The sequence below is a fragment of the Neoarius graeffei genome, chromosome 10 (assembly GCF_027579695.1).
Source record: "Neoarius graeffei isolate fNeoGra1 chromosome 10, fNeoGra1.pri, whole genome shotgun sequence".
Classification (NCBI taxonomy): domain Eukaryota; kingdom Metazoa; phylum Chordata; class Actinopteri; order Siluriformes; family Ariidae; genus Neoarius; species Neoarius graeffei.
The window spans coordinates 8,356,406-8,428,494 of NC_083578.1; the positions used below are offsets into that span (position 1 = coordinate 8,356,406).

General features: G+C 41.7%; 1 protein-coding gene across 1 annotated transcript; it reads right to left on the minus strand.

The window, feature by feature from the left end:
* Positions 1-17,824: 17,824 nt before the first annotated feature.
* On the minus strand, positions 17,825-34,882 carry fgf17 (fibroblast growth factor 17). The gene is made up of 5 exons (XM_060930667.1): positions 34,851-34,882; positions 34,693-34,729; positions 33,892-34,069; positions 27,966-28,072; positions 17,825-18,115 (listed from the first exon to the last, which is right to left on the minus strand). Exons 1-5 carry the CDS (start codon positions 34,880-34,882, stop codon positions 17,825-17,827), a joined length of 645 nt encoding a protein of 214 aa, XP_060786650.1.
* Between the last annotated feature and the right edge of the window lie 37,207 nt (positions 34,883-72,089).

Genomic DNA, 72,089 nt, shown 5'->3' on the forward strand with positions numbered 1-72,089 from the left:
CACCAAGTATTTGCAAACGCTTCGCAAGCTGTAATGTGACTAGGACCTTAGCTAGTGAACAGCAAAGACCTACTGGTTTTCAGGAAACCCAGGATCATTTCCAGGATAAAAATGATCCTTTAAGACCATTTGCAATGCAAATAAGTGGTGAGGTGAAAACACTGCTTCATTTGTTTGCTCATGTCACAATAATCAGGTTCATCAGAGGGTCAGGGCGGCATGGTGGTGTAGTGGTTAGCACTTTCGCCTCACAGCAAGAAGGTTCTGGGTTCGACCCCCGTGGCCGACAGGGGCCTTTCTGTGTGGAGTTTGCATGTTCTCCCCATGTCTGCGTGGGTTTCCTCTGGGTGCTCCGGTTTCCCTCACAGGTCAAGACATGCAGTTAGGTTAACTGACTACTCTAAATTGCCCATAGGTGTGAATGTGTGTGTGAATGTTGTTTCCCAAGTCCAGAAAGGGGAAGGTTGTGGCAGAAAGGGCATCTGGTGTAATACTATGCTCCAATGAATCTGATATGTGGATCAATAGGGTCCACATGGCAGTGACCCCACACACGTAAGGAGTGAGTGAGTGAGTGAGTGAGTGAGTATGGAGGGTTGATTCCCAGTGGTGGTGATCCTAATAACACTGATGATCATTTAAAATCTGGAATAAATCAAGTGGCTTGCTAAACAGCATGGTATCTTGTTGAACATACTGAGGCATGAGCAATGAAGGTGCTCGACCAGGAAGTATTGTTTAAACAATGCACTTGCTCTCTTATCAGGAACGCACGCTCACAGAACAAACTGGTTAGCCATAGAGTTCTCTCAGTGGCAGGGATAACAATAAACACCACATAAAGACGTGGTATAACTCATTGAAAAGGTGATCAAACAACATTTTACTCCACCGACAAGTAGAACAAGAACAATAAAGATGAATGAACAAAAAGCCAAAGATATCCCGCAGAAAATATGTTCTATCTATTTTTCTTTTGATTTTGCATTTTGTTTTGGCTTGTCTTTATTTCTAGGATACATTCACATTTCATTTTTAACATCCTGGTATTAAATGTGTTTGTACAGTGGTGCTTGAACGTTTGTGAACCCTTTAGAATTTTCTATATTTCTGCATAAATATGAACTAAAACATCATCAGATTTTCACACAAGTCCTAAAAGTAGATAAAGAGAACCCAGTTAAACAAATGAGACAAAATTATAATACTTGGTCATTTATTGAAGAAAATGATCCAATATTACATATCTGTGAGAGGCAAAAGTATGTGAACCTCGAGGATTAGCACTTAATTTGAAGGTGAAATTAGAGTCAGGTGTTTTCAATCAGTGGGGTGACAATCAGGTGTGAGTGGGCACCCTGTTTTATTTAAAGAACAGGGATCTATCAAAGTCTGATCTTCACAACACGTGTTTGTGGAAGTGTATCATGGCACGACCAAAGGAGATTTCTGAGGACCTCAGAAAAAGCGTTGATGATGCTCATCAGGCTGGAAAAGGTTATAAAACCATCTCTAAAGAGTTTGGACTCCACCAATCCACAGTCAGACAGATTGTGTACAAATGGAGGAAATTCAAGACCATTGTTACCCTCCCCAGGAGTGGTCGACCAACAAAGATCACTCCAAGAGCAAGGTGTGTAATAGTCAGCGAGGTCACAAAGGACCCCAGGGTAACTTCTAAGCAACTGAAGGCCTCTCTCACATTGGCTAATGTTAATGTTCATGAGTCCACCATCAGGAAACACTGAACAACAATGGTGTGCATGGCAGGGTTGCAAGGAGAAAGCCACTGCTCTCCAAAAAGAACATTGCTGCTCATCTGCAGTTTGTTAAAGATCATGTGGACAAGCCAGAAGGCTATTGGAAAAATGTTCTGTGGACAAATGAGACAAAAATAGAACTTTTTGGTTTAAATGAGAAGCGTTATGTTTGGAGAAAGGAAAACACTGCATTCCAGCATAAGAACCTTATCCCATCTGTGAAACATGGTGGTGGTAGTATCATGGTTTGGGCCTGTTTTGCTGCATTTGGGCCAGGATGGCTTGCCATCATTGATGGAATAATGAATTCTGAATTATACCAGCGAATTCTAAAGGAAAATGTCAGGACATCTGTCCATGAACTGAATCTCTAGATAAGGTCGGTCATGCAGCAAAACAATAACCCTATGCACACAAGTTGTTCTACCAAAGAATGGTTAAAGAAGAATAAAGTTAATGTTTTGGAATGGCCAAGTCAAAGTCCTGACCTTAATCCAATGGAAATGTTGTGGAAGGACCTGAAGTGAGCAGTTCATGTGAGGAAACCCGCCAACATCCCAGAGTTGAAGCTGTTCTGTATGGAGGAACTGGCTAAAATTCCTCCAAGCCGGTGTGCAGGACTGATCAACAGTTACTGGAAACGTTTAGTTGCAGTTATTGCTGCACAAGGGGGTCACACCAGATACTGAAAGCAAAAGTTCACGTACTTTTGCCACTCACAGATATGTAATATTGGATCATTTTCCTCAGTAAATAAATGACCAAGTATAATATTTTTGTCTCATTTGTTTAACTGGTTCTCTTTATCTACTTTTAGGACTTGTGTGAAAATCTGATGACGTTTTAAGTCATATTTATGCAGAAATATAGAAAATTCTAAAGGGTTCACAAACTTTCAAGCACCACTGTAAATAGTAGCTAAACTTTAAAATGGAAGTATATTTAACATTAATTGTGAGTTTTACATTGAACTGTATATACTGTACAACTCCGATTCCAAAAAAGTTGGGACAAAGTACAAATTGTAAATAAAAACGGAATGCAATGATGTGGAAGTTTCAAAATTCCATATTTTATTCAGAATAGAACATAGATGACATATCAAATGTTTAAACTGAGAAAATGTATCATTTAAAGAGAAAAAATTAGGTGATTTTAAATTTCATGACAACAACACATCTCAAAAAAGTTGGGACAAGGCCATGTTTACCACTGTGAGACATCCCCTTTTCTCTTTACAACAGTCTGTAAATGTCTGGGGACTGAGGAGACAAGTTGCTCAAGTTTAGGGATAGGAATGTTAACCCATTCTTGTCTAATGTAGGATTCTAGTTGCTCAACTGTCTTAGGTCTTTTTTGTCGTATCTTCCGTTTTATGATGCGCCAAATGTTTTCTATGGGTGAAAGATCAGGACTGCAGGCTGGCCAGTTCAGTACCCGGACCCTTCTTCTACGCAGCCATGATGCTGTAATTGATGCAGTATGTGGTTTGGCATTGTCATGTTGGAAAATGCAAGGTCTTCCCTGAAAGAGACGTTGTCTGGATGGGAGCATATGTTGCTCTAGAACCTGGATATACCTTTCAGCATTGATGGTGTCTTTCCAGATGTGTAAACTGCCCATGCCACACGCACTAATGCAACCCCATACCATCAGAGATGCAGGCTTCTGAACTGAGCGCCGATAACAACTCGGGTCGTCCTTCTCCTCTTTAGTCCGAATGACACGGCGTCCCTGATTTCCATAAAGAACTTCAAATTTTGATTCGTCTGATCACAGAACAGTTTTCCACTTTGCCACAGTCCATTTTAAATGAGCCTTGGCCCAGAGAAGACGTCTGCACTTCTGGATCATGTTTAGCTACGGCTTCTTCTTTGAACTATAGAGTTTTAGCTGGCAACGGCGGATGGCACAGTGAATTGTGTTCACAGATAATGTTCTCTGGAAATATTCCTGAGCCCATTTTGTGATTTCCAATACAGAAGCATGCCTGTATGTGATGCAGTGCCGTCTAAGGGCCCGAAGATCACGGGCACCCAGTATGGTTTTCCGGCCTTGACCCTTACGCACAGAGATTCTTCCAGATTCTCTGAATCTTTTGATGATATTATGCACTGTAGATGACGATGTGTTCAAACTCTCTGCAATTTTACACTGTCGAACTCCTTTCTGATATTGCTCCACTATTTGTCGGCGCAGAATTAGGGGGATTGGTGATCCTCTTCCCATCTTTACTTCTGAGAGCCGCTGCCACTCTAAGATGCTCTTTTTATACCCAGTCATGTTAATGACCTATTGCCAATTGACCTAATGAGTTGCAATTTGGTCCTCCAGCTGTTCCTTTTTTGTACCTTTAACTTTTCCAGCCTCTTATTGCCCCTGTCCCAACTTTTTTGAGATGTGTTGCTGTCATGAAATTTCAAATGAGCCAATATTTGGCATGAAATTTCAAAATGTCTCACTTTCGACATTTGATATGTTGTCTATGTTCTACTGTAAATACAATATCACTTTTTGAGATTTATAAATTATTGCATTCCGTTTTTATTTACAATTTGTACTTTGTCCCAACTTTTTTGGAATTGGGGTTGTACTTTTAGCATCATTTTTATAATTTATCAGCAGGCAGCAGGTTGGATTTCACCAAATTTCACCAAATCTGGGTTCCCTTTTTGAAATCTTTCCATGCTAAGAGCTCTAAAACTATTTATAACTTTTAATCCAGTGAACACCAGTGCCAAAACCAGCAGGCAACCACCATTGTACTGAGGCATGGCCCATCACACACAGTGTGTCCATGGCGCCATCTTGTAGCTGTCCAGAATCATAGCAATCTTCAAAGCGGCCTCCAATCCAGGGTTTACTGGGCAATTTTTAGAAAAGATATTCTTAAAGTATCTTGCCCACACGTTGTGCCATTTTTAAATCCTTACAGTGACAAATAGTTTGTCCTACAAAAGCACTAAAAAAAAACAACGTTAGACGTTTACCCTTCATATGTCTTTCCATGATTAATTCATTGGACATCAGATCTGTCGTCTGATTTCTGCGCCAGATTCAACACCAGGCAGAAGTTTACATGAAATTATACTGGCCTTTATATCGGATCATCAGACTTAAGCACTGACTATAAGTGTTGTGCAGCTGCTTTGCTGATAATCCCATTGAAAACATTACAGCTCATGGTTTCGATGTTGTGACTGAAATATTATTATTGCTGATGATAAAACAAATGCAGGTAGGATTGCAGAGACTTTGGGTGCTTGGGCACCTGCCTTTGTCAGAAGAGTCTCTCCTAATGTAATCTAATCATGTAATTTCACCTTCATTTGACCCAGCCCGTGGATAACCATCATGTTCTCCATCTGTTTCGACTTTCAAACGCATAAAAACCTGGTTTCGTATGATCTGAATTGGTGCATTCTTGCTACAAACTGGTGCACATGATCTATCTGAAAGTCTTGTTGTTTGGTCAGCAACAACCATGGGAGTCAGTTAATGTGATATTAACGATCTTTAAAGTTCATGATGCATGATACTTTCTCAAAACTGTATTGTATACCTGTATTCAGCCTTCCAGATTTATCCATCTTGAGGTCTGATTATCGATGGATTTAAAGCAAATGCTATGAGTTACATATCGATCCTGAGACCGAGATGCTGACCTCTTCTGCTCCTCAGACCTGCCTGATCCATCCTCATGCCCTACATCTGGCTGGAGTCTCATCACATCGCTCCTGTAGAGGATGGCCCCATACAGACAGTCGAAAGTCGCACTTGGAAGACGCTCTGGACACTTACAGTAATGCTTTTATGTCTGAGGACTACAGTTGACTTGCTAACTTTAGGACTGCAGTTGTCGTGAACAGTTTTGCACTCAAGTTTCCATCAATGAACAGTTTATAACTTCAACAAAACAGACTATAATGAATTTCCTGGTTTCATAGTTATACTTTGTGATTATATAGGACACAGTTATAGAAGCGAGTTATTTATATTCATGTTGTCTGTTGTCACCCAGATGAGGATGGATTCCCTTTTGAGTCTGGTTCCTCTCGAGGTTTCTTCCTCATGTCATCTGAGGGAGTTTTTCCTCACCACCGTTACCACAGGCTTGCTCATTGGGGATAAATTAGAGATAAAATTAGCTCATGCTTAAAGTCTTTAATTTTCTGTAAAGCCGCTTTGCGACAATGTCTGTTGTTAAAAGTGCTATACAAATAAACTTGACTTGACTATTATATTTGTTTAATTTAAAATGAAAGAGGTGCTACTTTGTGAAGGTGTACCCATAGCCATGTTGTATCCTGAACCCGGTGTTGAAGATGCCGAGTTGAAATGAGCATGACACTGAGACGTGATTTGGTTAATGGTGAAAAACGACAGTACAACCGAAATTTGAATTGAGTTTTCTCAATTCTATGTAAATTAGGTATGACACATTAAAGTGACAAATCTAAACTAGATAGGTGACTAAAGTCACAGTAATTTGCGCTAGCTGACCTTTGTCAATTAAAGGTCAAGGAAAAGTTGCACCCTGCCATCCTGAACAAAATAAAAAAAACTGATTGAAAAAATCATGAAAATTGACAGAGTTATAGGTGATTGAAAAAAGCCTGTTTTTCATGGATCATTCGGTTCAGTGATCCAGATCTGCACCAAAAGTCATAGCAATGTAATTCTGCCTAGAGGTATTCTTCATGTGAAATTTGGTGATGATTTGTTGAAAACTGAGGGAGAAATAGCATCCTAAAAATGTTAGGATAATAATAATAATAAAGGCGGCACGGTGGTGTAGTGGTTAGCGCTGTCACCTCACAGCAAGAAGGTCCGGGTTCGAGCCCCGTGGCCGGTGAGGGCCTTTCTGTGCAGAGTTTGCATGTTCTCCCCGTGTCCGTGTGGGTTTCCTCCGGGTGCTCCGGTTTCCCCCACAGTCCAAAGACATGCAGGTTAGGTTAACCGGTGACTCTAAATTGACCGTAGGTGTGAATGTGAAGGGTTGTCTGTGTCTGTGTGTCAGCCCTGTGATGACCTGGCGACTTGTCCAGGGTGTACCCCGCCTTTCGCCCGTAGTCAGCTGGGATAGGCTCCAGCTTGCCTGCGACCCTGTAGAACAGGATAAAGTGGCTAGAGATGATGAGATGAGACAACTTTAGTTCTTACCTGCAATCTCTCATTAAATGTGTAAAGAGACATTAGGAAGAAAAATAAAGCTTGGAAGAAGCACAGGACACGAGGAATGCTAAAACAGGGCGTGTTTAAATGGTAAGACTGTGCACTGTATGCTGCATCATAGGCAACGTTCACAGTCCTAGCCTTATTGTTTAATTCAGAATTTTTGCCCAGTTCAGGTCATAATTACAAGTGAACTGCATCTAACTGTAATGTGAACGCATCCATACTCTGAAACGGCACATATGCGCACACTGATACATTTTTGCACGAGTCATCTGCGTCATCAACAACAAAAAACATATTTGTGAGATGACCAAGTGGCAACCTCCACTCCTGAAAAGTGGAGCTGATGCGGAAGTGCTAAAATCTGCAGTTCCTCGAATGGCCACTTGAAGCAGGCTCCAAAAGTGAGTCAATTCCCATAGAACCCTGTGTTAAAAGTCATAGGCGAAACGTAGAATATCAACTTTATTGTCTAGAAGAACGACCCAAAAAGCGAATTCAATCTTCCTAGTGTCTAATCTGCACCCTAAAATTGAATAAAACGGTTAAAATAAAGATGGGTGGCACGGTGGTGTAGTGGTTAGCATGGTTGCCTCACAGCAAGAAGGTTCCAGGTTCGAACCCAGTGGCCGGCGAGGGCCTTTCTGTGTGGAGTTTGCATGTTCTGTCTGCGTGGGTTTCCTCTGGGTGCTCCGGTTTCCCCCACAATCCAAAGACATGCAGTTAGGTTGACTTGGGGTGGCCTTGGGCTGAGGTGCCCTTGAGCAAGGTACCAAACCCCTGACTGCTCCCTGGGTGCTCTGGTGTGGCTGCCTGTGTTCACTGCTTCAGATGGGTTAAATGCAGAGGATGAATTTCACTGTGCTTGAAGTGTGCATGTGACCAAATAAAGGTTTCTTCTTAAAATCTACTGTTTTGCCCAATTTCTGAAGGTTTGTTTACATCTCACTTATGCGCACTTTCACCGCCAGGGGGCGTCGTCGTGACGTCATTTAAGCCAAACAGACTGGGAGCAGCTCTGTGTTTACTTGCAAACCGAGCACACGTGTACGGACTTTGGTCATGAGAGGTTGTGTAAGGGTAGTATCTCACTGGGCTGCGACAGCCTGCAACTGGTTGGAGACAACAATTGTGATAAAATGTACAAATTAGCGACAATTTTCACTTGGAATCACATTGAATTGATATTCGCATATTTTATCGCAATTGTTGTGTCTCCAACTAGTCGCAGGCTGTCGCAGCCCAGTGAAATACACTCGCACTTCCTGTCTCATGGAAACTGACTTGAGAAGGGTTCACAACGGCTTTGCGACACCACCAACGCATTTGCGGCTATTTTGAGAGAAATTTTGTCGCACAAGTTTTTTGAACATGTTCAAAATTTCAGCGACAAAGGAGCAACACTTTGTGACTCATATGAGGAAATTGAGAAGCCCCGCAAATGTTTCAAGACACTTTTGAAACTCTCTCGCAAATGACGTTCGCAATTTGTCACAAGCTGTCACAGCCCAGTGAGATACTGGCTTAAAATGTCTGAAAGCAATAGCGATTTTGAAGTAGGAACTTGTTATGGGAGGTGAGATGTGGTGAGTAGGATCCAAGAGCAGAACACAGACAGTAATCAAATAAATAGAGAGTTTTAATCCAGGGAAAAGGGCATGGCACAAGGGTAAACGAATGGGACAAAAACAAATGGCAAAAATAATCTAGATAACAAGAGACAGAAAACTAGACAAAAACACGAAACAGTCAAGGACAAAAAATGCTAGGACAAGAAATCAAAAACAAGAAAAAAAAACCCTAGTGCAAAAAACCATGAACTAGAATAAACCCTTAGCGCAAAAACCATGAAATAGAAAAATGAACTTGGGCAAACAACCATGAAACATAACAGAGGCACAGAAACGGCTAGAAGCAAAGTGAGACGTTTTGGCAAAGTTCCTGTCTGAGAACGGCGTTTTTATAACAGCAGAGAAAACCAGGAAGTGAACGCAGGCATGAAGGAATTCCTGTTCCGGATTCGGATCTGCGCTGGCATGAGAGATTCGTAATCTCCAGAGTGGATGTCCGGAGCGGAGCATGACAGAACTCTCCAAATTGAATATCGAGAGGTGAAACCATAAAGATTCAAAGATTCTTTATTGTCAATTCACTATATATCCAGGACATATAGGAGAATTTAAATGCCGTTTCTCTCTCACCTTACTTGTAAAAAAACAGATAAAGATTACACACACACCAAAAAAAAAATGATGAAAAAACAGTATATATAAATATTTATAAATATAGATAATATAGATGGGCGGCACGGTGGTGTAGTGGTTAGCGCTGTCGCCTCACAGCAAGAAGGTCCGGGTTCGAGCCCCGTGGCCAGCGAGGGCCTTTCTGTGCGGCGTTTGCATGTTCTCCCCGTGTCCGCGTGGGTTTCCTCTGGGTGCTCCGGTTTCCCCCACAGTCCAAAGACATGCAGGTTAGGTTAACTGGTGACTCTAAATTGACCGTAGGTGTGAATGTGAGTGTGAATGGTTGTCTGTGTCTATGTGTCAGCCCTGTGATGACCTGGCGACTTGTCCAGGGTGTACCCCGCCTTTCGCCTGTAGTCAGCTGGGATAGGCTCCAGCTTGCCTGCGACCCTGTAGAAGGATAAAGCGGCTAGAGATAATGAGATGAGATGAGATAATATAGATAAAAATACACTCTAAAATCAAACAATGTACAAAATAGCAGTAGTGCAATACAGTACAATAACGGAGAAGGTGCTAGAAGAGCAGCTTATGAGGTGTACCGTATATGACTGTAGTGCAAATGAGCAATAGCAGCAGATACAGCAGTAATGCTAATGTTTGTGGTGTGATGTGCAAACGGATGAAGTAATTTTCTTGTGTGAATGAATGTGTTACAGACCAGGGGTAGGGGGTAGGTAGTGGACAGAGTTCAGCATCCTGACAGCCTGGTGGATGAAGCTGTTTAGCAGTCATGTGGAGTGGGCCCAGAGGCTCCAGTACCTTTTCCCTGAGGGCAGGAGGCTGAAGAGTGAGTGGGAAGGGTGGGAGGTGTCACCAGCGATGCTGATGGTTCTGCGGGTAAGACAGGAGTGATAGATGTCCGTAAGGGAGGGCTGAGGGGTACCGATGATCTTGCTGGCCGTGTTCACAATGCATTGTAGAGTCTTCCGGCAGGAGGCACTGCAGCCTCCGTACCACGCAGTGATGCAGCCAGTGAGGACACTCTCAATGGTGCCCCTGTAGAATGAGCACATGATGAGGGGTGGGATTCATGCACTCCTCAGTTTGTGGAGAAAGTAGAAGTGAGTTTGAGCCTTCTTGGCCAGCGACACGATGTTGTTGGACCAGGAGAGGTCCTCAGCAATGTGCTCCCCTAGGAATGTGGTGCTGCTCACCTCTCCACTGCAGCACCATTGATGGTCAGAGGGGGATGCTGTGAGTGACCTCTCCTGAAGTTGACTACAATCTCGTTGGTCTTCTCCACGTTCAGGAAGAGATTGTTGTCTTTACTCCACCTGACCAGTTGGCTCACCTCATTCCTGTAGTTGGCTTCATCGTTGTTAGTGATGAGGCCCACGACAGTCATGTCGTCCACAAACTTGATGATGTGGTTGGTGCTGTAGATTGGTACACAGTCATGGGTCAGCAGGGTGAAGAGCAGCGGGCTGAGCACACACCCTTGTGGGGCCCCTGTGCTCAGCATGATGGTCCTGGAGATGTTACTGTTGACCCGCACATTCTGTGGCCTCCCTGTAAGAAAGTCCAGCACCCAGTTACAAAGAGAGGTGTTGAGTCCCAAATGTCCGAGTTTTTGTATTAGCTGCTGGGGAATGATTGTGTTGAATGCCGAACTGTAATCCAAGAACAGCATTCGCACATACAGTAGGTGTTCTTTGAGTCCAGGTGAGTGAGGGCTGGGTGGAGAGCAGCAGAGACAGTGTCCTCTATGGACCTGTTTGACCTATATGCAAACTGGAATGGGTCATGAGAGGGAGGGAGAATGGACTTGATGTTCTGCATGACCAGTCGCTCAAAGCCCTTCATGATGATGGAAGTCAGTGCTATGGGCCGATAGTCATTATAGTTAGATGGGAGGGGCTTCTTTGGCACTGGTATTATGGTTGTAGCTTTGAAACACATGGGGACAACAGCTTGGTTCAGGGAGATGTTAAAGATGTCAGTAAGGACATCCCTGAGCTCCATGGCACAGTCCTTCAGAACACGACCAGGTATGTTGTCTGGTCCAGCTGCCTTACGTGGGTTGATCCTGGAGAGGGTCCTCTCCACGCTGGCTGGATCCAGATATACGGCCTGTTCATCCAGGGGAGGAGTGGTCTTCTGTGCTGGTGTGTTGTTTTGTGTTTCAAAGCGTCCAAAGAAGTCATTTAGGCAGTTTAGTAATGTGATGTCACTCTCACAGGTCCGTGGTGGGGGTTTGTAGTTTGTGAGGGTTTGAATGCCATGCCAGAGAGACTGTGCATCGCTGGTGTTGCTGAAGTGTCCAGATATTTTATTGCTGTACTGACGTTTTGCCTCCCTGATGCCGTGGGACAGGTTGGCTCTGGCTGTTATTAGACCTGCAGTGTCACCGGCCCTAAAGGCTGCATTTCGAGCCCACAGGAGCCTGTGAACCTCTCCTGTCAGCCAAGGCCTCTGGTTAGCATGAACAGTAATGGTTTTGCAGTGAGTGACATCATCAGTGCATTTAGCGATGTATGATGTGACAGCCTCAGTGTATTCCTCTAAGTCTATGTGGTGGTTGTAAGTGGCTGCTTCTTTGAAAATGTCCCAGTGTGTAGTGCTAAAACAGTCTTTCAGAGCATAGGAGGCCCCCTCTGGCCACACATATACCTCCTTTTGTGTTGGACTGATGGCTCTCACTCTGGGTCTATATGCAGGTCTCAGCATGATGGTAATGTGATCATATATGTATGAACCTATGGCCGTTGCAAAGCAATCGGTGAATGTGGCTCACTGGTTTGACCGTGCAGCCTCGGAATCTGACAGTGACTCAGCTGACTCTGATCGCGGTGACCCTGGACCTCAACAAGACTTGCGCCCAAGTGATTTATCCTGGTAGTTATGATAAATTCCTACATTTGTCATAATACTAAATAAGAGCCCTTTTGAAGAATAATTAAACTGCCCTCCCTAGTGGATATAGGGAACGATTACTTGACAGTGTGCCAGTAGGCCACATTAGCCTGCGATCCGCGGCATTATACTATTTATAGCCAACTCTAAGCGAGGAAATATCCCTTTGTCTCATTTCCACAATGATTGTACAGGATCCCTCAGGATTCTTGTCTTGTCAATTGCAAGCAAAAGTAAAAATGTTTATCTCCAATCTTCTCCTTTTTGCTTGAGCGTTGCTGGTCCGTTTCTTTTTTGACTGCTTGGTTTTGTTTCACGGGCACAATCCACTCTGTCCGCCTCTTCTCCTCTTTCGGAAAAAGCCAACCCTCTGGCTTCACACGCACAATCCATTCTCTCCGCCTCTTCTCCTCTTCCGAAAAAAGCCAACCCGCTTGCTCCGCCTCGTCTCCTCTTCCGGAAAAAGCCAATCCACTCTCTCCGCCTCATCTCCTCTTTCGGAAAAAGCCAACCCACTCGCTCAGCCTCTTCTCCTCTTTCAGAAAAAGCCAATCCACTCTCTCTGCCTCTTCTCCTCTCTCGGTAAAAGGTAAAAACTTCTTCCTGAACCGGTTGTTACAGTTACAGTTCACAATAACCGGTTGTTATTGTTACAGTTCACTGCACAACAATAAGGCATGGCTTTTCTTTGGAAATTCCCGAACACACGTCTGCACTCAAGCTGAACGGCAATGTAAGTAACCGGAAGTGGACTCAACTCAAGCGGTTTGTTTGTCTTGAATAGCATCATGCACCGAGTGGTCACGAAAATCACCAAACAGAAATTCACCGCGATCTGCATTAACTTACACTACCGTTCAAAAGTTTGGGGTCACCCAGACAATTTTGTGTTTTCCATGAAAAGTCACACTTTTATTTCCCACCATAAGTTGTAAAATGAATCGAAAATATAGTCAAGACATTTTTCTGGCCATTTTGAGCATTTAATCGACCCCACAAATGTGATGCTCCAGAAACTCAATCTGCTCAAAGGAAGGTCAGTTTTATAGCTTCTCTTTTTTTGTAATGAATTTTTTATTGAGTATTGAAAAGAATGTACAGTCTCATATACGACAACATCGTATCAACCACCCCACCCCCCACCCAATCCCTGACCAACACATTGCCCTTGCTTAATTACATATAAGGCAGTAGTCGAATTGCAGTATTAAAAGAATGAGTATTACAGTATAATAGAGAGAAAAAAAAAATTCATAACAATAATTATGAATTAAAAAATAAAATGAAATGAAGAAAAATAATAAAGATAAATGAATGCATCTATTGGGAGAGTAACTCCTTCACCATTTCTATACCATTTAACCAGTTGTTGACAGTAGCTTCCTTAGCATGGTTAATTCTGGCAGAGGATAATTCCATGTATAAAATGTCTAGCAGAGTATATAACCAATGTTTAATTGAGAGATCATGAGGTGGGAGCCATCTCTGGACCACCAGTTTCTTGGCAGCCGTGATACCTGCTAACCATAGTTTACGTGTTTTCTCTGTGATGGGAAACCTTGAGTCATCAAGTAATAGGTGTAGGGCAGGATCCATGGGAAAATCAATGTTTGTCAGAGTAGATATTATGTCCACAACATTAGACCAGAAAGACACAACATCTGGACAGTTCCACATAGAATGCATGAAAGTCCCCACAGTATCAAATGGACAAAAAGTACAATAAGAGTGCGGGGCTAAGCCCATCAAATGTCTCTTATGTGGGGTCAGATAGGTGCGATAACAAATATTCAAGTGGATAAATTGGTGATTGGGATTTTTTGATGAGCCTGTGACATTGTCCCATATTGCTTCCCAATCCAGATCTTCCTGAGGGTTTCCTAAGTCTCTTTTCCATTCTTTATTAAGGCTGTCAGAATGTTTTGAATGTGCACACAGAAATAAGTAAAGAAATGACACTATTCTTCTTGGGGCTCTTTGTATCTTTTCCACTATAGGGTGCATTTTTAGGTTTGAACCCCACTGAATATTGTGTGATTTAAGAGCTGATCGTAACTTAAGAAAGTGAAAGAGGGAATGCTTAGGAACATCATATTGTGTTATTAAGTCACAGAAACTCAACAATGAGTCAACCCCATTTATATCATTCAAAACATATATATCTTTATGCACCCATGGCCCTGGCGTAAATGGTTTATTTCCTGATAGTAAACCCTGGTTAAACCATAGTGGAGAATTTTTGTGCCATTTCACCGTCACACCTATATACTTTTCCACTGCTCTGAATGTAGTCAACAAATAGGATATAATTGGACCACGCCTTAAGGAGGATTGTCTACTTGAAGCGCCTGAAAATAAGTAATCCTGCAGTCTCATTGGTGCCACAAGATCCCTTTCAATTTCAATCCAGGAAGTCTGTGCCTCTGGATCCAGCCAGTGTTTTAAATGTTGCAGTGTAAATGACCACTGATATAGCCTGAAATTAGGGAGAGCCCAACCTCCTTGTGATTTGGGTAGTTGTAACGCTGACCATTTTATTCGTGGACGTCTCTTATTCCATATAAAGGACTTGAGCAAAGAGTCTAACTTTTTCCAATAACCAACAGGAGGAGAGAGAGGTAGCATTGAGCTAATGAAATTTATTCTGGGAAGAACATTCATTTTAACAATTGAAATTCGGGCTGGTACCGACGATGGGAGGGGCATCCATCTATTCAAATCATTTTCTATTTTCTTAAATATGCAATTATAATTATTTTTGACGATAGTGGATACAGAGGATGTTACTTGAACACCTAAATAGGTTACCTGGTTAGCTACGACAATGTCTGCAGGGAGAGTCAACTCATTTTGATCTACATTGAGGAGCATTAGAACAGACTTTTTTAAGTTTATTTTGAATCCTGCAAGTTTACCAAAATTGCTTAAAATATGCATGACCTCATGTAGTGAGGGCTGAATGTTAGTTTTATAGCTTCTCTAAAGAGCTCAACTGTTTTCAGCTGTGCTAACATGATTGTACAAGGGTTTTCTAATCATCCATTAGCCTTCTGAGGCAATGAGCAAACACATTGTACCATTAGAACACTGGAGTGAGAGTTGCTGGAAATGGGCCTCTATACACCTATGGAGATATTGCACCAAAAACCTGACGTTTGCAGCTAGAATAGTCATTTACCACATTAGCAATGTATAGAGTGGATTTCTGATTAGTTTAAAGTGATCTTCATTGAAAAGAACAGTGCTTTTCTTTCAAAAATAAGGACATTTCAAAGTGACCCCAAACTTTTGAACAGTAGTGTATTTTAATTATTACTTATTAACAATACTTCTTGGGACTAGAAGAAAATTACAGAGGGTTTTTTAACATATAAAGTTTCAAATGTGCATAAATTGAAACCCGTTGCCTATGAGCTTTAAAATGTCCAACTTTACAATGAAAATAAACATGTTTACAGCCTGGTATAAAAACAAACAAACAAACAAACAAACACACACGGTTTCAGTCTCTATAGCTAGTTTCCCCTTTCAAGACAACTATACAAGGGGTGACCTTTTATACAATTCAACAGTTTAAATTATACTGAGCCATACATTTATGCATAATTAGGGGTGTGGCTGATTTGAGTGACAACTGGGTTTGTGTCATCTTGTTAGCCACTAGCTGGCATTACCTCAGAACTCAAGCCAAATTCATTGCAGATGATGGATTTATGTAAATAATTTATGGAGCTGGTGATTTTTTTTTTTTTTGTAAACTGGTCATTGAGATTATGGTCTGTATCTTATGGAGCAGCTTCTTTTAGTTTAGCCAGTAGCTTGTTGGCTAGCTTGCATAGCTAACTTGTTAGCTTCAATGTTAGTAGGCGTACTCCAGCTGTACTATTCCAGTGGCCAGGCTTCACTATCCCCACCCCTTTCTCCATTTATGGATTAGCTGGGAGTTAGGCAGAGTCAGGTGTTGCCAAGATGGCGACACCCGTAGCCTCCTTATTTGAGCTTCAAACCCGCTTTTCAGAAATCCTATGAGTGACATCACGGAGGCTTTGTCCATTATTTTTACAGTCTATGGAGATGACTCACTGTATTAAAACTGATTAAATGGATGCACTAGTAGTTATAGCATGCATCACATTTTGCTCTTGAAGACAAACAGTTCATTAGCTGTACATGATCAGGTCGAGAATTGAAAAAAAACCCCCAGATGGCTAGCTTTTGTTGTTTTCATTTTTGCAGCTATTGTATCTGTCCTCCATTGCTGTTTTGCGCTGCTGCTGGTGATAGCTGATGAAGATGGCGCTCAAAGCATGCATATCGGCAAAAAAGCCACATGAAATCCGATCTGAGCGTTCTCATTCAGTCACATGGCCACGAATTGGACATGTATCCAGTTTAGGACTACATATGAAAATGACTCAAATCTGATCTGTATCACATTAAGGCAAAAAATCAGATTTGAGTCACTTCAGCTCGATCATGTGAACATCTCCAAAGTCCTAGTCAAGTCTGTCAACTCGGCGGCCATCTTGGCTACATCTCCATGTAGTTCAACTAAACCTACTTTCGCCTTCACAAGCAACAACTCATTCATATTTCTTGTAATTTTTCTTGTGGAATGTGTTGTACTGTTGTTGTTGTCTCATCTCATCTCATTATCTCAAGCCGCTTTATCCTTCTACAGGGTCGCAGGCAAGCTGGAGCCTATCCCAGCTGACTACGGGCGAAAGGCGGGGTACACCCTGGACAAGTCGCCAGGTCATCACAGGGCTGACACATAGACACAGACAACCATTCACACCTACGGTCAATTTAGAGTCACCAGTTAACCTAACCTGCATGTCTTTGGACTGTGGGGGAAACCGGAGCACCCGGAGGAAACCCACGCGGACACGGGGAGAACATGCAAACTCCACACAGAAAGGCCCTCGCCGGCCCCAGGGCTCGAACCCAGGACCTTCTTGCTGTGAGGCGACAGCGCTAACCACTACACCACCGTGCTGCCCCTGTTGTTGTTGTTGTTGTTATATTATTTAATAATGCACTAATCAGTGTGAAAATGGTCTCTGTTCACATTTAAAGAGAGGACACATATAACAGGATAAGATAAAACCACAGGTTAAGTCTTTTTTTTCCTTTTATTTTGTGCATCACACATTAAACAGGAACTAAAGTTGTGAGTCTGGAACTGAAGAAATCTTGGACCACAAGTGCCATAAGATTGGTCCGAGGAATCATTCGAGCTAATTGTTTGGATTTGTAGCTTTAATGCATAAAACCTAATTTGTGTAGAATTGAGAAAATCTCAATTGATAAGTCACTTGTCGCTGTCAGTGAAATCGCAGTTCTGTGTTGTGAACGTGTTTAGAAAATAAACAGTTTGCTGTCGCTTTTCTGCTTGCTAATGTGACCATAAGGGTAAAGATGCTGTTGGTGATAATGCATTGCTCAACTGTCTTAGTTTTGTTGATGACTGCGTCGTAAAAACTGTCACTCCATATAGTTTATGATCTCATTTATTACTGAATATACCATAATTCAGTGTCTCCTCCTGCGTCTCTTCACAAAGCGCTCACACAACTCACACAAACATTCTGAACGTATTAAATATATACATCATCTTTCATTATCTTACCATATGTACAAGTCAACCCTTTATAATGAGTCATTTCTCTCTTTTTTTTGGTATTTTTATGTCCATTAACTATGAAAATATAAAAAATATAGCTTCCTCTTCTGTCTTGTTATAAAAAAAAAAAAATCAGTCCTGTAGGTCTGTAGCGCTCAGTGTTAGGAAGCCGTGTGTGATTTCCTGTTGCGTTTGGCTCGCTGGATCGGAGGGAAGCTGATGAACTCGAAGTGTTTCGATCGGTCCGAGTTGGGGAAGGGAAGAGGACCTTTGTGGAGCCGCTTGATGAAGTGGACTTCCCTTTGGTTCTCCTTGGTTTTAGAGGCTTTCATGGGTCTCCCTTTCCTAGTGAAGGCTACGTACCAGCCATCATACTTGGCATTCTGGAAGGCGGTGTAGTTGTTCTCCAGGACAATCTCGGTGAAGATGCAGTCCCTGCCTCCGCCGCTGGTCTACGGGCAAATGCCGATAGGTGAGATTATACCACAAGATGTTTTATTTCATATTAAAATAATGAGATGCAATGAGTCACATGACATCCTGCTATCTGACTACATTTTGAATCAAAACTTTAATGAGGTTGTCAGTTGTGTAGAATCCTACAAGTGAATGTTTTCATTTTAGAAAGGGTTCCAAACTACTGTATAACAATTTTAGGAAGGTTTAAACCCTTAACTCTACAAGGAACCTCTTTTAAAACAAAACAAAACAAAAACCCTTAAAGATTCATTCTTAAATCTATAAAGCTTAAGGGTTCATTATTTCATTATCGTGTAAATGTTTTATTGAAAACATAAGGGTTCCTGCACATTCTTATATATTTGGACAGAGACAACATTTTTCTAATTTTGGTTCTGTACATTACCACAATGAATTTTGAACAAAACAATTCAGATGCAGTTGAAGTTCAGACTTTCAGCTTTAATTCAGTGGGTTGAACAAAATGACTGCATAAAAATGTGAGGAACTAAAGCATTTTTTAAACACAATTGCTTCATTTCAGGGGCTCAAAAGTAATTGGACAAATTAAATAATTGTAAATAAAATGTTCATTTCTAATACTTGGTTGAAAACCCTTTGTTGGCAATGACTGCCTGAAGTCTTGAACTCATGGACATCACCAGACGCTGTGTTTCCTCCTTTTTAATGCTCTGCCAGGCCTTTACTGCAGCGGTTTTCAGTTGATGTTTGTTTGTGGGCCTTTCTGTCTGAAGTTTAGTCTTTAACAAGTGAAATGCTGCTCAATTGGGTTGAGATCAGGTGACTGACTTGGCCATTCAAGAATATTCCACTTCTTTGCTTTAATAAACTCCTGGGTTGCTTTGGCTTTATGTTTTGGGTCATTGTCCATCTGTATTATGAAATGCCGACCAATCAGTTTGGCTGGATTTGAGCACACAGCATGTCTCTGAATACCTCAGAATTCATCCGGCTGCTTCTGTCCTGTGTCACATCATCAATAAACACTAGTGACCCAGTGCCACTGGCAGCCATGCATGCCCAAGCCATCACACTGCCTCCGCCGTGTTTTACAGATGATGTGGTATGCTTTGGATCATGAGCTGTACCACACCTTTGCCATACTTTTTTCTTTTCATCATTCTGGTAGAGGTTGATCTTGGTTTCATCTGTCCAAAGTATGTTCTTCCAGAACTGTGCTGGCTTTTTTAGATGTTTTTTAGCAAAGTCCAATCTAGCCTTTTTATTCTTGAGGCTTATGAGTGGCTTGCACCATGCAGTGAACCCTCTGTATTTACTTTCATGCAGTCTTCTCTTTATGGTAGATTTGGATATTGACACGCCTACCTCCTGGAGAGTGTTGTTCACTTGGTTGGCTGTTGTGAAGGGGTTTCTCTTCACTATGGAAATTATTCTGCGATGTTGTCTTCTGTGGGCGTCCAGGTCTTTTTGCATTGATGAGTTCACCAGTGCTTTCTTTCTTTCTTTCTTTCTTTCTCAGGATGTACCAAACTGTAGATTTTGCCACTCCTAATATTGTAGCAATTTCTCGGATGTTTTTTTTTCTGTTTTCGCAGCTTAAGGATGGCTTGTTTCACCTGCATGGAGAGCTCCTTTGACCGCATGTTTTCTTCACAGCAAAATCTTCCAAATGCAAGCACCACACCTCAAATCAACTCCAGGCTTTTTATCTGCTTAATTGAGAATGACATAACGAAGGAATTGCCCACAAATAGCCTTTGAGTCAACTGTCCAATTACTTTTGGTCCCTTTAAAAACAGGGTGGCACATGTTAAGGAGCTGAAACTCCTAAATCCTTCATCCAATTTTAATGTGGATCCCCTCAAATGAAAGCTGAAAGTCTGGACTTTATGTCCATGTCCATTATATAACTATAACTTGAATATGTTTCAGTAAACAGGTAAAAAAACAAAATTTGTGTCAGTGTCCAAATATATATGGACCTAAGTGTTTGACGTAGAACCCTTTTAGGAAGCCAAGACTGTGTATTTATCCAACAAACCCTTAAAGAACCATTGAAGAACCATTTTTTCCCTAAGAATGTATGTATTAACTGGATGTGTGTGTGTGTGTGTGTGTGTGTGTGTGTGGTGGCCTACAAACTTCACATTATTGATCATTGTTTTCTTCAAAACACCTAGAACCTGTCAGGAATATTTGGTATGTAGATAAAGGCTCTTGGTACTTGGGACACTTTCGTGAAGGGTTTTTAGTAAGATAAGAACCCTTAATTATCCAAGGAACCATGTAATAACCTCTTAAAGAACACCTTTTAAGACTAAGACTGTAGGTTTGTATCAGACATATTGTGTTAGAAATATTAAAATCAGACAATTTCATTCGTGAGCTTCTGCAATGGACATTCTGCAATTCAATGTCGTAAAAAACCTATTTGGATGGCTCTTGAACCAGACAGTAGGTGGCACTATTTCCTATTTAACTCCACATCTAAATCGACTCAAACATCAACTCTTCTATAACCATTTTAAATCATATCTTCACAATGGTATTATTTTGTCTCATCTCATTATCTCTAGCCGCTTTATCCTTCTACAGGGTCGCAGGCAAGCTGGAGCCTATCCCAGCTGACTATGGACGAAAGGCGGGGTACACCCTGGACAAGTCGCCAGGTCATCACAGGGCTGACACATAGACACAGACAACCATTCACACTCACATTCACACCTACGGTCAATTTAGAGTCACCAGTTAACCTAACCTGCATGTCTTTGGACTGTGGGGGAAACCGGAGCACCCGGAGGAAACCCACGCGGACATGGGGAGAACATGCAAACTCCACACAGAAAGGCCCTCGCCGGCCACGGGGCTCGAACCCAGGACCTTCTTGCTGTGAGGTGACAGCGCTAACCACTACACCACTGTGCCGCCCGGTATTATTTTGTTCCAATCAAAAATGAAAGAAAACAAGCAAATAAATGTGATTTTTTTTTCCCATCTGAATGTACATTTTGCGATAAATCAGTTAAATCTAGAATGCACAAAAGTTCTGAGCCCTCTAGAACCCTCTGGTACCCTATTCCCACCAACAGGGAATGGGTTCTGTTCTGGTTTGCATGCCAAATTTTGAACAGTTCGGAGCATTTTGACCAAAAATAAATTGGTTTGTAGCCTGACAAGTTGGTTCCCAGCTGGAACCAAAATATAGCTGTTTTTTCTAGCGTGAACCATGATGACATCAGTGGGTGTGTCATTAGTTTGGAGAGGAAGTGTAGAGCAGCATTGGGGAACACAATGGAAAAGAATACATCTTCAGAAAAAAAAAAAAAACAGTCCGAAAACAAATATCTGCAAAAACAGAACAAAAGCTCGGAGGTCATCAATGCGCACCGCCATCTTGCTACTACTGTTTACTTCTGTTGTGCATCGTGCCACACCCTCCATTCATGACGCATCCTTAATTACAAAACTTAGTTCCACTCAAAACTAGTGAAAATGCGGGATGGTTTACTAGCTGGCACCAAGGTTCAAAGAATCCTGAATGGAACCAGTTCAAGAACTCGTTCTCTGTTGGTCAAAAAGTGGTATGGGAGAACTCTTTAAAGGTTTTTGTCAAAGTACCTCCCGTGTCAGAACCTGGTCTACCCAGGCAGTCTCCCATCCAAGTACTATCAAGGCCCTTAAGGTGCACTGGGTGGCACCGATCTTCATAGCTTTCAGCCTCTTGACTATTACACAGTTAGGGTTATAGTGTGTGTGTGTGGGGGGGGGCTGGTCATCTGGTAACCATGAGAGTTAGACTACCTGCTCACATCTGTACTGTGGTGTCTCACCAGATGTCAGTAGGTACCATTTTTATGAGGGTCTTTGGTATGACCCAACCTTGAGTAGAACTCACAATTTCCTGGTTGAGAGGTGGCCATGCAAACCATGAGGACAATTTGCAATGAAAGATTTATGTCAAACACTATAATAATTTTTTTAACATCCAAAAAATGTTCCAAGTATGCTCTCAGAAAAAGTATTAAAATGTACCTTTCCAGGTCATTTGTGTGGTACCCTCATGTGTAAACCCTCTCTCCTTGTTGGCCTTCCAGCTTCTGCCATCAGACCCCTGCAGCTCATCCAGAATGCTGCAGCTTTCCTGGTCTAAAACCTCACTCATTCTTCCCATGTCACCTCTCTGCTTGCCGACTGGCACTGGCTACCTATTGCAGCTCGCATCAAATTTAAGACATTGGTGCTAGCTTGGGTGGCACGGTGGTGTAGTGGTTAGCGCTGTCGCCTCACAGCAAGAAGGTCCGGGTTCGAGCCCCATGGCCGGCGAGGGCCTTTCTGTGCGGAGTTTGCATGTTCTCCCCGTGTTCGCGTGGGTTTCCTCCGGGTGCTCCAGTTTCCCCCACAGTCCAAAGACATGCAGGTTAGGTTAACTGGTGACTCTAAATTGACCGTAGGTGTGAATGTGAGTGTGAATGGTTGTCTGTGTCTATGTGTCAGCCCTGTGATGACCTGGCGACTTGTCCAGGGTGTACCCCGCCTTTCGCCCGTAGTCAGCTGGGATAGGCTCCAGCTTGCCTGCGACCCTGTAGAAGGATAAAGCGGCTAGAGATAATGAGATGAGATGAGATGGTGCTAGCTTACCAGGCTCTCAAGGGGTTAAGGCCAGCATGCCTACAGAGTCTGATCCACCCCTACATGCCAGCCAGAGCCCTACGCTCTGCTACTTCTGGTTGCCTGGACCCTCCTCCTCTCTGCTCCTGCCCAGCCAGCTCAAGACTGCTGTCTGTCCTAGTTCCCCATTGGCGGAATGACCTTCCCATTGAAGTCAGAACTGCTGACTCCCTGACCATCTTCAAGTGCAGACTGAAGACTCACCTCTTCCCTCTTCCCTGCCCACTGTGTAACTGTGTTTCGGTCTAGACCAACCCTGGCTGTGTACGGTCTAGTCTGAGGTTAGCTGTTTGAGTTCTCTATTTAGTTATGGTTGGTTTGTTTCCTTGGTTGTTTGAGTGTTGGTACTTCAACAGAATATTACACTAGATATTATTGGCACTTGTTCAGTTGGCACTAAAACTTCCTTGTCTAGAAGTTCAGCACTTCGTGTACCTGACTTTTGCACTCATTGTATGTTGCTCTGGATAAGAGCGTCTGGTAAATGCCATGTAATGTAATGTAAACATACACTATAAACACCAAATTATTGGTCATTACACAATATTTGGGTCCGGTCCACTAATTTGATCAGTTGAGTGGTGTTCCAAGAGAGACAATATTTAGTATAACAGCACTGAGACACTTCACTGTGTGTATCACTCCACTTGTCTTTGTTCAGCAGGTGAAACTCCAAGTTTGAAACATTACTATGGTAGTGTTAGCAACATCAGCAGACATGTCAAATGATACTTTTCAGGAATATAACTTTCCACTTAAAATATGAAAGCGCGTCGGATGAAGATAAAAAGAAAGCTGGGACAACAATTTTTACCGCAAGCACCTTTAACAGGAACGTCCAAAAAATGTGCGCTAGCTAGCCAGCTAGCTAACGTGCTATCAAATAAATGTGGCTTCTTTGGGATCTTCCACTCAAATAGTAAAAATAAAGAGAGCATTTGGCCACACTGTGTCCAAAATGTCACAGATATTAATTTCTTGTTTAAAGATCCTGTACAAAAGCAACATCACACTCGAGGTTGTTCTGTGGTACTGAAAATATCACTACAATCGAATGCTGATATTCAGTACAACAGCACTGCATCTTGTGTGAGATTGCCTAATTATTTTCTACTTAAAATCTAGAACCTGGGGCAGCACGGTGGTGTAGTGGTTAGCACTGTCGCCTCACAGCAAGAAGGTCCTGGGTTTGAGCCCTGGGGCCGGCGAGGGCCTTTCTGTGCGGAGTTTGCATGTTCTCCCTGTGTCCGCTTGGGTTTCCTCCGGGTGCTCCGGTTTCCCCCACAGTCCAAAGACATGCAGGTTAGGTTAACTGGTGACTCTAAATTGACCGTAGGTGTGAATGTGAGTGTGAATGGTTGTCTGTGTCTATGTGTCAGCCCTGTGATGACCTGGCGACTTGTCCAGGGTGTACCCCGCCTTTCACCCATAGTCAGCTGGGATAGGATCCAGCTTGCCTGCGACCCTGTAGAACAGGATAAAGCGGCTACAGATAATGAGATGAGATGAGACCTAGAACCTGTCAGGCTTTTAGCCAAACTGCCTTAGTACTTCCTACATTCTTAAAAGGGTTCTTCAAGTGTCCTTAAGTTCCTACAAGGGTACTGTTTGGATTTTTTTCATTTTGGGGGATAAGAGCAACGTAATCATCAGTACCACTGTAAACTTAATTAAAAGCAGTGTTGTAGTCGAGTCACTAAACCTCAAGTCTGAGTCTAGTCTCAAGTCCTCAGTGTTCAAGTCTGAGTCAAGTCCAAGTCATCTCTAGCTGCTTTATCCTGTTCTACAGGGTCGCAGGCAAGCTGGAGCCTATCCCAGCTGACTACGGGCAAAAGGCGGGGTACACCCTGGACAAGTCGCCAGGTCATCACAGGGCTGACACATAGACACAGACAACCATTCACACTCACATTCACACCTACGGTCAATTTAGAGTCACCAGTTAACCTAACCTGCATGTCTTTGGGGGAAACCGAGCACCTGGAGGAAACTCACACGGACACGGGGAGAACATGCAAACTCCGCACAGAAAGGCCCTCGCCGGCCACGGGGCTCGAACCCGGACCTTCTTGCTGTGAGGCGACAGTGCTAACCACTACAACACCGTGCCGCCCAAGTCCAAGTCATTAAAAAAATAATTCGAGTCGAGTCCGCTATTGATCCAAGTCGAGTCCGAGAACAAGACTCCAACCGCACCATTTGACGGTGGCTGTTTTAGCGCCATTAACATTAGTTTGTTCCTGAACATGACGTATAAACAGGTGAATGTGCTTCTCTTTGTCAGCGAGTATGAAGTATTCTGTCAGAGATGGTTGGGAGACGGATGTAAGTGCAGAAGGTGTGTTTATTAATACAAGTGAAGACGGTAAACAATCCAGAACGGCAGGCAAAATTGCAAAACAGTGAAACAGGCGATAGGTTGAGCAAGGCACAAACAGGCTATTGTAGACTCGACAAAATCAAAGACAAGAAACAGGAAATCAGGGATCAGGAAACCAAACAAGGAAATAAGGCTTGGTGAAGTGTCAGCAATGCAACTCAATACTTCGCAAAGTAAGTGTGTTTTCACAGTTTTTATATTGGCACACTGATTGTGCCTTAATCCCGTGCAGGTGCGAGTCGTTTATGGTACACGCACGAGAGTCTGCTTGGTGCACATGCTATCCGGAGCGCGCCCGAGAGTCTATCTGATGCATGTGCCAAGTCCACTCTTGCACAAAATTAGTACAAAAGTTAACCCCTTGGCTGCCACCCATAATTAATTGCAATGGGCCGGGCACATAGGACAAAAATAGGTCAAAATTGGGACATTTTGATAATCTTTCTCTAACTTGTTTAGAACTTTATATTTTTAATATTTGTATAGAAAAATCACAAAAAACACTGTTGTAGAGTAAAAATAACTTTAGTAATCAAAAACATCCAAAAAACCCCAAACAAATCAATGGGTCTTGTCAGTGAGAACCTGTCCATAAACGTTATTTGTACTTGAAAACACAACGTACACCAAGGGTCCATGCATTCTAATTAACTGGGTACCATTTTTATGATGGTCTTTGGTATGACCCGACCGTGAATAGAACTCATGATCGAGAAGCAGACATGCTAACCACTAGGCCAACTCACGGTAATGTGCTGCTGTGAAGTAAAAGTAATGTGCCATGTAAGATACATAAAAGGAGGCGTTTATGACGAGTAGCGTACGTCATAAGGCACAGCGGTAAAAGATTTCATGACGTACGTGACTCATCCAAGGGCATTGAAGGGGTTAATGTAGATATAAATATCTTATGCCAAATTATTATGGCATGTTACAAAAAATAAAGAAAAAATCGGAGTCCTTGTCTCCAGTTTACGAGTCCGAATGCAGTTAATGCACAAGTCCGAGTCATCAGTGCTCAAGTGCAAGTCAAGTGACGAGTCCTTAAAATTAGGGCACGAGTCGGACTCGAATCCAAGTCCTAGACTCAAGTCCTACAAGCCTGATAAGAAGGTTCTATCCATTACTCTAAAAGGAACTTTCACAAGTTTGTGTAGAACCCTACAACACAGGAAACACCATGTTAAAAACAAAGATCTTGAACTATCATAAGAACCATGATTCGTCCCCGGAAACAGACTCCAAAATGTAATATATGCACTCGTAGACTATTTTGAATGCTTATGGGTTCTTCAGGATATTTCTACAGTAGAATGTTTCCCTATCAGAAACGGTTTGAAGTAGAACCCTTTTAGGAATCTAAGAACCCTTCTTTATCTAATGAACAAATTCTGGAACAACCCTTTTTTTGTGTGTATGTATGAACCGGGTGTGTACAGTATGTGGTTCATGTTGGGTTCTTCCAAGGTTCATTAGGTAATTAAGGGCGCTAAAACTTAGAACTCTTTCTGATAGAAATGTTCTACATAGAACTTACAACTACATAGTTCTACATAGACAACCAGAGAATCCTAAAAAAATGAAAAAGGAACCATCTCATCTCGCCGCTTTATCCTGTTCTACAGGGTCACAGGAAAGCTGGAGCCTATCCCAGCTGACTACGGGCGAAAGGCGGGGTACACCCTGGACAAGTTGCCAGGTCATCACAGGGCTGACACATAGACAACCATTCACACCTACGGTCAATTTAGAGTCACCAGTTAACCTAACCTGCATGTCTTTGGACTGTGCGGGAAACCGGAGCACACCCACGCGGGCAACATGCAAACTCCGCACAGAAAGGCCCTCGCCGGCCACGGGGCTCGAACCCGGACCTTCTTGCTGTGAGGCGACAGCGCTAACCACTACACCACCGTGCCACCCTTTTAGGAAGCTAAGAGCCTTTATTTATCCAGGTAACCAATCAAGAATCTTTGAAGAACCTTTTAGATTGTAATCTTGTGTAGAAATAACAATAATACCAATCATACTGCTCATATAACATCAAATTCCAACAGTATCAACAGTATGGAACATTCTCTGTGGTTCTCCTATGGTTCTGAATATGGGTTCTTTGGCTGGTGCTAGAGTACTACTAAGTGCTTTTTTTGAGGAAGCTTGGAACCCCTAAATATCCTTGAGAAACTTTTTTTTTAAAGCATGCACCTTTTTGTGTGTATTATTGTGTAAAGTTTTTTAAAAGAAACAAATCTTTAAGGGTTCCTGTACACTCTTAAGAAATATAGAAATCTTAAATGTTGTTCAGGAACTCTTAAAGATTTATATTCCTAGCAGGTGCTTTCCTATCAGAAAGGTTCCAAGTAGAACCCACATTAGGAAGTTTAGAACCCTGAACTTTTCAAACATTCTTGAGGAACCTTTTTTTTTTTAAGCATTTATCAGAAAATGTTCCAACTATTACCCTTCTTGGAAGCATGGTACCCTTAATTGAGCCAATGAACACTTAAAGAACCATTGAAGAACCCTTTTTTCTAAGTGTGTGTGTACTAATGGGAAGTGTCTTCAAATTACAGTATTCTCTTCAAACTTCAAATGACTGGTCATTATTTTCTTCTAAACTCACAGAACCTGTTTAACATTAATCTAAAGCATCTTAGTTCTTGGTACACTGTTTGTGGGTTCGTTAAGATCATCTTTATAAAGATAACTCTCCGATAAACCCCTTAAAGACCACCTTATGCGTGTAAGTGAACACAGTGTGAGTGTGTTGGAGTGAGCCATGAGAATTGTGCTGTTATGATGCGAGTGTGTACCTTGCCCACCAGCTTTCCTCGCCGGTTCATGCAGAGATACCGGCCGCTCTCGGCTCCTTTGATCCGAACTCGACTGCCGAACGTGTCAGTTTCCACATACAGCCTGGCTGCAACACAGAAACACACACACATACACACACTATTAGTGCTGTGACATTTGAAAAACAGAACAAAGCAAACGTTGTTGGGCTGTTAGCAAACAGAATCCTGACAGCAGTTTTGAATCTAACATTATGAACAAAATGCTTTATTACAACTCCACTGATATTAAAATTTTAAAGGTGCCATAAACGGTTCCTTAAAACACATACCGGGTCCTGGAGAACCTCTTCAAATTCAACTCATGCAGATGTGTTATTTAGGTGATTAGTTGAATGTTAGAGCAAGAAAAAACACAGCAGTGTGCATGACAGAGGTTCTACAAGACTAGGGGTTTTTCCCGGACCAGGGGGTTCTTCAGGACTAGGGGGTTCTCCAGGATTAGGGGTTTCTCCAGGACCAAGGGTTTCTCTAGGACTAGGGGTTTATCCAGAGCTAGGGGGTTCTCCAGGACTAGGGGTTTATCCAGGGCTAGGGGGTTCTAAAGGACTAGGGGGTTCTCCAGGACTAGGGTTTTCTCCAGGACTAAGGGGTTCTCCAGGACTAGGGGATTCTAATGGACCAGGGGATTCTCCAGGACTAGTGGGTTCTACAGGACTAGGAGGTTCTCCAGGACTAGGGTTTTGTCCAGGACCGGGGGTTCTCCAAGACCAGGGACCATAAAAATTATTTAAAAGGAAATATTTTGTGTTTGTTCTAGGTTTATGAAAACCGTCAACATAATGTGAACTTTTATGGTGGGAAAGGATTCTTTATTTCTTCCTGGTACCAATAAAAAATGGAACCATCTGTAAAAAACTTTACTATTATGAAAAAAAACTATCTATGTGCTATCTAGGACATTAAAGTTTACTTAAAAGTTTCTACCTGCTGTAGGGTTTTATGTAGAATCTTACAACATAAGAGTTCTCTTTCCAACAGGCTGAGTCCTTCAAGCAAGCTAGGAACCTTACACATCCAAGGAACCCTTAAGGAACCTTTCTGAGTGGTCATTGAGAAAGTTAAAACTGTTATAAAGAACCTCCTTGCATGTTCTTTCAGGAAGCTAAAATGGTTATTCACTTTATGGAACCATATGCAATGTTCTTTAGGGAAGGTAAAACATTTATTCATCATAGACAACCATTTGGAGTGTTCTTTAAAGAAGCTTAAAAGGTTCTTCACTCTAAGGAACCTTTCTGAGTTTCCTTTAGGGAAGCTAAAAGGTTTATTCACCTCGCAGAACCATTCTGGGCATTCTTTAAGGAAGCTAAAGAGGTTATTTGCTCTAAGGAACCCTTTTGAGGTTGTTTTTTTTAGTGAAGATAAATAAGTTACTTGCTCTAAGGAACCTTTTTGAGTTTTATTTTAAGGACGCTTAAAAGTTGATCCTCCCTAAGGAAACTTGTGAGTCCTTAGGAACTTTTTAGAGTGATCTTTAAGGAAGCTAAAAAGTTTGTTCAACCCCGTAGAACCTTTTTAGAGTGTCCTTTAAGGAAGCTAAAAGGTTTATTCACCTCACAGAACCATAGGTGCTCTTTAAGCAAGGTAAAGAGGTTATTTGCTCTAAGGAACCCTTTTGAGTCCTTAGGGACGTTTTAGAGTGTTCTTTGAGGGAGCTAAAAAGTTTATTCAACCCCACAGAACCTTCTTGGTGTGTTCTTTAAGGGAGCTAAAAGCATATTTGCTATAAAGAACCTGCTTCAGTGTTCCTTAAGGAAGGTATATAAATAAGTTATTTGTCGTAAGGAACCATTTTGAGCGTTCTTTAAAGACAGACAAAATGAAAGGTTTATTTGCTCGAGAGAACCTTTCTCAGGGTTATTTAATGAAGCTAAAAGTGTATTCACTCAGAGTGTGTGTTCTTCCAAGGAAGTAAAAAGATTAGATTAGATTAGATTAGATTAGATTAGATAGAACTTTATTGATTCCTTTGGGAGGGTTCCCTCAGGGAAATTAAAATTCCAGCAGCATCATTACAGAATAAACAGAGAATAGAAAATAGAGAAAAACTTCTAGATAAATTAAATTGTTTACATATACAAATATTTAAAAAATAAAAGGTCCAGCAGGAGAGGTATTGCAAATTATATGGTGACATTGGTGGTGTAGTGGTTAGCATGGTCGCCTCACAGCAAGAAGGTTCTGGGTTCGAACCCAGCGGCCAGCGAGGGCCTTTCTGTGTGGAGTTTGCATGTTCTCCCCGTGTCTGTGTGGGTTTCCTCCGGTTTTCCCCACAATCCAAAGACATGTAGTTAGGTTGATGTGGGGCGGCCTTGGGCTGAGGTGCCCTTGAGCAAGGTACCGAACCCCTGACTGCTCCCCGGGTGCTCTGGTGTGGCTGCCCACTGCTCTGTGTGTGTGTTCACTGCTTCAGATGGGTTAAATGCAGAGGATGAATTTCACTGTGCTTGAAGTGTGCATGTGACGAATAAAGGTTTCTTATTATTATTTTTATATTGCACATTGTCCAGTATTGCTTTTGGCCAGGCTAGGCTGCTGCCTGGTTCAGAGTGCTTTAAGGAAGATTAAGAAGGTATCTTCTTTTAGAGGAGCCTTTTCTGGAACCTTTGCTAAAGATTGTATATAGTGTTATTGAGCCATGCTGTAAAAACAAAAACAAGCTAACAAACAAACAATCTGAGTGGTAGGTTTTTTGGAAGTTTTGCTCTGTGATTATTTGCAGATTTGTGTAGACGGTAGAATAAAGTCGATAATATCGCAATACTAACAAGGCGATATATTGTGCATCCCTGTGCGCGCGATTATTGACATATTAGTGACATATTTGTGGGTCTTTAGGAGCGCGCGCAATCTTTATACACTGTAAAAAATGTAACTTGCAAAATTGTTGAGTGAAAAAAGGATTCTAAGTTGAATGAACAAATTTCCCTTCTAATTGTTCAAGTAACTAAAAAAAATAGTTGAGACGCCTTTCCTTCGCCACAAGTTCATAGGAATTGGAAAATTAAGTTAAGTGAACTTATATATTCAAGTGCTGATTGATGCCCCTTAACCAATGCCACTGCGCATGCGCACTTCACAAGTTCGAAAGTTTCAACGGTCGGGTGGAGTGAGAAGTCCATGGAAACTGACACGAGATGTTGTATAGGAGTCTAGACTAAGCTTTCCTCAACAGAGGCCAGGGAATTCCCTCCTTGTGTGTCGGTATTTGTTTCTGTTTGTGTAATAATAGGCAAAGTGAAGTAGAACTTAAGTGTTGAGAGGTTTGTGTTAACTAAAAAATGTAATGCACACTAAATCATTGTAAAAAAAAATTAGTCAAGCCAACTTAAAAATGTAACGCAACCTGCTGCCAAAGGATTTTGAGTAAACTCAACTTAGAATCATGATGTGCCAACTTGCTCTTCTACGTTAATTGGCATTATTATTTCAATTTATTTCAACTAAACGATTTGTTGGACTGAACTTCTAAAGGCAAGGCAAGTCAACTCAACATCAAATACTCTTCTATGTGAACTTAAAAGAACATTTTGGGGCGTTGTGGCTCAGGTGCCATACCATAAATCCGGGGACCCGGGTTCAATTCTGACCCGAGGTCATCTCCCGATCCCTCCCTGTCTCTCTCCTGCTCATTTCCTGTCTCTACACTGTCCTATCCAATAAAGGTGGAAAAAGCCCCCCCCCCAAAAAAAGAATAATTTAGGATAACTTACTGTTTTTTGTGCCAACTTGCTTTTCCAAGTTAATTGGAATGATTATTTCAATTTATTTCAACGTCATAATTTGAATGCACTGAACTTGCTAAATAAAGTAAGGTCAACATAAAATACTCATCTGTGTCGACTTAAAAGAGCAAGTCAGCACAACTATTTGGCCCGGAGTTGAGTTTACTCAAAATCCTTTGGCAGCAGGTTGCGTTACATTTTTAAGTTGGCTTGACTTAAGTTTTTTTTACAGTGTACTTACAGAACTAATCAAAGCTGTTCATCTACCAGGGAAAGAAAGAAAGAAAGAAAGAAAGAAAGAAAGAAAGAAAGACTGTAAAAAAGAATAGTTGAGAATACTTGAAATTTCAAGGCAACAGTCTGCATTAAGAATTTTATGTTTTGCCAATGATGTGCCCATGATAATCCAAACTATGATAAAACTGTTATCTTTATTAAGAATTCTTAATTAAGTCAATTTTCAATTCCTCATTCTGCCAACATAGATTTCTCTTTTTGCTGAACAGTGGCATTCACAGTAGTACAAAAAGGCAATTGAGGTTATCAGACTTTTTTGACCTTTATTTGGATAGGACAGTGTAGAGACATGAAATGACCTTGGGGTGGAATCAAACCTGGGTCCCCGGATTTATGGTATGGCGCCTTATCCACCTGAGCCACGACGCCATACCCACAACATGGGTTTTAAAAATTTTTGTAATTGTGTAGAACAATGAAAAAAGGCATGTATAGTTTAATGATAAATTGTGATAACCTCAGGTGGATAAGGCGCCATACCATAAATCCGGGGACCCGGGTTCGGTTCCGACCCCAGGTCATTTCCCGATCCCTCCCCGTCTCTTTCCTGCTCATTTCCTGTCTCTACACTGTCCTATCCAAATAGAGGTGAAAAAAGCCCCAAAAAAATCTAAAAAAAAAATTGTGATAACCTCAATTGCCTTTTTGCACTACTGTGAATGCCACTGTTCAGCAAAAAGAGAAATCTATGTTGGCAGAATGAGGAATTGAAAATTGACTTAATTAAGAATTCTTAATAAAGATAACAGTTTTATCATAGTTTGGATTATCATGGGCACATCATTGGCAAAACATAAAATTCTTAATGCAGACTGTTGCCTTGAAATTTCAAGTATTCTCAACTATTCTTTTTTACAGTGAAGAAAGAAAGAAAGAAAGAAAGAGACAGACAGAACTGATCACACTGGGGAACAATTTGAAAAAAAATTTCTGTTGAGTTAGATTTTTATGCTGATTAAAACTAAAATTGGTATGCTGATTCCAAAATTGCAGTCAGTTTTTTTTCTAGCACGTCAAGTTTTTTCTCCACAGCTTACCCTCCAGATAAGCAAAATTCCACTGTAGTAAGACTATTTGAAGGTTAACGTTATCAGGGTAGACAGGATGTACATATGATGGCCGACTATTGTTGGAGCATCAAATGCGATAGTTCTCAAGTTGAACACTCCAGAAAGAGCTATAAACATAAATTTTTACCTTAACTACTTGCACAGGCAGCACAGTGGTGTAGTAGTTAGCACGGTCGCCTCACAGCAAGAAGGTTCCGGGTTCGAACCCAGTCAGCGAGGGCCTTTCTGTGTGGGGTTTGCATGTTGTCTGGGTGCTCCGGTTTCCCCCACAATCCAAAGACATGCAGTTAGGTTAACATGGGGCGGCCTTGGGCTGAGGTGCCCTTGAGCGAGGCACCGAACCCCTGACTGCTCCCTGGGTGCTCTGGTGTGGCTGCCCACTGCTCTGTGTGTGTGTGTTCACTGCTTCAGATGGGTTAAATGCAGAGGATGAATTTCACTGTGTTTGAAGTGTGCATGTGACGAATAAAGGCTTCTTCTTCTTGCACACAATTATAATTACAGTAGCCATATCCTTTGTAAAAACATAAGTCTTAAATAAACATTGCAGTCATGCCTGTTTCTTTCATATTTCATTGTATGTCAATTTTTTTTATAAAACAAGCACATATCTGTTAAGTACAGTATTTTTCGTATTTTTTAAGAAAACCGGGATCCTATAGTTCAAAAACTTGACGTGATCGAGAAAAACTGAGATCAGTTTTGGATTCCGCACCCAAAAATTAGTTAAAAACAGCCGTCAGACTTAACTCAACAAAAACTGTGTTCCCCAGTGAATTATTACCGGCTCACCGAAAGTGTTGCCGTCCTCCGCGGTGGCGCTCACGCGCTTGCCCTGGATCTGCACGTGGCGGCCGCTGGTGCGGCTGTAGAGCTGGTACACTCGCACCTGCCGCCGGCTCAGCGCGTCCGTCTGCGCGCCCTGCTCCCTCACGTGCTGCTTAAAATCAGGAGAAGGCTCATTCTCCCCCTTTTTTTTTCACGTAAAGGGAAAACATAAGATCACACGTTTCTCCCTGGCTCTCGTCCTCTAGGCCTACACAGCTTACACTGACTTACACGGTGAATGCAAAAACAAACAAACAAACAAACAAAACGCCTCGTGCTGAAATAACATTTGCACATATTTTTTTTTGAGCTGCAAATCAATACTAAATATTGCATGACACATAATTTGACTTAACACTCAGGATTTCACGCCTGAAATAAAACCACAGGAAGCTTCCCATCTTCCCATCCAGAATATTTTACAAACGAGCTTGCATGATGCGTAAAAGCATGAACCACTGTGCGTCTTTGCACCTGAAAGTGCAATGCAAAGCTAATATGAGTTTAAAAACAAAAACAAAACAGCAACTAATAACAACTAAAACAGAATGACAGAATAAAAATCGATTGCATGCTAAACAGGGTGTCATTTCGATTTGACATATAATCCGTGCATATAATTTAATTTAACCTCTCCAGAAGTCATAACACACTGTACACTATAGCTTTATAAGTACAATTAAAGGATGAGCATAATGACATGCACACGGATGAATTCTATATTTATAGCTTACTTTTATATAGAGAATTATAATATTTATTTACCTGTGCATGGCACCAGACCACGAAGAAGTGAAAAGATCTGCAAGAAGGTGAAATATGAAACTTTAAAACGTTTAGCATTTATTACAGCATTGACAATCTGCTCAAACAGACGTGTCTGAAATTTTTTTTGAAAAATGTATGATTATTTATTTACTTACAAGTAAAAACAGCGTTGGTTAATTCCATACATCTTCTTCTTGAGATTATTTCCACAATAATAATAATAATAATATATGTGTGTGTGTGTGTGTGTGTGTGTGTGTGTGTGTGTGTGTGTGTGTTAAAAAACCAGCAGTAATCCAGCGGCTCGTGCTTTACATGAACAGATTCAGATCCATCAGCTGATAATCAATAATCAATCTTCAGAAAGAGAGTAAAGTCGAATCAATAAATCCGAATCCCGAGCCGAAATCAGAGGAGCACATCTGGAGACAGCGGTGCGGTTCCATTATGTTTGTGTGTGTGTGTGTCGGTTAGTTAACCGTGTCTGAGGCACGCGCTCATAGTGCCGGTGCTGTGCAGGCTCGTGCTCCGGTTCTCTCACTGCACCCGAATGACAGACATGCACACAGGTCTCCAGACTGAAGTGACCACAGACCAATGGTGTTTAAAACCACGCCCCTTCACACACACACACACCAACCCCAAGTTGTAAGTTACACTGCATCCAAATCAGGGGTCAGGGTTCTCCTTCTGTTCTTACCCCCAGACTGGGAAGCCTTTAGTGTGCAAAATGTCTAACACTGCTGTGCACATGCAAAGAAATGCTGGAGAGCAAATATGCTTTCAGAAATAATGTCTCATCTCATCTCATCTCATCATCTCTAGCCGCTTTATCCTGTTCTACAGGGTCGCAGGCAAGCTGGAGCCTATCCCAGCTGACTACGGGCGAAAGGCGGGGTACACCCTGGACAAGTCGCCAGGTCATCACAGGGCTGACACATAGACACAGACAACCATTCACACTCACATTCACACCTACGGTCAATTTAGAGTCACCAGTTAACCTAACCTGCATGTCTTTGGACTGTGGGGGAAACCGGAGCACCCGGAGGAAACCCACGCGGACACCATGCAAACTCCGCACAGAAAGGCCCTCGCCGGCTACGGGGCTCGAACCCGGACCTTCTTGCTGTGAGGCGACAGCACTAACCACTATACCACCGTGCCGCCCCAAATAAAAATCTATTAAAACATATTAAAGCACATATCATCATCATCATCATCATGAACTGATTTAAGAATGTTGACCTTTCTGTATTCATAACCTTCACACCTATCCAGGTTCACTGTATTCAAAGGTATTCTTTAATGTTTTCACGTTAAAGCTGTACGGCCTTTCAGATTTTTCAAGTGTAGATCATAAAAAGAATTGTCCCAACACCTAATTATTTTTGTTTAGTGACTGAAAGCTACTGAATTCGAATCACAGACTTCCAATTTTATTAGTTGTTTTTTAAAAACAGAACAATTAATGAATTTATCTCCACGTGGCCCTAAATTCTCTGCTATTTTTTCCTGCTTCACCATGACCCAAATCAAGATACTACATCATGCATCACATCACATGGTGGGCTTTCCCCGTTCACGCAAGGCATTGTGGGATACAAATTTGAAACAGGAGAGAAAAATGGAGGACGTGAGTGTGCGAATGAAACGTGAAAGACCGACTACAGTAATGGAAAGAAAGCGAGAAGAAAAGATGTTAAGTTATATACGAAGGAAAGGAAACACAGGACCAAACAAATAAATATCGGCGGTCAGCGAGCACCTCGGTGTGATCAGCTGTTCGTTTAGTGACAGAATGATGGAACTGTCAATGCACGCTTAAAGGGAAACCTGTAGATGGCAGTAATGCAACACTGTGGATGCCAGCTGCCGTAAAACCCAAAAGAAGAAGAAGAAGGTAAACCTGCGCATGCGCACACGGACTTCCTCTGTCTGCTTGACTGCGCGAAGCGAGCGATTTCATGCACATTATTTGCTTTAATCCCCTCAAATTAAATAACTTCCCAGCCACAGAATGGCCTGATATTTTGTGAGAGATTACAGAAATAAACATATATCACAATCACCACATTTCAGACGGAACTAAATTTCACCGATTTTATGAAATCGAAAGGCCGTCTCGCTTTAAAGCTTTCCTCTATACACGTTCCTCTGTATAATTCCTCATATACAGGACATTGGACCAAAATGCAGATTTGTTGTTGGTGTTTTATTTTTTCCTCATAAACATTACATGATGAACTTACAATGCCATAACATGATACACACGACTATAAAACCTATAGGCTCGATCCCAACATGCAGGTGGACATCTCATCTCATCTCATTATCTCTAGCCGCTTTATCCTGTTCTACAGGGTCGCAGGCAAGCTGGAGCCTATCCCAGCTGACTACGGGCGAAAGGCGGGGTACACCCTGGACAAGTCGCCAGGTCATCACAGGGCTGACACATAGACACAGACAACCATTCACACTCACATTCACACCTACGCTCAATTTAGAGTCACCAGTTAACCTAACCTGCATGTCTTTGGACTGTGGGGGAAACCGGAGCACCCGGAGGAAACCCACGCGGACATGGGGAGAACATGCAAACTCCACCCAGAAAGGCCCTCGCCGGCCATGGGGCTCGAACCCGGACCTTCTTGCTGTGAGGCGACAGCGCTAACCACTACGCCACCGTGCCGCCCGCAGGTGGACATTAAGAAAACAAACAAACAAGCAAACAAACAAACAAAAAACTTTAGACGACTTTGATCAGGTTTTATCAAATTACAGATCCATAATGGCATTTATAACAATTGTAAGTGATTTAGGCTATAAGTATATTAATAAACCTCAGTAATAACGATAACTTCAGTACTAGTTAATGGAGACATCAGTGATGCCGTTTTTTAAAAAGCGGCCGACCCCCGGGATGTGGTTCTTGGGTCCACAGAACTGAATCTTTGCTCAGTTTTTCTTTTTTGGTTGAGTGTGATTCTGGAGGGAAAGCAGTGCTAACGTTATCTACCGTAGCTAGTAAAAAGTCTGGTGTGAGTGCTAGTTTTTGTTTGTTTGTTTGTTTGTTTGTTTGTCCCATTTTCATAATGCAATGGGATTGCCATGCTACATTGTTTGCGAATTCACAGAGTTAATGTTAAGCTTGATAAAGTCCGTGCAAATGAACTGTATGACTTGCTTGCAGAAGTGAAGTGCTTCTTTGTGTTTCTGCGACCTTTTTTTTTTCCAACACAAATTTATACTATATCTGTACTGGTTCTGATCATGTCTTCTTTATATTATATGGACACATCCACAAAAAATGAAATACACAAGTTAATCAGAAGAATTTTAATGCTGACCCGGTTCACCATTTTGACAACGCGCATCTAGTCAGCGGGAAAACACTGGGAGTGACGTCATCGGTGTGAAATATCAGGAATTATACTGTACATACAGGGCACTTTTTCGATGGAATAAAAACATGTGTTCTATTCCCTTCTAGCAGGTTTCTTTCATTTGGTTCGCTAGCATGCAATATTGTTAGCATATCGCTTATCCTACGTGTATTACGTCACCCTACCCAAAGAAGAATGAGCGTTGAATATGGTTTACAATATTGCACGGTTGTCAAGACAACATGACGTCACACATTGGAGACGTAAAACTTCTACGCTAGCAGGTGAGCGACTGGAACAATTTGTAAACAAACATGGCCGCCAGGTTTGCTTCGTTAAATACGGAAGATTTTGAGAGAATCTTGAAAGAGAAAGACGTGTTGAACACCCAAAAGGAATGTGTATGTATAATAATAATAATAATAATAATAATAATAATAATAATAATATTGGCTGGCTTTTTTTTCATGGTCTATCAGATATATTCCATTCAGCTACTCGTCTTCGACTCGTTCAGTATCATGCTAGCTGAATGGAATATATCTGATAGATCACGAAAAAAAAGTATTTCATATGAAAAACGTGAGTTTTTCAACACAAGAAGATAAACTTCATATCTTCAAGCCAACGTGTGAGTTTCTTTTTATTATAATCAACACACTGACAAACAAAAAGTACCCAAATTTATCAGCAATTTCCTTGTGAGTGACATATAGAGATTTATGTCAAGGTTTTGGTTCTCCATGTCCCGGATGGTGCTTGGATAAAAAATATGAGTGGCGTATTTCCCAGTAAAACACTCATGTCTGTATGTATATATATATATATATATATATATATATATATATATATATATATATATATATATATATATATATATTGCCATGGTTAACTGGCACTGAGTCTGAGTGGTAAATCAATCACAACTTGCTTAGTGTGATTCAAAGAATCAAATAAGAGTTGAAGAATCAAATAAGTTAAATGAGTCATAATCAAGACTACAAAAGTACAAACAACATCGCTATGTTCTGTCAGATTAAGAAATATCTCAAAAGAGGATATTAGTCTTAAGTGAAACAGTACGGTTTATTTATGCAAGAAGTAAAACAGCCCACAGATAAAAACATGGCCTCTGACGTGACCAGAAACTGTCCGTTTCGGCCTTTTCTCTAATTTTCCATCTGATCTAATAGATGATTAAAGTCCATCGTTTCAAATCAGCTGTGATGCATTCAGGTCATCATGGTCATCCACTGTATTTAAAGCTTTTGAAGGCTTTTTCCTTCGGGAAGACCCGGGGCAGATGATGTTTCTCAGGGCTCACGGCTCACACCTTTTGCTAACGTGGCAGCCCCTAATAAGGAAACAATGAGGCCTTTTAATTATTGGCATCCAGCTGGCTTTTGTTAGTTTATGCTGGAATCAACATCAAGGCCTCACGCTACATGGCTAACAGGATGCTCACTTTCTGATGCATACTTAGTAGATGCCTCAGAGCAATTAGTGCTATCTTGCTAAAGTGTATGGAAATACGAATGCCACTTGGCCCTTTAAAGCGAGACGGCCTTTCGATTTCATAAAATTGGTGAAATTTAGTTCGCTCTGAAATGTGGTGATTGTGATATATGTTTATTTCTGTAATATCTCACAAAATATCAGGCCATTCTGTGGCTGGGAAGTTATTTAATTTGAGGGGATTAAAGCAAATAATGTGCATGAAATCACTCGCTTTGTGCAGACAGAGGAAGTCCGTGTGTGCGTGCGAATGCACAGGTTTACCTTTGAGCGTGTACTGACAGTTCCATCATTCTGTCACTAAACGAACAGCTGATCACACCGAGGTGCTCGCTGAGCACCGATATTTATTAGTTTGGTCCAGCATTTCCTTTCCTTCGTATATAACATAACGTCTTTTCTTCTCGCTTTCTTTCCATTACTGTAGTCGCTCTTTCACGTTTCATTCGCACACTCACGTCCTTCATTTTTCCCTCCTGTTTCAAATTTGTATCCCACAATGCCTTGCGTGAACGGGGAAAGCCCACCACGTGATGTGATGCATGACATAGTATCTTGAATTGGGTCATGGTGAAGCAGGAAAAAGTAGCGGAGAATTTAGGGCCATGTGGAGATAAATTCATTAATTGTTCTATTTTTTAAAAAACAACTAATAAAATTGGAAGTCTGTGATTCGAATTCAGTAGCTTTCGGTCCACTAAAGAATAATAATTAGGTGTCGGGATAATTCTTTTTATGATCTACACTTGAAAAATCTGAAAGACAGTACAGCTTTAAAGGATTTTCCATCCCTGTTTGATTCTGTTTTTTTTTTTTAATTTGGACCAAACTTGAATGGTTGCATTTGTGATTTTAGAGATTGCATGAAGAAAATTAATGGCATTTATGTTCGTACATAAATGGCCAATATATACTGTAGGTATAATTAAGGTCAAGATGTTAATTCATTCATCTGGTTTGAAACGAAACTCAGTTAATCAAAGCATTTTAGCTGATTTCCTCTTTGCACGGTTGTTAGCACGTCATTGGTGTGTGATGGCCATTGGCATGTTCTCCACCTATCAGTTTGTATATGTTTTAGGAGGACACGTCAGTGCTTGATAAACAACCCAGACTGATGTGTCATGAGCGTGAACCATCAGACGTGTTAAAACCACGTGAGAAAACTCTGCGGGTTACAAAAACCCCTCAAATTCCTGTTGTGTGATTTATGGTAAAGTCTACAGTATCAAACCTCATATCTGAAGCACAGACAAACAGTTTACTGTTACGACAACAAATGTGAAATTTTAATTCAAATCATCTCCAGCCCAATCCTGGGAGAACCTCAGTCTGAACCAGTCCTCACGGTTCATCATGGTGGTTCCTGGTCCGTACTTATGCGATAAGTACCTGCGCTTGAAAGCAGCCACGCCCTCCTAAACCAACACAGAGAGGACAGAATGAGACATGTGACCCTGGCTGGTGTCCCACAGCTGAGCATGTGTAAAGGACAGAGAGCTTTAACACTACTTCTGGATTCCTGTCAGACCCAGCAGGATGCCAAGGGTGGCAGCCGTGTGCTTTTGGAAGTGGCTGAGTAAAAGAGAGAGGTGATGGGTTCTATTCATCTAACCCTTCCTCCACCCCCAGCACTCATTTCATTTACAAAGTGGCGGAGAGATCTAAAACCCTGCAACCCGATCTTATTTATTTGCGTCTTGGCTAGTTTTGCTGGTGTTAACTCCACGATGGAAATAACCCAACAAGCACCTAGCAACAACAGCAGATTAGCTGTGGTCCTAGAGCCCTACTTGCCCAGAATACACCCACTGAGCATCTCTCTCTTTACACTTTAAAGCTCAGAGATGTTCCAAAAAAGATGACATGCAACATGCAGACATGGTTATGTGTTTGAGCTTCAACATGTAGACATGTGAGGACATGTTGGAACATTTGAAACATCAGCTGTATCCACTCTCTGATGATAAACATGCCAGCTGTAAAATATAACCTGCTGTACCATGATGAACCTAAATATCCACACTTTAATCACAATGTACAATGGTGCGTATTTTGCAGATTGGATTGCATCGTTCATGCTAGTTAGCAAAGTTAGCAGCCATGTCTAAGATGGAAAGAGCGTTAAGAGTATGCTACTAAATGGGAATAAATGTTAAAAAAAAGAAATTAATACAGCGTAAAAGTGCAATGATGTGTAAACCCTGTATATACAAGCAGTGGACTTGAGTGGAATTAAAGTGGCAGTGCAGTGCAAACATTGTCAACAGTGTAAACATTGTAAACAGCATGAAAACAGAAAAATGAATAGAAGTAAAGTACTAGAGCATCTAGATATGAATAATGGATGTTGGTAGGCCAACTATTCATCACATTACATTACATGCCATTTAGCAGACGCTGTTATCCAGAGCGACGTACAGTGAGTGCAAAAGTCAGGTACATGAAGTGCTGAACTTCTAGACAAGAACGTTTTAGAGCTGACTGAACAAATGACAGCAAAACCTAGTGTAATATTCTGTTGAAGTACCAATACTCAAACAGCCAAGGAAACAAACCAACCATATAAGGTACAGCTAAATAGAAGTCAAAACAGCTAACCCCAGGCTAGACCATATACAGCCTGGGTTGGTCTAGACCAAAACGCAGTTACACAGTGGGCAAGGAAGAAGGGGAGAGGTGCAGCCTGAAAAGGTGAGTCTTCAGTCTGCACTTGAAGGTGGTCAGGGAGTCGGCAGTTCTGACTTCAATGGGAAGGTCATTCCACCAATGGGGAACCAGGACAGACAGTAGTCTTGAGTGGGCTGGGCAGGAACGGAGAGGAAGAGGGGCCAGGTGACCAGTTGTAGCAGATCGTAGAGATCTGGCTGGTGTGTAGGGGTAGAACAGACTCTAGAGGTATGCTGGCCCTAACCCCTTGAGAGCCTGGTAAGCTAGCACCAAATGTCTTAAATTTAATGCGAGCTACAATTCAAGTTCAACTCTTGTCCAATGAGCTTATCGTAAGACTGGGGATGTTGTTTAGTTTCCAGAATGGCTGTGAGTTTAATGAGTGTCCTTCACCTTATTCCTTCTTGTCCAGCATTATTGCCAGGTCAGGGTCCATGTGGACCATACTGATCCACATGTCATATTACTTGGAGCATAGTTTTATGCTGAATAACCTTACTGCAGCAACCCTTCTGTTTCTGGGCTTGGGAAACCTGTGGCCAATTAGCCTAACCTGCATGTCTTTGGACTGTGGGGGAAACCAGAACACCTGGAGGAAACCCGCGCAGACATGGGGAGAACACACAAACTCCACACAGAAAGGCCCTTGTCGACCACTGGCCTCAAACCCAGAACCTTCTTGCTGTGAGGTGATAGTGCTAACCACTACACCACTGTGCCACCCAGTTTAATGAGTATCCTGTTTTCCACCAAGACCATCCAGAGAACAGCCCAAGACCAAGCCAACCTTTTTTATTCGTGCTGACAAGAAGGTCAAACATGTCACTAAGAAGAAAGATATTCGAAGTGTGTGTTGGATCTCGCTTGGTATATGGAGTACAAGCTTGGCTTCCAAAAGAAGGACAGATCAGGAAGATGGAAGTGTGTTGGTTTCAATGTTTGAGAAGTATGGTGAAAGGTGGATGGAGAAGACATAATTTGGAAGAGGGAGAATACCAATTCGTGCACTCCAATAATGACGTACAGAACATTGTGAAAACGAACCCCCAGCGGAAGTTCATTCATGCACAACATCTGAGGTATATTGGACACATATGCCAATCTGAAAACACTACATGATGTTTGCCAAACCTACCAGAAATTATTATCATGACCCATGGATAAAGATCTCTGAAATACTACATTTATTGATTGAACAAGTAAAGAAGTTGGAGTCAAAGTTGGAGTTTGCCAAGCTAGTTCATTGTCAAACTAACTTGTCTCACTCGCTTCGATGAAGTTCATGGAGGAACCCACCATAAATAGGACAGGATCAGTTTGTTGAATGTGTTTATTTTTTTGCATCTCCTGCTGATGCCACCTCCCTATCTCCTGCTCCAAAGAAGACCACACTTGCTACCACAGTCTGCTAAAAGATCTCTAACATCTTGCTGCAAACATTAAAGGCCCTGAGCTTCCTCGGAAACTAGAGTCTGCTCATCCCTTTCCTGTATACAGCCTCTGAGTTGACCTTCCAGTGCAGCTTGCTGTCAAGATGGACACCAAGATATCTGTAGGTGTCAACCAGCACAACCTGGGCTCTGCCCGACAGGTAGTCAGTGATCTAGGAGATCATGGGCATGTCCACCTGCATTCTTCTCATTTTCTCTCTCAACACAATACAACCTTAATACAACCTTTTGCTTATATGTTGCTATGTTGTACTCTGTGCTAACAGACATTAGTGAAATCTTGCAGAGATGTCAGACTTTCAAACCAGAAATGGACTGAAAATTTTAATCAATGATGAAAATATAATGTACAGGGAGGGCGGCACGGTGGGGTAGTGGTTAGCGCTGTTGCCTCACAGCAAGAAGGTCCAGGTTCGAGCCCCGTGGCCGGCAAGGGCCTTTCTGTGTGGAGTTTGCATGTTCTCCCCATGTCCGCGTGGGTGTGCTCCGGTTTCCCCCACAGTCCGAAGACATGCAGGTTAGGTTAACTGGTGACTCTAAATTGACCATGAGTGTGAATGGTTGTCTGTGTCTACAGTGGTGCTTGAAAGTTTGTGAACCCTTTAGAATTTTCTATATTTCTGCATAAATATGACCTAAAACATCATCAGATTTTCACACAAGTCCTAAAAGTAGATAAACAGAACCCAGTTAAACAAATGAGACAAAAATATTATACTTGGTCATTTATTTATTGAGGAAAATGATCCGATATTACATATCTGTGAGTGGCAAAAGTATGTGAACCTCTAGGATTAGCAGTTAATTTGAAGGTGAAATTAGAGTCAGGTGTTTTCAATCAATGGGATGACAATCAGGTGTGAGTGGGCACCCTGTTTTATTTAAAGAACAGGGATCTATCAAAGTCTGATCTTCACAACACATGTTTGTGGAAGTGTATCATGGCATGAACAAAGGAAATTTCTGAGGACCTCAGAAAAAGCATTGTTGATGCTCATCAGGCTGGAAAAGGTTACAAAACCATCTCTAAAGAGTTTGGACTCCACCAATCCACAGTCAGACAGATTGTGTACAAATGGAGGAAATTCAAGTCCATTGTTACCCTCCCTAGGAGTGGTCGACCAACAAAGATCACTCCAAGAGTAAGGCGTGTAATAGTCGGCGAGGTCACAAAGGACCCCGGGGTAACTTCTAAGCAACTGAAGGCCTCTCTCACATTGACTAATGTTCATGTTCATGAATCCACCACCAGGAGAACACTGAACAACAATGGTGTGCATGACAGAGTTGCAAGGAGAAAGCCACTGCTCTCCAAAAAGAACATTGCTGCTCATCTGCAGTTTGCTAAAGATCACGTGGACAAGCCAGAAGGCTATTGGAAAAATGTTTTGTGGACGGAGGAGACCAAAATAGAACTTTTGGTTTAAATGAGAAGCGTTATGTTTGGAGAAAGGAAAACACTGCATTCCAGCATAAGAACCTTATCCCATCTGTGAAACATGGTGATGGTAGTATCATGGTTTGGGCCTGTTTTGCTGCATCTGGGCCAGGACGGCTTGCCATCATTGATGGAACAATGAATTCTGAATTATACCAGCGAATTCTAAAGGAAAATGTCAGGACATCTGTCCATGAACTGAATCTCAAGAGCAGGTGGGTCATGCAGCAAGACAACGACCCTAAGCACACAAGTCATTCTACCAAAGAATGGTTAAAGAAGAATAAAGTTAATGTTTTGGAATGGCCAAGTCAAAGTCCTGACCTTAATCCAATGGAAATGTTGTGGAAGGACCTGAAGCGAGCAGTTCATATGAGGAAACCCACCAACATCCCAGAGTTGAAGCTGTTCTGTATGGAGGAATGGGCTAAAATTCCTCCAAGCCGGTGTGCAGGACTGATCAACAGTTACCACAAACGTTTAGTTGCAGTTATTGCTGCACAAGGGGGTCACACCAGATACTGAAAGCAAAGGTTCACATACTTTTGCCACTCACAGATATGTAATATCGGATCATTTTCCTCAATAAATAAATGACCAAGTATAATATTTTTGTCTCATTTGTTTAACTGGGTTCTGTTTATCTACTTTTAGGACTTGTGTGAAAATCTGATGATGTTTTAGGTCATATTTATGCAGAAATATAGAAAATTCTAAAGGGTTCACAAACTTTCAAGCACCACTGTATGTGTCAGCCCTGTGATGACCTGGCGACTTGTCCAGGGTGTACCCCGCCTTTCGCCCGTAGTCAGCTGGGATAGGCTCCAACTTGCCTGCGACCCTGTAGAACAGGATAAAGCAGCTACAGATAATGAGATGAGATGAGATAATGTACAGGAGCAGAATTACATTAGTTAATGTTCAACTTTGTCAAACTTTTAATTTTTTTTGTCTCTCTTTTCAAAATACCCCAGAATTCAGAGATGCTCTTCCTTGGATATTTCAAACTATGACCCATATGTGCTGAAATCCATGTTGGGGACTCTCCAATCATGGCATTGTCAAAAAAACCCAAAAAAACTATGGATTTGTTCCAGACATAATCCAGATTCTTCCAAGAATTTAAAAAGACATCTCCAGATTCTTTGGATTTTAGCACAGTGTTGAGTACAACCTATTCAGATACAGATATGTAGGCAAGAGGTCATAATATTTTGCTATCTTTTACTCTCTCCAAACATACATTAGTGTGATCTTAATGTCACATTTTCAACCCAGCAGTGGGCGGAATATTTTAATCAGTGATGAAATCATAACATAGAGGAGTAGAATTAGCAGAATGTTTGTCCTTACCATGGTCCTGGTGGGTTTTTTGGGTCGTTCTAGCCATTACCTGATCTGTGGCTGCATCCCAGTAAAGCAAGTAAAAGGTCGATTGGTGGTCTAACAGCTTAAACCACATCGTAAAATACAACTGGCATAAAGAACAACTGGCTACTCTTTTCTGACCCCACAAAAATAGAGACAAGGCCTCGAAAAAGTGGGTGGTCCACTGTTCGCGGAAAAAAAGATGAACTTTGAGAATGTGTGCAAAAGAGAGGGTGGGGAAAAAAGAACAAATTCAGAGACCATTCTCATTCTTCTGCCATGCTACATTTTTGTCCTGATTAGCTCACTGGGTGTCCTCTTTAATGCACAGTGTTGTCAAATTGGACCTGATGTTTGACGGAACATACCTGAGTACAAATTGATCCAGATTGAAATACATTAATGGTGTGATTTGGTTTCTACACTAATAAAGAACTTACACTGAATAAATGGCTAATTATTATGGGTCTGCTGCTGACCCTTAGTTTTACCCCAGCCATTTGCAAGCTGACCATTTGAGCTTGCCAAATTTGGCACAGCTGACACAGGCAATAAATTTGAACTAGTTCCCCCACCCCCTTGATCCCTAATGAGGCCTAGTCCTTCACCCCTCCACCCCCCCCCCCCCCCCCCAATAACAGCTAGGGAGAATGAGAGAGGACACGTCTCAATCCAAACTCTGTGATGTCTTTGATTTGGTATCCTCAATCTACGATTGTACTATTTTGCTTAATTTTGGGTTGAACATTTTTAGTTGGTCACTACACAGGTGCTCTGGGATTTGTTAAGCACTCTTGTGCTTTAAGGAAGATTCACAATGGATACTGTCATCCTAAAGCAGGATAATGTGATGGCAAAGCTATGACAATTTAACATTGCGACTTGCCTAATACACATCTTGAATAGGAAGTAAAACTATACTATATCAGCAAATATCACATGATTAGAGATGTTCCTGGTCTGATCTTGGAGGGAATTTTGTGTTTCAGAAAACAGCTACAGTTAGGTACCTAGTGTGGTGAAATGATTCTTTAAGAAATTAGCAAAGCAAAGAGTTTTTGGAGGGTAAACGAAAGCTCCTGCCAATAGTACTCTGGATAATTAGCTTCCTAAAGAAGGAAATCCACAGTTGTAGGCTTCTATCCAAAATCCTTAAGGATTCCCCCAAATAGACAAACCATAGAACCCTTAAGGATGCTTGTTTTTTCTCCATGATGGAAGACATGACAGTCCTCTTGTTTCTTATTGGCTCACACGTCTATATTTTGCTAGTTTGTGGCAATGAGATTCACCTGACAGAAATGAACTTGTACCACAAGCCAGTTTATTACCTCTGCCAACTTTGTTGGAGAAGGTTATGTTTTTGCCTCTGTTTGTTTGTCATTTCCCAATGTAACTCAAAAAGTAGTGAACAGATTTGAATGAAATTTTAAGGAAAGGTGAGCCATGGGCCAATGAACAATTGATGTGATTTTGATGCAAATTCAGATATGTATGTGGAGCCAGGGTCCAGATATGTATGCAGATCCAGGATTTTTTTTTTTTGCCTGTTCTCAGTGTAACTAAAAAAGTAGTGAACAGATTTGGATGAAATTTGGTGGAAAGGTGAGTCATTGGCCAAGGAACGATTGACTAGATTTTGATGCAAATCTGAATATGTATATGGATCCAGGGTCCAGATATGTATGTGGATCCAGGATTTTTTTTGCCTGTTCTCAATGTAACTCAAAAACTAGTGAATGGATTTTGATGAAATTTGGTGTACAGCTTTAGTATTATCCTAGGTTCAAGTGCTATGATTGTGAGGTTGATAACATGTGGCTTGGTGGAGGTATGCACTCTATCGTGTGCGCTTCTAGTTGTCCATGTTTCCTATTAAGTTATAATAAAGTAACTCTTTTAAAGCCAATTTTTATAGGCATTCAGTTTCACCACTCCTTAACACAGGTTTGCAAATGTTCCTATATTTAATTTAATAAAGAATTGCATTCATTCATGCTACACTACATTGCAAAAATAATTCTCCAAGAGTTGTTTGGGTGGTTAATGGTTCTAGCTTTCCAAAGAAGTTCAACCTTGAGCTATTTCATCATGAAAAATTTTGGGTTTTTGGGTTCTAAGCACCTGAAGAATGCTTTCTTGATGTAACTACCAATGCACTGGTGTAACCTAAGAACCTAAGATATACTGTATATATGAATTTATTATTCACACATTGCAAATTGATGTCAGCAACTGATATGCACGTAAATGGAGTGTTGATTTTATGTTCATAATGTAAAATTAAAAGCTCCAGGTGTGTAAATTGTGATAATTTAATACAATATAAATATTGTATAGATACAGTGTGCAACTAATAAGCGTTCTCTTCTTGATGTACTTTAATATGAAATCAGCTCAACACATGACCTGAAATTATGTTAAATTAAACACTGGACAGCTGAAGGTGACATTTAAGCTCATATACACCATAAAATATACTACAGAACTTACAGTAATTTACTGGTTGAAAGGAAAATGCTGTAAATGTACAGTTGATAAGGTAATTACTGTACTGTACCCTTTTTTACAGTATGTCAATATATGGTTCCAATAATATCTTGCAAATTAAAATCAAATAACTATACAATCCATTAAATCTGCTCATTTCGCTGACATTTTTATCCAAAGTGACCACTGGTTGAAGCAGGATATTACTGAGAGTCTAAATGTGAAGTGCGTGTGATCAAATCAAGTGTATGCAAAGGCATCTGATGAGCCCATGAATCTTCATTGAGGCCATGAAATCTCTGAGCTGTCTAATAGAACGGACTTACGTCTCCACTGGGACACATCGCTCACTCCTGTCCTGGAGCAGAACCAATCTTTAATAAATGACTATTTTTCCAAAAGCTGCGATTTCGAGGTCACATTTTTAAGATGCTTCTTTCTTTTTCAGCCACGTTCGATGCCCTGTTTTCAACACCGGCCCTTTTTTCATACGTGGAAAAATTATGATTTTTAAAAAATGTATTTACTTTAAATCAACATGATTTGAAGTCATGAGTCATATTGTTTCCAAGTCAGCAGTGTCCTCAATGTGGGGTTTGATCTGGGCTGCGTTAGACGCTCATTACGGCTTTGACCCGACCTCTCATGTCCAGCCCCACACACGCACACACACACATGAAAACACACAAGTTGCTCGAGACTATTCGCCGCGCGCTGACATTTTACTCCTTAAAAATAACACAGATGTTTCAGTGATTGTGGACACGCTAGCTGAGACCTGTCCCTTCCCCCGGTTCTGGCTGTTTTTACTGTTGCTGGATGACAGGCTGCAGACTGAATCTGGGTCGAGGGTCTGGGATGAAGTGTTTCGAGAATGTCTGTGTGATAATCGAGACTTTATACTCTTTTGCGTGATTGAGATGTAATCACAACTGAAGTCATTATCACTTCGGACAAATATAATGCTGTATGTATCATCAGATCAGTTTGCCCATCCTGGGGCCTGTGCAAACTTTATACCATAGAGCACTTGAATTCTTGATGAGAAATTGTTGATTAATTTCCTATAACAGCAGCCTTGATATTGTGAACTTTTCTGTAAGCAGACATTTCTTTAACATTTCTTTATGGAAGGAGTTTCCAGTGTCAGTGTTTTATATCAGTCCGAGATATCATATCACCACCCTGTCACTGATCTAACACCACATTCCATCATATTTTATTCCTATTTAACATGCACAATATTATCATTAACTCATATGCATTCGTTACAGTTTGGAAGCAGCTAACGAATGAAGTTGAGCTCATTTACCGTACGTAGTGTGTGTAATTTGAATATGAGTCGTGTCACTCTAGGACTAGTTTTATTCCTTTTCTGTTTCGTTCTCTCTAAATAAATGCTTCTATATGAATATTTTTGATCATTTGAACAGGTCCGGCTGTTGTGGTCCAAAACTAGATTTTTTTTTCCAGTACTATTTGCACATCTTGTCCAACAGCAAACTGCTCTAGCTGGCCAATAGCTGGAATTTCCCTCCGATAAAATTAGCCCATGAAACATCTCTCTGCATTTCTCACACATTAACACCTCCACAGAGTCTGAGCTCAGAGACACTCTGCCATGCCCCACCCAGAAAGCACAACAAAAATAAAACCTAACGTTAAAACACAGCCTGAGAATTGACTGGAACGTTTACCAATAATGTTTTCAGTATGAAAATTACATAATAATTTGTTGGAGGGGAAAAAAAGGAGTTCTGAGCTTATCGTTGAGGACTCAACATGTCAGATAACGTCTTACATGTATGAAAACCCTTCACGAGGCCATTGTGTGCTGTCGTGACTTTTTGTCTGCTCTGTTTGGAGTGGATTTGAGCAGCTGTCTAGCCGTCAGCTCCACCCTTCCTCTCGCCCTCGTTCTGATCTTGCCGCAGTTCACACCTGATCACAAACCGCTGCACTTCACCCAGGAATTTTCCATTTTCTATTTTCACTCGCTGCTAGTCCCTTAACCCTGCACCCCCCGCCACAAAAGCCACACGCACAAGTGTCCTTCCACAAGTGGGCAACTTCTGATATCAACATCGCACACACACACACATCAACAAACATGCTAGATTGCCATTGGGCAAAACCATATAGCATATAACAGACTTGTACTTAATACACTTCACACAATTCTCATTTAGTTACCAATGTCCTTCATCTCCAACACTCATTAATACTAAATTGAATATGTTGAAGCAAAATCCCAACCAACCAGCAGTTTGCTTGTTTTATCTGTAACCGCTGATCCCGTGCGGGGTCACAGGGGGCAAGCTGGAACCTATCCCAGCTGACCATGGGTGAGAGGCAGGGTACACCCTGGACAAGTCACCAGCTCATCGCAGGGCTGACACACACAGAGACACAAACAACCATTCACACTCACAGTCAATTTAGAGCCACCAGTTAACCTAACCTGCATATCTTTGGACTGTGGGAGGAAACCCATGCAGACAACATGCAAACTCCACACAGAAAGGCTCTCATAGGCCACTGGGTTTGAACCCAGAACCTTCTTGCTGTGAGGTGACAGTGCTAACCACTACACCACTGTGCCACCCCCAACCAGCAGCAATATTTGCATCAACACTTCATTGCACATTTGTATTTTCTGAACTTATCACACAGGACTGTCTTTCCAGATATTATCTTTTACTCTCCCTTTCAATTAGCACATACGTACTATCTGGTTTACCGCGAGCTGACCTAGTGGTTAATGTCTCTGCCTCTTGATAGGGAAATCACGAGTTCTACTCACGGTCGGGTCATACCAAAGACCATCATAAAAATGGTACCTACTACCATATGGCAAAGCACGTGGCAATGCAGATGTGAATGGGGAGTCAAACAACCAGAGGACTCTTCCCCCACTGTAACCCTAGCTGTAAAGGTGAGAGGCTGAGGGCTATAGAAGTGGAGATTGACGCTGACCAATGCACCTTAAGGGCCTGGTTAGTACTGGGATGGGAGACTGCCTGGGAAGACCAGGTTCTGCGACAGGAGGGATTTAACTATCTGGCTTATTTTGATAGTCCTTCTGTTCTATAGCTTACTGTATAGAAAGATCATGAGTCCAAGAGAGCAAAAATTCACCCTTCTCTCTGAGATTAGATTAGATTAGATTAGATTAGATTTTAGATTAGATAAAACTTTATTGATCCCTTTGGGTGGGTTCCCTCAGGGAAATTAAGAGATTATTGACATTACAGTCTCTGTCAGTCAGAGAGATGCATACTGACTTGAATAAAGTCCACTTGGCAACAAAGGTTGTTCCCTTGAATGGAAGAGGACATACAGTAATATGGTCTACTCGAGAACCTGTTCAACCTTCCCTCCCTTTACGATATACTTGCTAATCACACCTGTACAAGCTTGGTGAGACAAAAGCTACAATGCATGCAGTACAAGTAAATACCTTTTTTTTATCTTGGCTGGAATAGAGTTATTGAAAACTCACCCCTGGACGCAAACCTTGAGGGTAGAGTTTGCAAGCAAGTCCTGAAACCAGCGAGTTTCTCAACATGATAGGGTTCAGAATAAAGACGCTATACTGTATGTGACCATTCAGGGCAAGGTCCATAGTTACAGTATGGTGTAATGCCCATCAGTGTCAGGGTAAAGCTGCAGGGAACCTTGGTTTCATGGGCCTTGATATGGATATAGTTGAGTTCCACTGAATTCTCATCCATGCATGGTGTTGACTCTGGAACTGTACTTCTTCATACAGGTCGATGGTATGCGTCCTCACAAAACCCCAGCAAGCTAGTAGTTGGAGTTCATTTAAGAGGAAACAATTCAATGCATACAGGACAAATAAAGATCTCTCTTACCTGGCCTGAATAGGTTCACCAAAACCTTATCACTTGACTCAAGTCTTGGGGGAAGTGACCATGTAGACCACATAACACAGTCAGACTCAGACAAAAGAACAGGTGAGACATGTGCCACATGTGACAATTTGGACCAAACATGTGCAAGGTTCCTAGTTGTAGTATGGTCCAGTGCCCATCAAGTACCAACAGATGTGTGTTGTCATGGGTCTTGATACAGATATTGTTGGATTTGCATTTACTTATATGGATCCATACTTCTTAATATCTGGTGATGGTGTTTGGGTACATATGAAACCCCAGCTAACAGCCACATGGATGGAGTTCATCCTAGTGGACAAGATGGTTTTTCAATGCAAATTAGTTGTGGAAAGAAAAACTCTGAAGTTGTAAGTGCACAGCAAGTCACCATATTCTTGAAGTAAGTAAGTAGGGTTCACCTACAGATTCCATTTCTGTTTGGAGAGTTTGATGGGACCAAAAGGTTACCAGTTCGATTCTTTGAACCAGCAGGAATGGCTAAAGTGGCCTTGAGCAAGGCATCTAACCCCCAACTGCTTCCCACGCTGCACTGGATATATTGTACATTGCTCTGGATAAGACCGCCTGCTAAATGCCGTTAATCTAATGTAATGTAATTCATCCATCCATCCATCCATCCATCCATCCATTATCTGTAGCCACTTATCCTGTACAGGGTTGCAGGCAAGCTGGAGCCTATCCTATCTGACTATGGGCGAGAGGCGGGGCACACCCTGGACAAGTCGCCAGGGCTAACACATAGAGACAAACAACCATTCAATGTAGAGCCACCAATTAGCCTAACCTGCATGTCTATAGACTGTGGGGGAAACCGGAGCACCTGGAGGAAACCCACACAGAAATGGGGAGAACATGCAAACTCCACACAGAAAGGCCCTCATCGGCCGCTAGGCTTGACCCCAGGACCTTCTTGCTGTGAGGCGACAGTGCTAACCACTACACCACCATGCCGCCCAAGATATAATTCATGATGGAGAATTCTGATGGCTGGGAAACCTGGAGTGGAGGAATCGGGATCAATGGCATGATCTGAACATGATTGGCCAGATTTCACTGGACTACTGTACCAGTCATGCATTGACTGTTAACCCTAGCTTGTTGGTGACTGTCATGGCAGCAACTGAGAACCCTGCGGTGGACACCAACTGTGAAAGAGACAGGCAAACAGAGGAAAGAGTCTTTTTGGTTCACATTTGGGACCTGCAGACTGGTACTAATAAGTGAAAAGGACTGTGGTTACTGTGATTGCTGAATCAAAAAATATGGCATAGGAGGGGTTTGGCATACCTCTGGACTGACAGACAGGTGATCATGATTGTTCTCTTTTAGGACCAGCAGGCACTCCCAGAAGAAATGAGACAGAGTCCAACCTTGGTGGGACTCTGTCTCATTTCTTCTGGGAGTGCCTGCTGGTCCTAAAAGAGAAGGTAGACTAAGTTGCAAGGTATCTGAACCTCCCTGTTCTCAGTGTTACCACCAGAACCCTGAGTCAAGTCAAAGTCCCTCTCATGCCAGAATTTGGTCTTCCCAGGCAGTCTCCTGTCCCAGTACAAACCAACTCCTTAAGGCGTATGGGTGAGGCACCAATCTCCATTTCGATAGCTAGGCTTACAGTGGGGGGCTAGTCCTCTGATAACTGTGAGAGTTTGACTTCCCCACTCACATCTGTATTGCAGCATGCCTTGCCAGATGGTAGTAGGTACCATTTTTATGATGGTCTTTGGTATGATCTGACCATGAGTAGAACTTGCGACCTCCCGGTCAAGAGGCGGACACGCTAACCACTAGGCCAACTCGCGGTCAAAACCCTGCGTAGGACCAAACAATTTTTGAAGAAGATAATTATGATGCATGCAGGGCAGACAATTAGTAATTCTGGTTTACTAAAATAAACAAATTGTGATATCTCTTTCCTTCTGGAAAGTATTTCTTTCAAAGTAATTTTAAAATGCTAGCTTCTTAATAATAAGATGCGAGAAATGCGTCTTTGGTTTCAGATAAAATGCAAACAAGCTTTCTGACTGAATTTTCATCCGAGCCCACACTGCACACATGAATTGGAGATAGAACATACTTTATGTCGATGTGTGTACAGTATGTACTATGAATGTTGCTTTCTGCTGCAGAAATTCACACCATCAAATCTGACCTTATCCTCAGAAAGGAGAACTGATTCTCTTGCTTGCTGAGGTTAACTTGCCCAGAGATTGACTTTTTTGTTCCCTGAAGATAAAGATTTCCCTTCCAATTATCAGGTCAGGTGTGTTCATTCTGGGTGACCAGCCATGGAGTCAGCAGTCGTGGGAACCAGCTCTGCTTTATTCGGGTCAGTCACAATGCCCTCTTACCTGTGGCTGACCCCTGCTAGGAGAACGAGTGACCTCCCCCATGTCAATCCTCACCCCTCTTCTCTCTCATCCCTTCATTCTCTTCAATCAGCTCTCCACCTCCACAATCTACAGCGGCATCTTTCAACCGCCCTCTCACTCGGCGAGGGGCCAAGAACGCCATTCAAAAAAGTTCAGAGCCTGACTGAGGATGGAAAAGTGACTAATAGGTTTTTTTGTAAATCTTACCAGAACTGGAGGGTTGGTGTGATTACTGTACTATTCGAAAGGTCATTTATTGACATGGCAATTCAAGGAGATGTGTTGGAATAAATGGCTTCCTGGAAAAAAAAAATCACTAACATTTATGAATTTTTGTAGCTGCAGCCATGGTTTTGTATGGAAAACATTTTTATTTTCATTTGCACATTTCACAGACAATGTTATTCAATTTGGCTTGTTTGGTGGAACACAATCCCAACACAGAGCTAAAGGTTGAAACCTCAGTTGAAGGTTAATGGCAGAGGTGGACAAAGTACCCAACTTCATTACTTTAGTCAAAATACAGATACTACTAGTCATATGTTACTCCGATACAAGTGAAAGTTGTACAGTCAAATTTTTACTTAAGTTAAAGGACTGAAGTACTTGCTTTTAAAAATACTTAAGTATTAAAGTACATTTTCTGTCCACGCATTGTTGTATTATTGGCACAATGCTTACAAAACCTAATCTTTTCTTTTAGAAAAGAAATGAAAAAACAACATCCACTTTCAAAGCTGCTTCATAATAACAAGTAATGAGGACCTTCACAGAAATGTAGTGGAGTAAAAAGTACGATATAGTGAAGTTAAAGCGATAAGTTTAAAAAAAAATACCCAAGTAAAGTACAGATACTCAAAAAGTGTACTTAAGTACAGTACTCAAGTAAATGTACTTCGTTACTGTCTACCTCTGGTTAACGGCTTGGTTTAAGGACTAATATTTATGTTCTGAAAGTGTTGAGATCTCAACTCAAAACATTCAGTTCACTTGTGCAGAACTTGAACCACAGAACCACTGTAAGACACAGTAATTATACCATTTACACTGGAAACTAAAGCCTTTGAACTTCTTTCTTAATATTTTTGGTTAAACTTTGAATCAGAAAATTTAAGTAAGAAATATTGAATGTATACGCAAACTCAGAAATGTTTGCCAATTTTTATTTTATTTTAAAAAATCTAGATGTAAGTGGAAAAGAGGAAAACTGGAAAGGTATTTGTCGAACAGTTCATACTAATACTGTCTAATGTCAGCTGTAAGACAAATCTAGGCTTATAATGACAGTGATTTTTAACAAAGTGCATGAACTTTGACCTTTAAGTACATCTTATTTAAACCACTTCCACCTTTAAAAGTTGTACAGTGGCTCATTTTCTTGGAGAAGTCAATGTTCAGACCAGGGTTTAAATAAAAATTGACAATCTCATCTCATCTCATTATCTCTAGCCGCTTTATCCTGTTCTACAGGGTCGCAGGCAAGCTGGAGCCTATCCCAGCTGACTACGGGCGAAAGGCGGGGTACACCCTGGACAAGTCGCCAGGTCATCACAGGGCTGACACATAGACACAGACAACCATTCACACTCACATTCACACCTACGGTCAATTTAGAGTCACCAGTTAACCTAACCTGCATGTCTTTGGACTGTGGGGGAAACCGGAGCACCCGGAGGAAACCCACGCGGACACGGGGAGAACATGCAAACTCCGCACAGAAAGGCCCTCGCCGGCCATGGGGCCCGAACCCAGACCCTCTTGCTGTGAGGCGACAGCGCTAACCACTACACCACCGTGCCGCCCAAAATTGACAATAATTTGAAAAATAAATTGATAAATTCAATGTATTTTATACCCCTAAAAATGTTCCATAGTGTTAAATAAGATTATTAAAACTCTGGTTTAGATTTGAGAGTGGACTCCGATATTAAAAGAAGTCTGGATGAAATTACTGGATGAAATACCAATACCAACACTAACGCCAATGGTAAAACATCAAAATGCTCAAAGACCTAAAAGAGATCCCATACTGAGAATATAAAGGATGAGCTACAGTTCTGTGCAAAAGTCTTCGGCATGTGTAAAGAAATGCTGTCAGCCAAAAATGGCTTAAAAAATAATGAAATGAAATGGAATGTTTCAATGTTAAAAAAAATTATAAACAGGAAACAGTAATGCATAATCCATAATAAATGAAATAAAGTCAATATTTGGTGTGCGACGACCCTTTGCTTTAGTCTCAGGTCCAGCGAGTGCAGTTTTATGCGGAAATGAGCTGTAGGTTTTACTGAGCATCTTCCAGAACCAGCCACAGTTCTTCTGGACACTTTGTCACACTCACTTCTTAATTTTGCACCAAAACCCAGCAGCCTTCATTATGATTTTTTTTTTTAAAGTGAAAAGTACTCTCTTTGCTGCTCAGATGCAAACATTTTCTTCTGTAACGTTTAATTTTGTGCTGGTAAAAAAAAAAAACCTCCCAAATGTTTGGAACTCTAAAATGTTTTTGTAATCAAATCATTAGTTTTCTTTTTTCAGACATGTAAAAGTTTTTTCCTTTACCTGACATGTTTCGACGGTGTAACTTCTGTCTTCATCAGAGGGTCACCCATCATCTGCTGATTATAAAAGCACGTCACACACCAACATCCGGGTGACCACTGGCGCCATCTGCGGGGGGCACGGACCTTTTTGACCCCCCAAAGATAAAGTTGGGGGGGCAAAAACACCCCAATAATGAAAAAAGTAGTAAACAGTACAGATGAACTCATGTTAACTGACGATTGAAACCACCTAAACAAATAATAGCCTAGCTTTGAATGCAAAATAAGTAATCTATAGAAACGTCACCTAAAATGTTATGATCGGACATGACCCGCCCCCTTTTCCACTTGCAATATTCCAATGGTTGGCAGTGAGTGATTGACAGGTTGCACTACGCAAAATTTACACGTCCTTTAGTGCTTTGCGCAGACTTAAGACCTACCTGCGGAGCACCATGACTGCTCCGAGACTGAATTACTTGGCTGTTCTTTACACACACAAGGAACATACAGACCACATTGATTTGAAAAAAATTACCAATGAGTTCAGCGCTTGTGACAGAAGGAGTGATGTTTTTGCGAAGTTTTAGGGCTGATGGGCTATTAGGGTGAATATGATTTTCTCATGTTCATGAATATGATTTTCTCACTGCCTACTTGTTAATTTCCGTCGCCATGAAAGAGATGTGTTGTTAAAGTTTGTAAGTAAGATTAAAATTAACTTTGTTATATCCATTAACTCTTAACAGAAACTACATTCGTGTACAGTTGTCTGCCGAATTCATCTCAAAGAAAATTGCATGAAACTAAATTTGTTTATTGAATAAATTGTGTTTCATACAATGTTTAAAGTCGTGAGATTTTTTTAATGCATCATAATAAGTTATCGTTAAAATGGGCGCTTCCCACTTGCAATGGTGAATAGTAATGAATGAAAATGACTTACAACTGAGTCTTTGATATTCAACTACATACACTGCCGACGTCATGACGTCACAGTGCAAGAACATAATTCTGACCCCCCCCAATGTTGACATGGAGTTGGCGCCTATGCGGGTGACCCTCTGATGAAGACGGAAGTTACACCGTCGAAACATGTCAGGTAAAGGAAAAAAATTTTACATGTCTGAAAAAAGAAAATTATTGAATTGATTTAATAAGAAGACATAATGAACGTAACACATCTGTTTTTGTAATGTTTTGACTCGATAATGTACTGTAGAAGTCATAAAATAGAAATCTATGATGAATTTTGTCTGAAATAAAAAAACCATCAGGTGCCTAAGACTTTTGCACAGTACTGAGTCCTGATGTCACACAGGGCTAATGATAAAAGATAGAATTAAAGACTGTAGGGTTTAACAGACCGAATGAACAAGAGATTGGTTTTCTTTCTTTCTTTCTTTCTTTCTTTCTTTCTTTCTTTCTTAGCACCTTAATAGCATTACCATACCAAATACCATTAGCCTATTCTTTGAAATCTGAGAGTGTTTGAAACGTTAGCGTTCTGTTATTTTGGAGTTATCATTCACTGGCAGACCTGTCTCGCTGCACACAGTCAAACACACACCGTAACGCTGGGAGTGATGGAGAGCGAGGCTTTGATGCCGGCAGGAGTGTGTGCGTGTGAGGTTGGAGAGAGAGAGAGAGAGAGAGCGGCGTAACCAAAAACCACCTCAGACAGCACTTAAACCCTGAGAGAGAGAGAGAGAGAGAGAGAGAGACGCACACACATAGACTTGCAGATGTACACAGCTCCTTTTCCTTCCTCACCTGTGTGGACATGTGCACTAAAGCAAGTTCCTGCAGGAGTCACAGCTCAGCCCGTGCTCATCTGGGGCCATGAGTGAGTGATGCTCTCCACACCTTCCTCGATCTTCTCAACTCGGCGTGTTTGAGTCGTCCACACAAGCTGGCATTCAAACTTCAGACAAATGTGAAATAAGCACGTTAACCTCAATAAGTTCTGAAGGAACGTTTGCATTTGAGATGTTGATGGGTTCAAATCTCACATTGATATTGAATTCTCAAATCTGACTGGTCAGAATGTGTAGACGTTCATAATGATGAGACTGTACTGTGAGGAGATGTTTGGAAGGAGTCTCCAGTGTCAGTGCACAGGAGTTTATGCTTTGTGTTTGTTTGGGTTTTTTTAAGTGTGAAGGAATGACTTTTTACAGCTGCAATAATGTAACTGACTTCTTTTACGGACGTTCCACAACATCAACTGTAACCATAAATGGATTTTAAAAAAATACAATTTCATGATGTATAATAAATAATCAGTTTAAGATATGTCACTGTTATTAAATAGCTTGTAACAGCTACTTAATTTCGCAGTAGAATTGTGGGCGGGACAAAAGGAATAACCATGTAAGAATTTTATGTCATGTTTTGCCACACCCATGTCTCCATGCTTGTTTTCACAAGCCAATCAAATCCGTATGCATAATCCCATAAACCCCACCCACCCAAATACTGTATGCTTTTTCACAAAAAAAAGAGTCCTTTAACATATTTTAAATGTAAACAAACTGATCTTCAAAATCAAAGTTCTTCCTAGGTTATTTCTCATACGCAAATATTAAATAATTTTCAATACAAAATCTGCAGGTTGTTTTCTTTTGTATTTTTCACATCGCTGGATCAATTTGAGAAAACTAAACTGATAAACAGTTGTATTACAACAATCGTCAGTAAATCTCATCTCATCTCATCATCTCTAGCCACTTTATCCTTCTACAGGGTCGCAGGCAAGCTGGAGCCTATCCCAGCTGACTATGGGTGAAAGGCGGGGTACACCCTGGACAAGTCGCCAGGTCATCACAGGGCTGACACATAGACACAGACAACCATTCACACTCACATTCACACCTACGGTCAATTTAGAGTCACCAGTTAACCTAACCTGCATGTCTTTGGACTGTGGGGGAAACCGGAGCACCCGGAGGAAACCCACGCGGACACGGGGAGAACATGCAAACTCCACACAGAAAGGCCCTCGCCGGCCACGGGGCTCGAACCCGGACCTTCTTGCTGTGAATCGACAGCGCTAACCACTACACCACCGTGTCGCCGTCGGTAAATCTTTGTTTATTTTATCTGATAACCGTAAACACCTGGCCTGCACTCGAAACAATATTAGTTATTATCTGCACAATGGTTGGAAAAATGGACACATGGGCAGTGTATTGTTTATAAAACGTGAAGCCACCACTGGTGTAGCACTCCTGCTGGCTGGCTGTGGTATAACATGTAGCTCCACCCATCCCCATGTGTTTCAAAGACAAAATCATCGATGTTCTATGTCATTTTTAAAACGTTATTCTACTTGGATACACTCGGGAATGAAATGATTGACAGCCTCTGCAATGTGCTGGACTTTCGTATTAGGAGAAGGAGGCAGGGCTTAGCAAATGACTTTGAATCTCGTCTCTACTTTGCAAAGTCTGGCTCCAAATTTGACAACATGGCGGAGGAATTTTGGCTTCATTTCTATAGAACACAAGGGCATTGAGCCACACTGTCCATATTTTCGTTCTGCAGATCAAAGTTTGCGAATACCAGTGATAATTTTGAGATTTTAGTCTTATACGTACGTCACTCACACTCACACTGAAAACTGGATATTTAGCTACTGCTGTAATGGTGTCATGTAGGAATGGGAGCAAAATGGTAAAGTGGAAACGTTAATCTCTCCCCTGGTGATCGAGTAACTTTTACAGGAATCTTTTATCACGGCTCCAGTGAGAAACAGAACCGTCAGAATAACGTGTTGTGATCAGTCATGACTTTGGTGATGGTGATGTCGTGATATTGAGATTGAACTACTCATACTGTGTAAACGTAAAGCAACCAGCAGCGAACTTGATACAACAAGCAAAGAAAAACATTAGTGGATATGGCCGGAAATTGGAACGACACCAAAATTAAAGATTATACACTCACCAGCCACTCACTCTCCCATCCACCTGCTGTTTGATGCAGCTCTCTAATCAGCCGATCCCTCGACAGCAGCACGATGCATCAAATCATGCAGATACAAATCAAGAGCTTCAGTTAATGTTCACGATGTTCAAACATCAGGATGGGAAAAATTGTGATCTCACAGTGAAGTGTGACTTTCTTTCACTGTGGCTTGGGTGTTGGTTTGAGCCAGGTGAGTATTTCTGGTTTGAGTATTTCAGAAACTGCTGATCTCCTCCTGGGGTTTTCACACACAACAGTTTCTAGAATTTACACAGAATGGTGCGAAAAACAAAAAACACTAACTGAGTGAGTGAGCGAGTGAGTGAGTGAGTGAGTGAGTGAGAGTTCTCTGGGTGGAAACCAAACAAACACCTTGTTGATAAGAGAGGTCAGAGGAAAATGGACAGACTCAAGGTGGTTTGAGATTTATTTATTTTTTTGCCAGGAAGGATATAGTAACTCATATAATCACTTTGTGCAACCGTGGTGAGCAGAAAAGCATCTCAGCATGCAACAGCAGAACAGAAGAACACATTGGGTTCCACTCCTGCAGCCAAGAACAGGACTCTTAGGCTACGTTCACACTGCAGGCTGAAGTGACTCAAATCCGATCTTTTCGCCCATATGTGACCTGTATCCGATCTTTTATTGACAATATGAATGACACAGATCCGATTTTTTCAAATCCGACCCAGGCCGTTTGGATATGTGGTCCTAATTCCGATTCCTATCCGCTCTTTTCATATGTGACTTCAGTCTGAACCGCCAGGTCGCATTCATCCGACTTACACGTCATCAACAAGCCACAAACATCACTATTCTGCGCTGAAGTAGGCGGCGGGTCTCTCAAAAAAAGTTACAACAACATGGCGCATAATCATGGGCACAGATAGAGGGTGGGACTCGTCCCACCCAGATTTAAATTCACCTCGCTCGGCCCCCCCCCCCCACTTATAGGGAGGAAAAAACGTCTATGCTGTCTTTCTTTGCATAAGGCAAACCTCACGGAAAAATCAAAAGACTAATTACCATTCGGTTTATTGAGGTGGACAGCAGTACAGACATAGTTGCAACAACTCACATAAAACAGAACAAAGACTGATATTCGGTTGGTTGAGCTGCGCAGACTGCACAGGTTGCAAGCTCGAGCTTGGTTGCTATGGTAACCCACAACAAGTTTGACAGGCATATCGGGGTTGGGGTTGGTTTGCCGGCAGCTTTGTCCCCCCCAGTTTTTTGTCCCCCCCCAGTTCAAAAAACGTATCTGCGCCCCGCGCATGACATCAATGCGAGGGATGCTTCGGGCTGTGAAGGTTCTGAATCTTCTCAATGGAAGGACGCAGAGGTTAGGGAGCTGATTTCCATTTGGGGGGATGCAGCTATTCAAGCTAGATTGGATGGGTCATACCGCAACCGGGTGGCTTTACTTCCGTAAACACTGGCCATGCTCACTGCGTGTGACGTCGTCGTATCCTGCAATGCACATGCGGAACACTTTTAGGTCGCTTTTCGTTCATACTGAGGATCACGTACAAGTCGCATATATTTGTTAATGTGAACGACCTCACAAAAAATCGGATTTCACAAAAAAATCGGAATTGAGCATTAAGCCTTGCAGTGTGAACGTAGCGTTAGAATCAAGAACAAGTTCCTATTAAAGTGGCCGGTGAGTGTAGGTGTTCACCATGAAGTAAGTGTTCATGGAAGCCGCCTCGTGAATCCTACAATTTGCTTCATACAATAACGAGCTGAAATGGGAAGATTCCCGGTAAAAGTGATTTTGTGAAACACCGTGTTACGATTAGAGCTACGTGAGATTGCATGATGTTAGAAATACAGTGATTGTTGAGATGAGATGAGAGTTTGTAACCTTTCTTACATTTTTTTGCATGAAATTGAATAAAATCCAGTTATTCGACTTGGCCCTCTCTGATTGGTAGCTGTCATGTGATAGGGAGGAGCTTTATAGTGGGCAGGAATTGACAAGTGATTAAATAAAGAGAAAATGAGGTCAAAATTACAAACAAACAAACAAATAAACAAACAAACATCTCTGTTCTTTAGACTTTAGACTCTGTGTGTAAGTTACACACACACACACACACACACACACACACACACACACACACACACACACACACACTGCAGAGGTTTCTGAATGGTCAATGGTTGTGTGTCAGTCGTACATGACAAGAGCATTCCAGAGGAATATCTCGCTCTCACTCACTGTCACACACACACACACACACACACACACACACACACACACACACACACACACACACACACACACACACACACACACACACACATTTGTCTCACAAATCTGAGCACCTTCCACTGACAGGATTATTTGTCTCCACAAGGTCAAAGCTGTGTGGATATTTGGTCCTCATGAAGATATAAAAACATGCCCCCACACACAAACACACACAGGAGGAGCTCGGTGTCCATCACACACACACACACACACACACACACACACACACACACACACACACACACACACACACACACACTGCACTGTAGCTCTTTGTGTTCTCTCACCATCCATGTCAGAATGTTGGAGATGCTCTGTCACAACCCCTCTGTCTCACACACACACACACACACACACACACACACACACACACACACACACACACACCGCTGAGTTAAAGCGTCTGTGTGTAACAAACACGTCCGACAGCTGAAGGCGAGCCGTCGCAGTGAAACGCTCCACTGGTGTAAAATAAGACGCTGCGTAATTACAGACACACACGTTCCAAGCTGAGTGTAAAATAATAATAATAATAATAATAATAATAATAATAATAATAATAAAGAAATGAAAAAGCACAGACTCGGATTACACGTGAATAAACGTGTTCCTTTACAGATTCCTGCAACTTAAACTCGCTCTTTATTCTCTTTCTGTCCATTTCTCACAGAATTAATCCTTAAGAGTGCATCAAAGTGCACTGAGAGAGAAGGAGGGAGAAAGGGAGGGAAAAACGAGAAAAAAAGAATGATTTCATTCATTTGTGTAAAAGCAAACACCTCACTGAGCGGCTTTAGGACAAGAGGGCAAGAGGCAGAAATTTACATAATGTGAGGTGACCTGTCTCTCTCTCTCTCTCTCTCTCTGTCTGTCTCTCTGTCGCTTTCTAGCTCTCTCTGTCTGTCTCTCCATCTCTCTCTTTCTTTCGCTCCCTCTCTATTTCTCTGTCTGTCTCTCCATCTATCTCTCTCCCTGTCTATTTCTCTGTCTGTCTCTATCGATCTATCTGTCTCTCTGTCTGTCTCTCTCTATCTGTCTATCTCTCTGCCTGTCTCTCCATCTATCTCTCTCCCTGTCTATTTCTCTTTTTGTCTGTCTCCTTCTCTGTCTCTATCTCTGTCTGTCTGTCTGTCCACCTCCTTCCCTGTCTCTCTCTCTGTCAGTCTGTATTTTTCTCTCTGTCTACAGTATATCTCTGTCTGTCTCTCCATCTATCTGTCTATCTCTTTGTTTGTCTCTCTGTCTAGCTTTCTGTCTTTCTCTCTGTCTATCTCTCTCCCTGTCTATTTCTCTGTCTCTATTTGTCTGTTTCTCTGTCTGTTTCTCTCTCTCTATCTATCTCTCTGTCTGTCTGTTTCCCTCCCTGTCTGTCTCTCTGTCTGTCTTTTTTCTCTGTCTATCTTTGTCTATCTCTCTTTTTTCTTTTACTCTCTCTCTCTCTCTCTCTCTCTCTCTCTCTTTCTGTAGAACTAAAGTACTTTAATTGAGAAAAATGGCTTATCTCCTTTTAACCAGAGCGGAACGATGCCCTCCCATATCACACACACACACACACACACACACACACACACACACACACACACACACACACACACACACACACAGAGCATCAAAGACCCCCATGCTGAATGGTCCAAAGGAAAACGACATGTAATCGTCCTGTAAAGCTCTCGTTAAGAAACAATTAGTTGTGTATGCAGGGGGTTCGTTGATTTTTTTTTTCCAGCTAATTTTTGGGGTTTGTGCTGCAGGCTCCAGACTCGGGGCGGGACTCGAGCAAACCACAGGCCGCACAATAGGCGCCTTTCTTTCACATTCAGGTGCTACAAAGTAGGCATGCTCAAAGCCTTAATCCCACATTCAGAGTCCGGAGGGACAAGAGAGGCCTTTCACGCAGGAAGGTGGTGTTCCTGGGTCTCAGGTATGCCCTCGCTTCCCCCCTCCCTGCCATGTCAAAAGAAAGAAAGGGGAAAAAAACAATTATCTAAATTATAGTGATTCTTTTTTCCCCTCTCATTTCTCAGAACAGGCCAGGAATTCTGCTCCCTCCATTCCCGGCTCTGACGGAGAGGAAACCTGATCACTGTGTCAAGAACTCCCATGTAGTCTGGACCTTTCTTCCTTTTTCTTTTTTTCTTTTAATGCAGTTTCTTTCAGATCAGTATCTCAGACGCTTCGCAGCGTGTAAACACACTCGTTCGTCAGTAAATAATAGGATTAATTCAGATTAAATCTTTTTGATTTCTGCTTTTGTTAAAGCTTATAGCATTTTTTTTTAAAACGCACAAAACCTTTTTCTGTAATCCTCAAAATGTTGAGTATCAACATGTGAAGGAAAATAGTTGTATCATATTCTAAAGACGCATGACTTACCATTTTCAAAACTGACTGAGAGCCATATTTGGCCATTTGAGATATTTTTTAATGAAAATGATTAAAGTATAAATGTTGAACTGTTTGTTTTGTTAAAGTAGTACAGTTTATGCGTTATTAATGTGTAATATATTAGTAATAACAATTTTATAACCTCATCTGTAGGTTTTCTTACATTAAGTTTTTTTTAAAGGCTAACTTCCTGTTTGACTTCCTGTTTTTCAGGAGCAGGAAATAAATGCTGCTCGGTTTTACTGTCCCACTAACATCTGATGGTTCCCTCTGAGTCACTACTGAGTACTGAGTCCTAACACTTCAGCTCTTTCTTTGTGTTTCACATGTGATTATATTTTTTCACATGTAATTATGTATATGTGTACGATGGTGTATTAGGGCCAATGGGTTAAAACAAAACAAACAAACAAACAAACAAACAAACAAACAAACAACAGAGCTGGGGGTGGGGCGGGGGTGTTAATATTCCAAGAAATAAATTCAATCAGGGGCGGCACGGTGGTGTAGTGGTTAGCGCTGTCGCCTCACAGCAAGAAGGTCTGGGTTCGAGCCCCGTGGCCGGCGAGGGCCTTTCTGTGCAGAGTTTGCATGTTCTCCCCGTGGGTTTCCTCCGGGTGCTCCGGTTTCCCCCACAGTCCAAAGACATGCAGGTTAGGTTAACTGGTGACTCTAAATTGAGCGTAGGTGTGAATGTGAGTGTGAATGGTTGTCTGTGTCTATGTGTCAGTCCTGTGATGACCTGGCGACTTGTCCAGGGTGTACCCCGCCTTTCGCCCGTAGTCAGCTGGGATAGGCTCCAGCTCGCCTGCAACCCTGTAGAACAGGATAAAGCGGCTAGAGATAATGAGATGAGATGAGATGAGATAAATTCAATCAGAATTTCCAAGATTAAGAAATCAAGAAATCACAAATTTGCAAGAAAAAAAACCCCACACTCAGAAAGAGTCACCTGCTTCCTGGCTGCAGTGCATTCTGGGAAATGTTGCTGAAAGTCTCTTTATTCTTTCATAACGCATGATCCAAGAGGAAAGACTGAATTCCCTGCAAAGACTGCATATTACAGCACCGTGAGTAAACCATCAAATTCTGTTGTGTTGTGTTTTTTACCTCAATAAATCGCTGCAGTGTCTTGTGACATTATTGTGAGATGAATAATGAGAGACGCATCGCAGTTACGATACATATTTATTCCTTTCTTTCTTTGACGCCGCATGCCATGTGCCAGAAACAACACCAGCACATTTATTATGGTGTGACTCTGCTGGGTGCCTGGGGGACAGCAGTGAACCAGCGCTTTCACTTTACATCCCTACTGTAGAATTACGACAGAATATTATCGCACATAAGAACTAATTGAGGCGGCATGGTGGTGTAGTGGTTAGTGCTGTCACCTCACAGCAAGAAGGTCTGGGTTCAAGCCCCGTGGCTGGCGAGGGCCTTTCTGTGCGGAGTTTGCATGTTGTCCCCGTGTCCGCGTGGGTTTCCTCCGGGTGCTCCGGTTTCCCCCACAGTCCAAAGACATGCAGGTTAGGTTAACTGGTGACTCTAAATTGAGCGTAGGTGTGAATGTGAGTGTGAATGGTTGTCTGTGTCTATGTGTCAGCCCTGTGATGACCTGGCGACTTGTCCAGGGTGTACCCCGCCTTTCGCCCGTAGTCAGCTGGGATAGGCTCCAGCTCGCCTGCAACCCTGTAGAACAGGATAAAGCGGCTAGAGATAATGAGATGAGATGAGAACTAATTGATATCGATCCACACTAGTTTTAGGTTTTCTAACACTAAGGAAAGATGTTCATCATTACTATTGATCCATAGAATAATCATGATTCCAGGAGTGTGTAGAATAAGAAATCATTCATGTAAAAAAAGCAGACAATGCAAACATACGTTGCCTGCTATGAAAAAAAAACAGTAGGATAAAAAACTTCAGGAAAAAAACCCCACTGAAAAACATCCTCCTCGACCGAACGTAATGTCTGAGCTCCGAGGGTTCGAGCTGCGATCTTAATATTTCAATCTTGATGTTACAACTGTCAACTGTCCAACAAGCTCATGGACTAATAAAACTGTTTTAACTTGTTTTATACGAAACTATCATGAATATTTTCTGCAAAATGTGTTAGTAAATAATACCCCATTACTTTTTAAAAAGCAAATTAAAAACAAGTGCTGGGTAAAACCCCATTTATCTTATGGAAAAAAAGATATACATTACATTTAGTTGTCCGGTGGTCAAGTGTTTATGAGATACGTTGCCTTGCACTTATGATGGGGTTCCCTGTGGTGGTACACGGACGTCGCTCATACGTACAGTCGCAAAAGCCATCAAAATCAGGTCGATGGATGCATCACCATATTCTCTTAAAGAAGAACTGAAGTCATTTTTAAACTTGCTTTATTTCTTAATTAACGTGTTATTCAATTACGTTTTCGGTTTTAGTAACCTTATATCATGACTCGTATTGGCAACTAACTGCAATTAAATATTATACTTATCGGCCTATTCGGTTTTTAGCCGTGTTGAATTTAGTTCGTTTGGTCCACGGCAGGCGTCGCTTATCCGTGCGATCTTCACGAGACTTGTGCGAGACTTCGAAACGTGAAGTGTCAGCCAGGTGTCAGTGTCAAGTCAAGTCAAGTCTATTTGTATAGCGCTTTTAACAATAAACATTGTCGCAAAGCAGCTTTACAGAATTTGAAAGACTTAAAACATGAGCTAATTTTATCCCTAATCTATCCCCAATGAGCAAGCCTGTGGTGACAGTGGCAAGGAAAAACTCCCTCAGACGACATGAGGAAGAAACCTAGAGAGGAACCAGACTCAAAAGGGAACCCATCCTCATCTGGGCAACAACAGACAGCCTGACTATAACATTAACAGTTTTAACATGAGGACAGTTTCGTTGATGTTGTAACTCTTCATTGATGAGTGCAAAACTGTTCATGATAACTGCAGTCCTAAAGTTAGCAAGACAACTGTAGTCCTCAGCCATGAAAGCATTATTGTAAGAGTCCAGAGCGTCCTCCAGGTATAATCCTCAACTGTCCTCATGGGGCCGTCCTTCACAGGAGCGATGCGATAAAACCCCGACCAGACACAGGGCACCAGGATGGACCAAGCAGGTCCGAGGGGCAGAAGAGGCCAGCATCTCAATCCCAGGACCGACATGTAACTCAGAGGGACAGATTGGGGGGGGGAAGAGAGAGAGAAAGAAAACACATGTTTGCCCTAAAAATGACAAGTATTTAATCTGTGTGGTAGGCTCGCAGAGACGAGGGTCTTTACATCAGGCATTACACACAACAGTGGCATGTTAATATGGTAAAAAATATATCATGACCTGCTCTGGCTGGATGCTTGATTGGGTGATGGGAGCACACTCCTCAGCAATGATGAGATGCAGATGGGACCCTTAGGCCTGGCCAAGACAATTCAGTTACATTTCACCGGGTCTGGGACATGCGACAGAATGTCTGACGGCCGATTCCCTGCAGGCTACGATAGCCAGTCGAGGTCTCCACCCTCTCCACCAAAAGATTTCCTGTTGACTCCATGTAACTCAGAGGGACAGATTTTTTTTTTGGGGGGGGGAGAAAACACAGGTGGTTAGGTATGCCCAATGTGACCTGAATAAGTAGGAGCAGTATACATATATTGCACCGAGTACAAGCAGGGACTCCGGCAACTAACTATGACAGCATAACTAAAAGGAGAGAGCCAGAAGGTAACACAGGCATGAGGGAGCCCCGGGACATAAAGCAGCAGCCACTACACCGTCAACAAACTTGAGTGGGGACTGACAGCATCCATACATCCCAGTTTACCAAAACACTCTATGTCTGAGGACCCTCTAGATCTAAACCTTTACCTCATAAACACCATTTTGAATGGGTGCCGCCATTTTGAAAACTGTTTTCCAAACGAAATATTGCACAAAAACGAGTTTAAATGACGATTACTGCCGACTTTTTTCAAACTTTCCTGATTGCTATCAAAACAAACAAAACTTCCGGCTTGATTACATCAGCATTCGAAAGAGGGCGCGCGCGTCTTTTGACAACGTCGGCAGATGTTGGTCACTTTGATTTCCGCTGTACGTTTTACTTCCGTCCTACGATGTCTCGCACAGGTCTCAACGAATCTCGTTTATGGCCATTGCTTTGACAAATGGACTGATATATTACACAGCGTATTTCAAACACTCATAACTTGCTATAGCAGCGACAAAATAGCGATCAAACATGCATTCCGATATTTAATAAAATGAGATAAATAGAATTTTGGTCATAAAAAATTTTCCTTCAGTTTTATTTTAAGTTTGGGGCTCTGCTCTGCATGCTTCATGTGCCGGGAGCGCTGCTAAAATTTTGAATCAGGAAAAATCACATGAAAAATAAAGCCCTACATGTGAAAAAAATTAGCATAAAAATAACCAATTGTAAAATAAACAGATAAATAAATAAATAAATAAATAAATACACACGCATAAATCTGTGTGAAAAAATTAGCGTAATTTTTTTGCAGGTGCGAAAAAACAATCGCTTGAAAAATAAAACCCTGAAGTGACAACTGACAAGCTGCGTGAAAATCATGAAAATGAATGAAACATGACGTGAGGTGTTTGAAATTTGTGACGTTTGCGCAAACTTTCCTTTCTTTCCTTTTCTTTTCTTTACTTGTTTTTCTTCATCGTGTCTCTCTGTTCTTCTAGAATGGTGCCTTGAGGACTTGATTTCACTTCCCCTCTCTCTCTCTCTCTCTCTCTCTCTCTCTCATTCTTCTTTCTTTCACTCAGTCTTCACACGCTAAGTACTCCTTGCTCTGAAATATCACCTGCTCTCCGCTCCTTTAATCACCTCACTCCGCATTCCTTCATGCAGTTTGGGAAAGCCTCTCATGTACAGGTTAAAGAGGGAAAGAATTTCCCAGCAATAATGTCAAAGCGACCCACACACACCGCGTCTGACATCACGTTCTCATCACAATGCAATCGAGAACTTCACAGAACACACGGTGGGTTGGAATGACTTGGTGTTGGTTCAAAAACGGGACCGTGAACTCAGTCACTGTAGAAAACGTTTCGTTTCCCTAAGCATAAATATACAACAGATCCAATTGTACACCTTAATTATGCTTTTAACTTTATTCCAGAAAGTACCGGAACATTCGGTACCTGAAAACAAGAGCAATGATTTTTATCTATCAACCAACAGTCCAGGGGGTGGAGCTGGATCTGATCCAACCCTGATCCTCTTCGGAATCCATAACCACAAAATAAAAACAACAGGTTAAACACACTTATTCAGCCTGAAACACACTCCACCACCTTCTGGTTCGACTCCGCCCAGCTCCGCCCAGGTAAGACTTTCTGCATGAGGTGTGACTCCACCCCCTCAGACTTTTTGTTCAGCAGTCACTGAAACTTTTTTCCAAGTCTGTGTACTTAAATATTTTCATTTTTGTAGATTTTTGATGACTTTCCGAAGGGAAAAAAATCTGAATTTCACTCCATTCCTTTCTACTGCACGTCATCTTCAGCGTTCACTGTGAAGTTGGAGAAAACTGGATTGGCTTGAACTGAATAAACCAAACACCTTTCCATTGCCTTTTTGGAGCTAAGTTTACGAGAC

Coding starts and splice junctions, on each gene's coding strand:
- fgf17 (XM_060930667.1), bottom strand. CDS start 34,882: ATGTATGGAATTAACCAACGCTGTTTTTACTT. Junction 34,730..34,850: donor AACCAACGCTGTTTTTACTT/GTAAGTAAATAA, acceptor ACCTTCTTGCAG/ATCTTTTCACTTCTTCGTGG. Junction 28,073..33,891: donor GGAGGACGGCAACACTTTCG/GTGAGCCGGTAA, acceptor TCTGTGTTGCAG/CCAGGCTGTATGTGGAAACT.